This window comes from Balaenoptera physalus (assembly GCF_965194825.1).
Source record: "Balaenoptera physalus genome assembly, chromosome: 3".
Classification (NCBI taxonomy): Eukaryota; Metazoa; Chordata; class Mammalia; order Artiodactyla; family Balaenopteridae; genus Balaenoptera; species Balaenoptera physalus.
This window is the reverse complement of record NC_138890.1, coordinates 15238199-15289153: the sequence shown is the minus strand read 5'-3', so window position 1 is coordinate 15289153 and position 50955 is coordinate 15238199. Positions and strand designations below refer to the sequence as shown.

Genomic DNA, 50955 nt, shown 5'->3' with positions numbered 1-50955 from the left:
CAAACAGACAAACAACCCAATCAAAACATGGGCGGAAGATCTAAATAGACATTTCTCCAAAGAAGACATACAGATGGCTAAGAGGCACATGAAAAGCTGCTCAACATCACTAATTATTAGAGAAATGCAAATCAAAACTACAGTGAGGTATCACCTCACACTGATCAGAATGGTCATCATCAAAAAATCTACAAACAATAACTGCTGCAGAGGGTGTGGAGAAAAGGGAACCCTCATTCACTGTTGGTGGGAATGTAAATTGATACAACCACTATGGAGAACAGTATGGAGATCCCTTAAAAAACTAAAAATAGAACTACCATACAACCCAACAATCCCACTACTGGGCATATACCCTGAGAAAACCATAATTCAAAAAGAGTCATGTACCACAATGCTCACTGCAGCACTATTTACAATAGCCAGGACATGAAACAACCTAAGTGTCCATCGACAGATGAATGGATAAAGAAGATGTGGCACATAGATACAATGGAATATTACTCAGCCATAAAAAGAAATGAAATTGAGTTATTTGTAGTGAGGTGGATGGACCTAGAGACTGTCATACAGAGTGAAGTAAGTCAGAAAGAGAAAAACAAATAGTGTATGCTAACACATATATATGGAATCTTAAAAAAAAATGGTTCTGAAGAACCTAGTGGCAGGACAGGAATAAAGATACAGACGTAGAGAATGGACTTGAGGACACGGGGGGGGGGGGAAGGGTAAGCTGGGACAAAGTGAGAGAGTGGCATGGACATATTTACACTACCAAATGTAAAATAGATAGCTTAGTGGGAAGCAGCTGCATAGCACAGGGAGATCAACTTGGTGCTTTGTGACCACATAGATGGGTGGGATAGGGAGGGTAGGAGGGAGATGCAAGAGGGAGGGGATATGGAGATATATGTATATATATAGCTGATTCACTTTGTTATGCAGCAGGAACTAACACACCATTGTAAAGCAATTATACTCCAGTAAAGATGTTAAAAAATATCTACAAACAATAAATGCTGGAGAGGGTGTGAAGAAAGGGAACCCTCTTGCACTGTTGGTGGGAATGTAAATTGATACAGCCACTATGGAGAACAGTATGGAGGTCCCTTAAAAAACTGAAAATAGAACTACCATATGACCCAGCAATCCCACTATGGGGCATATTCCCAGAGAAAACCATAACTCAAAAAGACACATGCACCCCGATGTTCATTGCAGCACTATTTACAATAGCCAGCTCATGGAAACAACCTAAATGCCTGTCGACAGACAAATGGATAAAGAAGTTTTAGTACATATATACAATGGAATATTACTCAGCCATAAAAAGGAACAAAACTGGGTCATTTGTAGGGACGTGGATGGACCTAGAGACTGTCATACAGAGTGAAGTAAGTCAGAAAGAGAAAAATGAATATCGTATATTAATGCATACATGTGGAATCTAGAAAAATGGTACAGATGAACCAGTTTGCAAGGCAGAAATAGAGACACAGACATAGAGAACAACATATGGACAGCAAGGGGGGAAAGGGGGATGGGGGGTAGGATGAACTGGGAGATTGGGATTGACATATATACACTAACTAATATGTATAAAATAGGTAACTAATGAGAACCTGCTGTATAGCACAGGGAACTACACTTTGCTGTACAGTAGAAACTAATACAACATTGTAAAACAACTATACCCCAATAAAAACAAAGGGGGGGTGGTGTAGAGTGAAATTCTCTCCCAAGTATCGAATGTATCTTTCTGGGGATATTTTGTGCATTTAAAAACCAGTACATACATGAATTCCTTCCCCATGTTTACACAAAATTTAGAACACTATAAACACTGTTCTACACCTTGATTTTCTAATTTTTAGTTTTTTATTTTAAAATATATATAATGTATACAAGAGATTTATATATGTAGTGTTTCTTTGCTAACTTCCTGAGATGGAAATTAGACAGTTGGCTTTCTGCCTTTTTCATTTTTAAATATATCCATTTAAAGTTATGAATTTCCCACTAAGCATGGCTTTACCTATATTCCACAAGTTTGGACATGTCATATCTTTGTTATCTCTCTTTTCAAAATATTTTAAAATTTCCATTGTAATTTCTTATTTAACTCGTGGGTTACTTAGAAGCTTATCCCTTAATTTCCATATATACAAATATACTGTTGACCTGAAACAAACAGACTCCAGATATTTCTCCAGCAAAGATGGATTTATTCAGGATCAGCAGAAAATTGCAATTCAAGGTCTGCTACCACAAGGAGCCATATGCAAGTGCCCTAACAGCAAGGGAAGGAGAACCTTTTTTTGTTTTAACATCTTTATTGGAGTATAATTGCTTTACAATGTTGTGTTAATTTCTGCTGTATAACAAAGTGAATCAGCTATACGTATAAATATATTCCCATATCCCCTCCCTCTTGGCTCTCCCTCCCACCCTCCCTATCCCACCTCTCCAGGTCGTCACAAGTTGGGAGGGGTAGAGCAAACAGAATCCACAGCTTTTCATCTGCTGAGTCCTTGTCAGGAAAGAAGTTTTTCTTCTTCTTGTTGGGCTCTGCTATCATGGAAGTGCATGAGAGCTCCCCCTTCTTGTCTCACAGCTCTATTTAATTGAGTTTTCTGTTTACTAATTTTTCATAATACATATAAATGGATTTTCTAGTTTTGTTTATTTGTCAATTAATTTCTAGTGTAATACTAGAAGAATATTGAAATCTGTCTGATTTCAAGGCTCTGAAATATGTCAAGACTTGCTTTATGGAACAGCATGTGATCAATTTTGGCAACTGTTGGGTGTGCACTTGAAGAGAATGTGTATTTTGTGGTAGTTGGTTACAATTTTCTACTATGTCCACTAGGTCAAGTTGCTACTCTAGTTGTTCAAATCCTCCGTATCCTTACTGGTATTTTTGTTACTGTATTCTAAAGTTACTAAGACATGTGTGCAAAAATGTCACATTATGTTGTGAATTTGTCTATTTCCACATTTAGTTCTTTCAAGTTTCCCTTTATATAAGGCCACATTGTTAGATACATATAATTTTTTTAACTTTTAAAAATTTTTTATTTTTTTACAGTAGGTCCTTATTGTTTATTTTAAATATAGCAGTGTGTACATGTCAATCACAAACTCCCAATCTATCCCACCCCCCCCACCCTTCCGCCCATAACCATAAGTTCATTTTCTAAGTCTGTGAGTCTGTTTCTGTTTTGTAAATAAGTTCATTTGGATCATTTTTTTAGATTCCACATACAAGCAATATCATATGATATTTATTTTTCTCTGTCTGACTTACTTCACTTGATATGATAATCTCCAGGTCCATCCATGTTGCTGCAAATGGCAGTATTTCATTCTTCTTTTGGTTGAGTAGTATTCCATTGTATATATGTACCACATCTTCTTTATACACTCATCTGTTGATGGACATTTAGGTTGCTTCCATGTCTTGGTTATTGTAAACAGAGGTGCAATAAACATTAGGGTGCATGTATCATTTCGAACCATGTTTTTTTTCCAGATATATGTCCTGGAATGGGATTGCTGGATCATACCGTAGCTCTATTTTTAGATTTTTAAGGAACCACCATCCTGTTCTCCATAGTGACTGTACCAATTTACATTCCCACCAACAGTGAAGGAGGGTTCTCTTTTCTCTACAGCCTCTCCAGCATTTATCATTTGTAGATTTTCTGATGATGGCCATTCTGACTGTTGTGAAGTGATACCTCATTGTAGTTTTGATTTGCATTTCTCTAATAATTAGCAATGTTGAGCATCTTTTCTTGTGCCTCTTGGCCATCTGCATGTCTTCTTTGGAGAAATGTTGATTTAGGTCTTCTGCCCATTTTTTGATTGGGTTATTTGTTTTTTGGATATTGAGCTGCATGAGCAGTTTGTAAATTTTGGAGACTAATCTCTTGTCCATAGCATCATTTGCCAATATTTTCTCCCATTCTGTGGGCTGTTTTCTCATTTTGTTGTGGCTTCCTTTGCTTGCAAAAGCTTTTGAATTAAATTCTGTCCCATTTGTTTATTTTTGTTTTTATTTCCATTACTCTGGGAGACAGAACCAAAAAGATGTTGCTGTGATTTATGTCAAAGAGTGTTCTGCCTATGTTTTCTTCTGAGTTTTATAGTATCCAGTCTTACATTTAGGTCCTTAATCCGTTTTGAGTTTATTTTTACGTATGGTGTTAAAAAAAGCTCGTTTCATTTTCTTACATATACCTGTCCAGTTTTCCCTCACCATTTATTGAAGAGACTGTCTTTTCTCCATTGTGTAGTCTTGCCTCTCTTGTCATAGATTAATTGACCATAGGTGCGTGGGTTTATTTTTGGACTTTCTATCCTGTTCCATTGATCTATATTTCTGTTTTTCTGCCAGTACCATACTTTTTTGATGACTACAGCTTTGTAGTGTAGTCTGAAGTCAGGGAGTCTGATTCTTCCAGCTCCGTTTTTCTTTCTCAAGATTGTTTTGGCTATTCAGTGTCTTTTGTGTCTCCATACAAATTTCAAGATTTTTTGATCTGTGAAAAATGCCATTGGTAACTTGATAGGGATTGCATTGAATCTGTAGATTGCCTTGGGTAGTATAGTCATTTTAACAATATTGATTCTTCCAATCCAAGAACATGGTATATCTTTCCATCTGTGTCATCTTTGATTTCTTTCATCAGCATCATATAGTTTTCAGAGTACAGGTCTTTTGTTTCCTTAAGTACATTTATCCCCAGGTATTTTATTCTTTGATGCAATGGTAAATGGGATTGTTTCTTTCATTTCTCTTTCTGATCTTTTATTGTTAGTGTATGGAAGTGCAACAGATTTCTGTGTATTAATTTTGTTTCCTGCAACTTTACCAAATTTATTGATGAGCTCTAGTAGTTTTCTGGTAGCATCTTTAGGATTCTCTATGTATAGTATCATGTCATCTGCAAACAGTGACAGTTTTACTTCTTCTTTTCCTATTTCGATTCCTTTTATTTCTTTTTTTTCTCTAATTGGCTGGGCTAGGACTTCCAAAACTATGTTGAGTATAAGTGGTGAGAGTGGACATTCTTGTCTTATTCCTGATCTTAGAGGGAATGCTTTCAGCTTTTTACCATTGAGTATGAGGTTAGATGTAGGTTTGTCATATATGGCTTTATTATATTGAGGTAGGTTCCCTCTATGCCCACTTTCTGGAGAGTTTTATCATAAACAGGTTTTGAATTTTGTCAAAAGATTTTTCTGCATCTATTGAGATGATCATATGGTTTTTATTCTTCACTTTGTTGATGTGGTGTATCACACTGACTGATTTGCAGATATTGAAGAATCCTTGCATCCCAGGGATAAATCCCACTTGATCATGGTGTATGATCCTTTTAATGTATTATTGGATTCGGATGGCTAGTATTTTGTTGAGGCTTTCTGAAACTATGTTCACCAGTGACATTGGCCTATAATTTTCTTTTTTTGTGATATCTTTGTCTGGTTTTGATATCAGGGTGATGTGGCCTCATAAAATGAGTTTGGGAGTGTTCCCTCCTCTGCAATTTTTTGGAATAGTTTCAGAAGTATAGGTATTACCTTTTCTCTAAATGTTTGAGAGACTTTGCCTGTGAAGCCATCTGATCCTGGACTTTTGTTTTTTGGGAGATTTTAAATCACAGTTTCAATTTCAGTACTTATGATTGGTCTATTCATATTTTCTATTTCTTCCTGGTTCAGACTTGGGAGATTGTACCTTTCTAAGAATGTGTCCATTTCTTCCAGTTTGTCCATTTTATTGGCATATAGTTGCTTGGGGTACATATGAATTTTAAATTATTTTACCTTCCTGGTTGAATGACCCTTTTATGAAATATCCCACTATATCTCTAGTTTTGCTTTTTACTTTAATGTCTGTTTTGCCTGATATTAACATAGTTTCATCAACATTGTTTTACATTGTTGGCATAGCATGTATTTGTCCATTCTTTTGCTTTATACTGTTAATACCCTAAATTTTAAGAGAATATTTTGTGTACAGTTTATGCTTTTTAAAAAATTGAGCCTGACAATTTTCATCGTTTTTTGACATATTTAGTCCACTTACATTTAATATGATGTCTGTGATAGTTTTCTAGGGCTGCCATAACAGAGTACCACAGAGTGGGTGGCTTAAACAACAGAAATTTATTTTCTCACAGTTCTGAAGACTAGAAGTCCAAGATCAAAATGTCAGCAGGTTTGGTTTCTTCTGAGGCCTCTCTCCTTGGCTTGCAGATGGCTGCCTTCTCACTATGTTTTTTCCTCTGTGTGTTTTTGCCCCTTATGTCTCTTTTGTGTGTCTAAATTTCCTCTTTTTAATAAGGACACCACTCAGATTGGATTAGTACTTGCCCTAATAGCATCATTTTAACTTAATCACATTTATTAGGCTCTATCTCCAAATATAGTCACATTCTGAGGTACTTGGGGGTTAGAGCTTCAATGTATGAATATGGGGGGATACAATTCAGCCCCTAACAGTATCTGATATATTTCAGTTTAAACTCATAATCTTACTATTTGGTTTTTCACTTGTCCCACTTGTACTAATTTCTCCTTGCCTTATTATTATTGTTATTATTATTATTAAGTAGGTAATATTTTTCATTCTTTTCTTTTTCTCTAATAACTTGTTAGTTATCCTTATTTTTATTCTTCTTTTAGTCATTACCTAGAAATTACAGCTGCAATACTTGATTACTAGTGTCTAATCCAAATAAATAAGTATTTTTGCTACTTCCTGCTTAACATGAGGACCTCAGAACACTTTACCCATTATTTTTTGTAAAAGGCAACTCTTAGTCTTCTTACTGCACTTCTTAATGTAATCTGTCTTTTTTGATGGATGTTGTTAAACTTTTTCTTTTTGTTTTGATTATCCACAGTTTACACTATGAATTTCTTTTTATTCACCTTGCTTTTGACTAATAGAGCTTCTATGACTTGATGTTTTCCATAACTTTTGGAAATTTCTTTACCACTATTTTTTTCAAATATTGTTTCTGCCCTATTCTCTTTTTCCCCTCCGCGTTTGAGACTCCAATTACATTTAAGTTAGACCTCACTGAGTCCATATATTTCTCATGCTCTTTCCCATATTTTATGTTCTTTTTCTGTGTTTCAGCCTTGATTTTTCTATTGACCTACTGCTCTCCTCACTTGTGTCTAACCTGCTCCTAAATCCATTTATTAAGTTCTTAGTTTAGTTTTTTTTTTTAATTTATTTATTTTTATGGCTGTGTTGGGTCTTCGTTTCTGTGCAAGGGCTTTGTCTAGTTGTGGCAAGCGGGGGCCACTGTTCATCGCAGTGTGCGGGCCTCTCACTATTGCGGCCTCTCCTGTTGCGGAGCACAGGCTCCAGACACGCAGGCTCAGTAATTGTGGCTCACGGGCCTAGTTGCTCCACGGCATGTGGGATCTTCCCAGACCAGGGCTCGAATCTGTGTCCCCTGAATTGGCAGGCAGATTCTCAACCACTGCGCCACCAGGGAAGCCCCTTAGTTTAGTTTTTGATTTTTTTTCATTCTAGAGTTTTATTTGAATGTTTTCATAGATTACAGCTGTCTGGTGAAATTATCCATCTTCTTTTCTTTTCTTTAGACTATAATAATAATAGTTATTTTAAAGTCTCTAAAAGGTAATGTCAATATATAGATCTCCTTTGAGTTTGTTTCTTTTTCTTCTCTCTTGATTTTTGGTCATTTTATCCTTGCCCTGGAATACCTCGTATTTTTCTTGAATGGATAACATTGTGAATTACAAATTATAGAGATAGTCTGAAGCTCTGGATGATAATCTTTTCCTTCTGTCATGCAGCTAAATTTTCAGCAGATTTTAATCTAGCCTATGACTGATCTGTAGGAAGCTGGGTCAGTATTTATGAGAATTTGTCTATTTCTGATTAATTATTATTCCTAGGATATAGTCCTTCTGTGGTCTTAGCTGGAAACCTGGGATGTTTTTGAGGGCTGTGAACTCCAATTTTTGTCTCCCAGATCTATGAGATTACTGAAAGCTCTGCTCAGCTTTCCAGCCATTAGACCCTTTGCTGTTTAAATCAACAAATTCCTTGAAAGAAAAAGCACCACAGAACATCCAACTCATCTCAAAATTCTTCCCTTCTAGCTGGGACCTCAGCCTCTCAAGTCATGGTTGCTTTGCTATTGTTATGATGCCTTCAAAAAATTTTGCTTTCTTGTATTTTATCCAACTTCTATAATTGTTCTCATTGTGAAAGTTGCTCTAATACAAATTACTCCACTATAGCTAGAAATTTTTTCTTCTTTATTTAATTTCTATTTTTAATTGTGTGAAACATTTGCCAAAACCCAAACTATAAACAAAAGTACATTCAAAGATGCCTAGTTTCTATCTTTATCTTCTCCAAAATTTCTTCCTTCCTCCTACATGAAACATATTTTTATTAGTTTTTGGTTATCCATTCATTTTTGAATTTTGAAAATATAAACAAATGTATATATATATACATATATATATAATTATCCTCCTTTCTTACACAAGAGATAGCATACTGTGTACACTGTTTTGCACTCAATATTATATCCTGAAGATCAGCATAGCAGATAGAAATACTTTGTGTTGCTTTTTACAGTGTATAGTACTCCATTGTGTGGCTATATTATAACTTGATCAGACCACCTTTAGTGAGCTTTCAATTTTTGTTATTATGAAAAAAATTTGGACATGTATGAAGTTAGAGAGAATAGTTTAATAAATGTCCATGTACCTATCACCTAGCTTTGACAATTATCAACTAATGGCCAATATTGTTTCATCTGCTCTCCCACCCACTTCTCCCTGCCTCCCTCATCTGTGGATGATTTGGAAACAAAAATTCAGGAATCATATAACTTCGTTATATGTAAATACATTAGTGTGTTTCTCTAAAAGATAAGGAAATTAAAAATAATAATAGAATGAACATTTTAAAAGAATTTCTAACAGAGAAATATTGATATTGACATCTCATGGACATTTATGTCACAGTTACTGCTTTCTTCATAGTGTTTAAAGTTTGGGGGAGTAATTTGAATACCCTCAGACACTTGAAAAATTATTTTAGAAAATTACACTTACACATTAAAGTAAAACAGAATACTTCTATTTATTCACTGTAGTTTTCAAAATAAAAAAGAAGGTATCAGTTCAGACTTCCTAGTAATTTATTTGAGAAAAATGGGCATTTCAAAGACTATGTCTATAACCTTTAGAATCTTTAAAGATAAGGAATAATTGCTATTAATAGACTTTTCTCGCTTCCCTACTGTGGGTCTTCAAGCCTCAAGCTATCTTGATTTAGGATGGATCAAGGAGAAAAACACTGAATTTGGATATGAGATTCAAGTTTGATTTTTAATGGACTGGATTTAGAATACTTAAATGAGCTTTAGTCTAACCACCCAACTCTTGAATATGCATGAGATATCATGAGAAAATGGGGATGAAAGAATTGAGATGTCGTATTTAAAAGCAGTGGTTGTACAAAAATAAAGGCATTTCCTTGTTTGTACAAGATCAACTGGAGCCTGTTCAGTATAATGAATGGTAATATAGGAGATGTCACATGGCAATACAGTATATGTTTCCCAGAATGTAGACAGTAGGCTTGCAGTGATTCGTGGGAGGCTGAAATCATGGTGGATTGAGTTTTGGGGTAGTTTGAAAGGAGAAGATGTGCTCAAGCTCGATTTTGGAGAATTAGTAATGACCAAGGAAGACTAGAGGAAACAGACATAGTACAGTCATCCCCAGGTATACATGGGAGATTTACTCCAGGATGCCCCCTCCCCAGTGGATACCAAAACCTCTGCATGCTCAAGTCCTTTTTATAAATGGTTAAATTGCATATAACCTGTGCTCATCCTCCCATATACTGTAAATCATCATCATAATACTACTTAACCTAACACAATGTAGATGGTATATGAATAGTTTTGCCAGTGCATGGCAAATTCAAGTTTTGCTTGTTGGAACTTTCTGGAGTTTTTTTTTTCCTGAATACTTTCAATCTATGGTTGGTTGACTCTGCAGATTCAGAACCCAGAGATAGAGGGCTGACTGTAATCTCCAATGGGGAAAAATGGTTTGAGCAAAAGTGTGGACATTGAAAAACATCAGATGTATAAGGAGGATAAGAGGAAAAGGCTGAAAAGGGAGAAGAGTGGTAAATGCTCTAAGTCATGTCCTCAGCAGCCAATGTGCTGAAAACCAATTTGCCAGAACCCAATTCCATTCTCTGTTCTCTGGTCTTCCTGCCTCTCCCTCTAAGCATCCCCCTCAGTGTGTTCCTTGCCTCCAGCTGAAGGAGCTGGAAGCAAGAGCAGACAAAGGGGTACATAAAAAAAACCTATAACAAAGACACTGTTTTATGATGATCTCATCTTATCAATAACCAATGCTGTGGCTGGACCAGCCCTTGTGGTTCCTATTATGATTGCAACATACCCTTCAGCAATAGCCATCAGGAAACTTTGAAAAAATAGAGGTTGATTACATACACAACACACCTGGGACCACACAGCAAGGCAGCAAGTAGAGAAAGAGAAAGAAAGAGAGTGGGCCTGGGGTCCTGCTTTTACAGGGGTCAAGGGTGGGGGCCTAGGACTTTAGGGGATCACTCTTTATTAGTTAATTTAAACATAAGGCCGTGAATTTAAATCACAGGAAGAGAAAAAAAAAACAAGCAGCCCAAATGGCCAATTATTGAAATCAACCAGGATGTCTAAAACAAAGGAGCCTCAGTGGGGAGAGGCAGCTAGGCTCTGGCTCTTTGTCTGGCAACATGACTGGCAATGTGTTCATTCCACATAGTCTTCTTTGAAGTGGATGCCTTCAAAGAAGTGGCAATCAAAGCTTAAGTCAGGTACTTGCATTATAAAAAAAATCCAAAACACAAACAAACAAACAAACAAAAAAAGCCACTGTCAGAGCTTATACTACAGACACCTAAAAATACAAGGATTTAGAAGAAACAAGTTTGGTGACTTAGCCATTTGGCAGGTAAAATGCCACCATATTGGTCAGTGAGAAAATTAATTAATTCTATAGGACATAAAGCCAAAAAGAGAGAAACCATAAATTTTATCATTCAACATGAGACACTCTTGAGAGTGACAGGGAGTGGTATCCACGATTACGCTGGGACAACAGGCATAATAACAAGACCACAGGATTGTCCACAGCAAACTGTGAAGGGCGCTGAGCTTAGATAACCATCTAACAGGGTTTGGGAAGACACCCAGCTCCCATGCCACCATCTGACTCTCTCAAAGATGGGTGCTTTTCTTTCCCTCCCACTAGGAGGGACAGAATTGTGTTCAGTTCCCACCTTTGATTCAAGTGCAACATCTCACCCAGTGCTCTGCATACCATAGGCCTCCGGTAGATGCAGGCTAACTTCACAGGGCAGGAAAAGGACGGGTGTGGATGGCGTAGTGCAGGGAGAGCCAATTGGGGCAGTCACAGGTAAAGACCCCATGTGGGCCTGGGAGGTCACTGGGAAACCATTGAAATGTGTCTGTGGTGGGGGATAGAGCACCAAGAAACTTGCCCCCCATTCCTGTGCCCTGGCTGCCCTGTGCCCCTCCCATGACCAGGTTTCCCCACACTGTCCCACTGGCCCTTCTTCTGGTCCTGTCCCCAAGCTCCCTGTTTGGATTTCTTTAATTATAAACTTGGGAGCTTCTGCTCCAGGGCTGGAGTTTGTGGGCTCCCCTGGGACTTCACAGCTTTACCTTCCTCACTCAGGTTCAGTGTTAAGCACCTGCATGGGCAGCGGGAGACAGTTCTGCAACACAGGCTGGGAGGCAGCCCATGGAAGGGGGACGGGCATCAGGGGGTGGGCTCAGATACACGGATCCCGGCTCTGTCCCCATCTGCCCACCACCGTCTCCTTGACTAGGTTCACTTTCTCCACACCCCTTTTGCTGAGAGGAGGTTGTCTGTCTGAGGCCCATTGTCTGAGCTAGAGAGTCACAGGGAGGCTGAGGGTGACGTGCACACCCACAGCTGGACTGAGAGGTCGGTGGGAGCTGAGGAAGAGGGTCAGAGACGGGGGGCTCCTCCCTGACCCCGCTGATCCAGTAAGTGCAAACAAAGAAAGGAGGATGAAATGATTTTGAGGCTGGACTATCCTTCACAGGGTATTTGCTGAGTTTGTTTTCTTCCAGGGAACCCACCTTTAGGTGAGGGTCTTTACCTGTTACCCACCTCTCTCCTTTTTGCAGTTCCTATTACTGATTGCTGGTCATTTCGCATTTCTGTTTATCAGCATTTTCTCTTCCTGTTATTTTCTGCCTCTATTAGTTTTTATTTTCTTTTGGGGGGATGAGGGGGTGGGCATATATCTTCTACTGTTATGCCTCTTCTCACTCTTTCTTCCAGTCTTCTTCCTTTGATCTACTTCTCCCTTTTTCTTAACTTAGTGTCTCACTGAACTTTTTCTTTTCTCTTTCCCTCTGTCTGGATTGGGGGGGCCACAGTGATGGGTTGAAGAGTTTTCTAAAGCAGGAAGAAAAAGGATGAGTGGAGAGAGATGCAGGTAAAGAGGCAGGGAGGAGAGGGGATGTAGAGTCGCTTTTTCCCCAAAAGGTGACTTGTTTTATGGTGTCATTTCTAGGAAGAAAAATGAACTCGCTAACTAAACACCCAGAGAAAGGAATGACGTTACAGTGCAAGAAATGAGCATGTGAGATGCCAGAATAATTTCTTGAATTGTTTTGCATAATACAATTAATCATTCAACAAATATGTGCTGAGAACAAAATATATGCCAGGCACTGTCCTAAGAGCCTGAGATCCCACCACGTGCAAAAGTGACATCAGTGAATACAGGTTTTAGTTGAGAAATTAGGAGTATAACAAAATTCATGTGAATTAAATGTAGCATGCCCAAGGGTGTTTAGTGCAATGAGAAACATAAGGCAGGTTAGGAATGAGAAGGAAAAAAGGATTTCAATTCTAAATAGATGTGATGGAAGGCCTGGCTAACAAGGTGAGGAGCAGGTACGGGAACAAGGTGGAATATGCCTGGGGAGAGCCTTATATGAGGAGGTAACAGCAAGCCTTGCCTCCGCCTGCTCTGTTGGAGGAACGGAAGGGAGGCCAGTGAGACTTGAGTGGAGGAAATTCCCGGGAGAGCAGAACATACATCCTTTTGCCTATGGATGCTCCAGCAACATCTGTTGAAAAGGCTATCCTTTCTCTGAGAAATTGAATTGCTTTTGCCCCTTTGTCAGTGTAGTATACAGAAGTAGAAATATAATGTTGCACATGAAACATATAATGCTATAAACCAATGTTACCTCAAAGAAAAAATAAATAAAGGCAAGCAGCCAAAAGGATAGCAACAACAATGACAAAAAAATTAGTTGGGGAGAAAATATTTGCAAGCCACATATTTGACAAAGGACTTGTAGCTGGACTAAATAAAGAACTTATCAAAACTTAATATTTTAAAAAGTTGTCCACATTAACAGAATTAAGGGGAGAAATCACATGATCATCTCAATTGATGCAGAAACAGTATTTGACAAAATTTAGTACCCTTTCATGATAAAAGCATTCAACAGACTAGGAATAAAAGTAGACAGGTGAATGCTTAAACAAACTGTGGTACATTTATACCATGGAATATTACTCAGCAATTTAAAAAAAAGAAATAGTATTGATATAACTGGAATGGATCCCAAGGCAATTATGCAGAGTAAAAAAGCCAGTCTCTAGAGGCTACATATTGTCTTATTCCTTTTATGTAGCATTCTTGAAGCAACACAATTAGAGACAGAGAATAGATTAGTGGTTGTCAGGGGTTAGGGATGGGAGACAGGAGAAATTAGAGGGGTTGTATGTGGCTATAAAAGAGTAGCACAAGGGAGACTTGTGGTGATGGAACAGTTCTGTGTCTTGATTGTGACACTTACATGAAGCTACACATGTGATAAAATTGCTATATATCAGGTCCTGGGGCAGGAAGGGGCAGCAGTGCAGCTGTTACCTGTCACTGGGGGTCGACTGTGGCCCGGTGCCATCTCTTAGATCCTCCCCCGTCCCCTTAAAAAAAAATAAAAAAAAATAAATAAGAAGTAGTGAGTCAAACAAAGAATCATGCCCCTTGAGAACTAGGTAAATTTAAATCTTGGGTAGCCTAATAGACAATGTTCAATCATGACATTGAAAAAACATGCAGTTTTGGTGTGCTGTGTTTTCATTTTTATTCGTCTCTAAATGTTCTGCAGTTTCCCTTGTGATTTCTTCATTGATCCATTGGTTGTTTAAGATTGTATTGTTTAATTTCCACAAATTAGTGAATTAAAGTTTTACTTCTGCTATTAAAAAAAAATGAATAATGATGTACATATTAAATTAATGCAAATTATATAAGTTTAAATAGTGAGCTGATTCCAGTGTAAATAAAGAATGAGAAAATGAATGTGCTGGGAAAAGAAATATTGCTATATAGAGATATGGAGAAATCTGAATAAACTCTATGGGTTGTACCAACATCAATTTCCAGTTTTGTTACTGTACTATACTTATACAAGATGTCATCATTGGGGAGAGCAGGTGAAAGGTACATGAGACCTTCCTGTACATGTCTTTGCAACTTTATGTGAATCTATAATTATTTCAAAATATTTTCTTTCTTCCTTCCTTTCTTTCTCTCTTTCTTTGAGCCCAGATTCCAAATTAACATTCTAAGAAGTTAATGCTCTGATGTGCAGATAGTAAGAGCCCTGCTAATGTCAGGGGCTGTGGTTAGTTCGTGATTCCATGTGGTTTTACAGACACATTTTCTAATCCACACTGAGGACCTCACTGTGGAGCAGTGGAAGGGCCTGTTAATAAAATGACTGAGTGGAAGGTCGTGTTATTAAAACACGAAATACTCAGCTAAGGCCAATCTCTGCAGGCCCATGAGGCCTGAAAGACACACACATTGGTTGAAAAGCAGACAGCTATACAAAGTTATAAAAATCACACCACAATCTTTTCAGTAAGATTTAACATAAGCACCAGGAATAAAGGCACCGAATGCAGCAGTAATCCCAGTGTATTCTACTCTAGTATTGGTTACCCTCTTCTCTTCGAATCTCCCGTCCAAACTCAGAGCCCTAGGGACAGAAATCAGGCTACTTTTGTCTTCTAGAATTTGAGCCAACCATGCAAATGAGGTTTTGGAAAATTTAATAACATAAAAATCTAAGTTTAAAAAACGTGATTCAAGGCGTAGCTCCGATCTTGCTAAAAACGCCTTTTGGGAGGTTGAGCCGCTTGCACAATGTGGGGAATGAACGAGCCGTCCCAGCTCTATGAATAGAGCAATGACGTGCACATGGACCTGATGCCTGGCAAGAGTGACCTTCCACAGATGGAGGTAGGCAGCGGGAGCCGGAAGCCATCCCCGAACCTCCGCACCGGAGCCCTGCCACAGCTCGACCAGGACGGCCCAACGGCGGAAGAGGCGGCCCAGCCAACGGCGGAGCCACAGGGGGACGGAGGCCTTGCTAACCGGCCCAGCTCTGGGGAGTAGCCAGGCCAGATCGCCAGCCCTGGCTTCGAGAAGGTGGGGGAGGGGGGAGGGAGGTACGACGAGAAAGACTGGGAATTTGATGACTGAGAGGATGACTACGCCTATCCGGAAGAGGAGCAGCTGAGTGGTGCAGGCTACAGAGTTTCAGCAGCCCTTGAAGAAGCCAACGTGTTTCTGAGAACCTCCAGAGTAAGAGAAGCAGCTCTGGATGGCGGGTTTCAAATGCGTTATGAAAAGACCTCTTCTGATCAGTTGGCTTTTATGGAAAAGCTTTTTTCACTTATGGTTGTCAATCGTTTGACCGAAGAACTCGGCTGTGATTAGATTATTGATGTGATACAGAGTAGTTCAGTGATTTGGGAGAGACCCAGCGTTCCACTGTCTCTCGGGTTCATTCCAAATAGGTCCGTGCCAATGGAAAACTTGATCTTAAAAAAAAATTTTTTTCTAATTTAATTAATTAATTTATTTATTTTTGCAGAGTAGAATAGGGCAGGGACAGCACAGTTATGAAAAAGGAAGATAATTGGTAAAGAAAAAGGCTGTTAGTACTGTTGGAGCCTGTTTTCAAGAATGTCCTAAAACACCTATGGCTTTGACTTTGTTATCGATCCAGATTATTTTCCTTGCATTGGGGAAAATATCTTTCATATGTAAGGGATGGTTTTGCAAGAATAAGTCATGACCAAGACAAACTACCAGCACTAGAGCCCACTGTATTAGTTGCATGACAAAGAGTAACTAATTTGTCCAATGAAAGACACAAGATCTCTTTGAGTTATTTGGACTGAAAGCATTTTTATTATTTATTTATTTATTTATTTATTTATTTATTTATTTATCTGCCACACCGCGAGGCTTGCGGGATCTTAATTCGCCGACCAGGGATTGAACCCGCATCCTCAGCAGTCATATCGCCGAGTCCTAACCACTGGACTGTCAGGGAATTCCCTTGTCTGCAAGTATACGGAGAAAACTTTGAAGATTCCACTCTGTGATCTATCCAAGCTGTGGTTATCAAAGGCTAAATTTTTAGTGTAAGATAAATTGAGTATTCTTCAGTATCCCTAAAGGATAATCAAGCCCCCAAAGAAATATGTATTGTGTTTGCTATGTCTTAAAATGTGTTTCCAAGATCATCTGAAATTTTGCTTGTACTTGTATCTTAATCATTTAGATAGCTACTGTGATCTATAATTCAAGAAAATACCTTGTCTTGACTATTTTTATAAGTCAAACTTAAGACTTCCTTAATAAAGTTTCAAATTTGAGACATTAAAATGTATGTGAAAGTACAAGAAAACAAACTATTTCTAACATCCTTACACTCTAGAGAAAGTGTCTGTTTTACTTGCTCTCTGTTTTTCACTTAACTTTACAGGTAAAAGACTGTTTCAACTTCATAATGTAAGAACTGTTAAGTGAAAATTGTCAAGTAAAAGGAAAGCCCTACATCTAAAAGAGACTTTATGAACACTCATGTCCGTCAACCCTTAAAGGTTTTAAACTTGCCCAGAAATCCCCCTCAGTATCTGAAGTTTCCTCAGTCTCCTTCTCTAGTTAAGCTTGTTATTGGTTATGCACTGGCATTCGAGGTAATTTTTTTTTTTTTGAAGCACAATTCAAGTCTGTATCTGAAGCAAAATCACTCACTGATGCAGGTAAAAATCAACAGAAAACCAAACTGGAGATTAGTTCACCAAATAGTGATGGTTGTCTCTGAGTTTGGGGCTTGCAGATGAATTTTTTTCTTTATACTTTTCTTGGATTTGCTATTTTTTAAGAAGTGGGTTTTTATAATGCGGGGCGGGGGTAGGGGTTGTCCCCGTACAGTGTGCAGTCAAGCATGTTTTGTCAAGACCCTGTACCTCCATACCTCCAACTGGAACATTTGTTTCAAGGGTGGAAACATCATCAGGCAACAGGACTGCATGGATGGAGGCTTCTGAGACCGCCAAGGCGGTCACTAATGAACCACTTCTGAATGTGTCGGTGTTATTGCCAAAAAATGTTATGGGTTAAACAAAAAAGAATTGGGAGGAAGTAGTGCAGTGTTTCCCCTTCCTTTTTTTAATTCGTAAAAACAACACAAGCTCACGGGTAAAACAAAACAAGTGATAGTGTAGAAGGCTTCCCCTGCGTCCACGCCCACTCCCCCAAAGTGAACTGCCGGAGTGACTTCTTGAGTATCCTTCCCGAAAGCATTGTGTGCGTCTGTGCTTCGGTGGCTCTGGGCAATCTAATTCTGCTAGTTGGAGTGTGGTTCTGCTGACCTGTAGACCCACCCCAACAATTGGTTTCCCACAGGACCCTGCGGATGTTATCTAAATTGAAAAATAACACCCAAAAGGTGGCCAAAAGCAGGGTAGCGTGGCCGAGCGGTCTAAGGCGCTGGATTAAGGCTCCAGTCTCTTTGGGGGCGTGGGTTCGAATCCCACCGCTGCCAGCTTGTTTATCCCTTTTTTTTTCTCCCCTCCATTCATCACAAAAAGGATTATGCAATTTGGACGCTCAACCGCGGGCCCCGCCTTCACTCGGAGCATGGGACTGCGTTTACCAGCCTGCTGAGATATATCTCAGCTCAGGGCGCGCCGAAGTCCCAGACCGCAAGTTGAGTGGGTTAAGGTCTCTACGGGGGCCCGAGGATGAGTCGGGGAACCCAGCGCTGTAGATGCTGGTTCTCCCCTCCCTGGAAAACCGGAAGAGGTGATGATGGGATGTCCTGAACTGGAACCAAACTTACTCCAAAGTAATAAATTTCAAGAAGCAAAAGAAAGAGCCAGCACGTAGCTAATGTTGTTTCCGCCCGGTTTCGAACCGGGGACCTTTCGCGTGTTAGGCGAACGTGATAACCACTACACTACGGAAACAGGCCTGTTAAAGCTTTTTCATAATACTATTGAAAATCTCTGGTTAGGAAAACTTCTTGTGAGTACGGTGTATACACAGCTCTATGGTGGTGAAACAATGGTCCCACGATCCAGATCATTGGAAACGCCCACAGAAGGCTCTGCACCCAATCTCTCACCGGCAAGCTGCTCACCCACTCTTCTACCTATACTTCTTTCCCATCCCGGAACTCTTGGTGATGCCCACTGCCCGTCCAGGACGAAAACTGTCCACATAACAAGAAATTTTCAGAAGGTAAATGACGAAAGGAAAAAAAAAAAAAAAAAGGGGCTCGTCCGGGATTTGAACCCGGGACCTCTCGCACCCAAAGCGAGAATCATACCCCTAGACCAACGAGCCACCCGCTAGAACAGCTTTTGGTTCAGTCCTTGATATACTTCTACGTGGAGTCGTTTAATCGCTGAGAGACTGAACATTTTTTTCTGGTATAATGAAAGCGTTCTCTGGGTCTCCGAGTCTCTCACGCCCAACCTATCCCTGTTCGACCGTCTTCGCGTCAGCTGTTAACTCTCAGCAGTAGATAGTTCGCTCAGCATAAAAGCTCGGTATCCCTTGGCCCCTCTGAGATCTCCTGGAATCCAAATGAGCGCCTCATTGCTAAGGCTACTCGCGCAGCAGGCAGGGGCATCCTTCCACTTTGGGGACTCCTCCTCTCCCAGGCGAGCCCAAATAAGGCGCAAGTCTGGAGGCCCAAGGGCAGGGTACAGAAGCCGCGAGAGCTGGGGGGCTCCTGGAGAGAACCGGGAGCCGGGCTTGTAGGGGACGCGGGATGGACTAGGTCCCGAGCCGCGACAGACGAAATGAAACCTGGGTAGTTCCTTCCTATGAAGCGCCTGGTAAGGGCGGGAGGGGGGGTGGGGGGGGGCGGCTTTTCTTTATCGTTTTATGAAAATGTTAAAAACAACATATACTTATTTGCAAAATATTCAGAAAGTGTAGGGAAGTGAGAAATGAGAATCATAAATGAGATGGCCAGGAATCCCGCTCCCTCAAAGGGTGACCGACCACGGTAGTTGGTGCGCAGCCCCCCGAGGTTAGCATCGGTGCGCGCACGCACACACACACACACACGCGGCGCCCAGGCCGCGTGTCTTGGCTCCCCGCCCTAGCTGCGTTCTCCCGGGATCGCCCCAGAACAGTCACCCGCCCAGTGAACCAGAGGCCCGGGCTGTGCGGGCGCTTTCCTCCTCCAATTCCACTGGGTTATTTAGTAGTAAAAAGCAGTGATTCGGGATCCCTGCTTTCAAAGTTCACGAAAATCCACTCAGAGTGAACCCAAAAGTTTGTTTTTGTGCCACCAGCAGAGAAATTCCCTACACAGATGGCTGTTACAAAAGAGAGAGACGAATGGTGGTTAAGCTACTCCGAGGGGAAAAAAGTGCTATTTTTTCCATTGCCACTCGCCGAGATCTTGCTCAGCCCTCCGACCTGACCTCTCTACTCGCTGCCTCTCCTCCTCTCGGCCTCTTCCCGGGAGACCGCGAGACTAATGCACTCCACCCCCACCTGCTGTGGTCTTCCCCTCCTCCCGTGCGCACTCAGCGTTAGGTGGGCTCTCCTCTGCTTCCGGCGGCTGTACGTCCTCGCCTCCCAGTCACTACCGCCTCCGTGTTGTAAGCATTCGCTTCTCTTCTCTGTGGAATTATATAAAGAGAAGTGCAAACAAATGTCCACACTCGTGACACCTGGACCTAAAAAGTGTAACTTTGTCACATTCGCTTCCAGTCTTTTTTTAAAACAACTATTTAGTTTTCCTTTTAACAAACAAAAAACAGTAATACATGCTGACCTTCTGACTTATTTATTCTGTTAACGGAAGTCAAGTGTACAAAATGACCCTAAATCCTCAGTGAACATGGGAGCCCTGCCCAATGGGCAGAACCAGGCCCGCTGGAGGTCTCGGGCGCCCGCCCACCGTGGCCTTCGCGGGCATGACCCATCCGGGGGGCCTTGGCAGAAGCGAGACCTGACTAGGCCCCGCCGCGCCATCCGAGACCGCTGGAGCCCTCTCTCCAGCGGGTGAGGACCCTCAGAAAAGCCCTGAGCGAGTCGCCATCCCACGTGAGGTCTAGCTTGGATCAGCGTTCGATAACAGAACCCGGGCCTCCTTCTCACCAGAGGAGAGAAAACCGCTCGCGGGAACTTGGGTAGACGCCCAGGAGGGGTGAAGGAGGTGGGTGGGGTGCGTGGCAGAGGAGGGACCCACTTCCCTCCTTCACACAAGCCAGCTCCCATCCAAAGAGCCAGGCTTTCCATCAAGACGCGAAGGGACTCGCCCCACACGGGCACGCTGAGGCACTTGCGCGTCCCGGACTCCCGGGATTCTTCAACCCCTATGTGACTGCCCTACTGGAAGGCCACCTCATTAAAGAAGCCCCTGCGGGGACCAATGGCAAGCTACGCGGGGTCTTAAACATCGCTCCACTCTCGACTAAAATAGATTCCCAGGGGGCGGGGGCGGGAGGGCTTTCACAGGTGATCCCCCAAGCAACGCAGAAAGAATTAGAGACCAGGGCAAGCCCCTGGCCGAGTAGAGCGACAGGAGGGGAACGGAAAGACCCGCCGTGAACTCGCGGAGAGGGCGCACATAAGGAAGCGAGAGAGGGGTCGCGGGGGAGAAGGCGCGCGGGGCCAGCAGAACCTGTGATCTCAAAGCCAGGGACGCAGTGGGTCTGGATCTTCGCGAGAGTAGACGGGAGGGAGGGACCGAAGGGTGGCAAGCATCTAAGGGGCACTTGAGGGGCAAAAACACGTAATGGCGGAAATTCGTGTTGGGGTGTGCATTTTCAGCTCTTAGAAGAGAGGGATGGAAAAAAAAATCAAGGTAGGCCCCAGCGAGATTTGAACTCGCGACCCCTGGTTTACAAGACCAGTGCTCTAACCCCTGAGCTATGGAGCCCACTGCGAGTCGCTTTTCTGCGCACGAGTACTTGACACCGCTCTGGTCACCGCGCAGCCGCAGACACCAACATGCAGGAGTTAAGCGACGACAGGCGGGGCCCACGTCCGTCGGCCAGTGAGCGCCCCGTCCGGCTGCCGCCACCTCAGCTGCGGCGTCAGTGTCAGTGTGGCGGGCCGAGCTGCAAATCCTGGGAGAGGGCCCAGAGGAGAGAGGACGGCGTTGCGCCCGCTGGGGAGCGGAACCTGTGAGAGATCTGGTGAGGGCGGGGCGCGCTGCGGGAGGGGGCGGGGCCACCAGTGGGCTGAATACGAGGAGGGCCCGGGGTCTTCCGCCCGGCTTGGGGGTCTGGGGCGAAGAGTTGTTGAGGATAGAGGTCCTATGACAGTAGGGGTCCGAGGTCGGGGCTCTAAGAGGAGGGCTAGAGGAAGGGTGTCAGTATGCCTGTCCTGAGAGGAATCCAGGTCTGGGCTGGGTGGGTGATCAGGAGGGAAAGATTGGTAGAGAAAGGTGGGAAAATCAAAAGGTCGGTGTGTGAAGGACTGGAATGGGACAGGAGGTCCCTAGCCCCTACCGCAACTTAAGGCAAATTAGGAAAAGGAAATCCTTAGGGGCCCGTCTTGAATTTTGGGGGAGCTGATTCCATCGAGGCCCCCAAAAGGGCCCACGGGGCAAAGGGAAGAGATTGAGAGCCCAGGTGAGGGACAGGAGCCCTAGCCCGGAAATGGTCAGAAACTGCGGCTGTAGTTGGTGGAACTTGGTCTGATGGCCCAACCCGCCCTTTGGTCCCTGAAAGGCCAGATGACTTAGGTCACTGGGTGCCCTCTTGTCTGGATGCTGAGGAGTGGTGTGAGGGTCTGGTTTCAAGGATGTGGGTTTTCATGTCTCAGCAGCTCACAAGGATCTAGGACCAATGAATGGATGGAGTCAGAAGGAACCCAAGTTAGGCCAGTCATTACTCTCAGAGGCCCAGACATCGCAGAGATCTTATGATGGTCAAAGGATGGGAGAGGAAAATGCACACAACACAGGCATACTCTTACACCAGCCTTGTGACATCCTAAGTCACTGCACCACCCTGGTGACCAACAGAGAACATCTGTCGTACTGTCCACGTGTAATTGTTATGTAACTGTTGTTACATCTCTTCGAATATGTATATATCTACATAGTTATTCTGCAAACTCTGATAGACACACAATCACATTCACAAATACAAAAGCTGAAAATATAAACACAGCCACCCCTGCAGTGCCCAGACCTGAACCTACAGTCACCCTACCTTCTGTGACCTGTAATGTGCTGCAATACTTCAGCACAGTTGTTAGATGATATAAAGGGTAATTGTGCTACTCAATCCAAAAGCCATACAAGCCCGGATAACATTAAGGCTTGATGATAGCATTAGGCAATTTAATTAATAAGTGAATGTTAGGAATGGATTTTCCTTGTGGAAATCAGTGGTATTCAAATACATGGATTAGCTACAGTGTTCTAGAGCTACTCTCCATGTATGAACACAACATAGGGTTCACCCTCTGGGATGCTGCTGTAGGCTGGACTCTTCAATGGTCCTGTCCCCAGCCCATAGGACACTGGATTCTGACTGCCTAGTGCTGTATCTCTAGATTGCCTCTAGAAAAGTGTGATGCCTGCCCCGACAAGAACATCTCTCTTACCGTCCCTTGTATGCAAAGTGTGCTTGAAGTATCTCAGGGACAGAGCATGGAAACTCCAAGATGCTTGCAGATCAGACTGTTTGATGGTCACTGCCCCTGCATGCCAACACGTCTATCTAAACAATGTGTGCAGGACAGAATTAGGTCTGAGACTGGATTTCATCTAGCTGGGTAGCTAGGTCGTGGGGGAAGGAAACCTTTGGCTTTCACCTAAATATGGGGTGGCTAATATTTTACAACTACAAATCAAAAATAGGGTGTGACCATACTGACCTATGTCTGTTTGCACCTAAACCCTATATGCATGCCCATAAACGCCCTCTCCAAAATCCACATGGCCCTGCCCCCCGTTCCTGAGATCTGAGATGTAAACACACATGCAGATGTTCCTCACACAGATAAACACACATGCTCAGTCTGGCAGAAACCTTTGCTCATAATTGTGCTCTTGCATTCAGACTGGGGGCGTTAAGAATGAGCCAAGGCACCCTAGGAATGAGCTCACAGTCTGTATTTCCATCTCCCCATCCCCCTTTCCTGGAGCATACTAAGCAGGGAACAGCCCACCTCCACTCTCCCAGAAGCCCAGCCATGCAGAAGCTGGGGAACAATTAGCCAAGAGAATAACACCCTCCAGGGTACAGGCTGAGCAGGCCTTGGCACCAGGGTCTTCTGCTGTTGGCATACATTTGGGAAGCTCCAGGAAGTGTCTGTCAGGGGCATGCCTGTGCTCTGTGCATTTCCATGCTGGTGTTAGTTTCTTCAGTAAAATTATAAGTGCCGCCTTGAGTTTCAAAATTCCAGAATCTTTGGTCTCCTTACCCAAGGGAGACTGTACTTTGGCACTTGAAAAGGGTTTAGGCAAACTTGAGAACACGGAGCAGTCACTGTGGCCAAGGATGTATTGTACATACACTCTGTCATCAGGCTAAGCCACATGGGACGGCAGCAATGCCTATATGCTGTTACCCTGGGCTTTTCCCTCATGTACAGATCAAGGGTCTCCTACCACTTCCGGCCCAAACTCTCCACTGAGCTGGAAGTACAGTGATCCTCCCTGAGTATACAACTTCGTCAGGCCAGCTAGATTCAGGTCTCTGAAGGCAGAGCTGGCAGCTGACAGGAAGGCAAAGCAGAAGGGATCATGAACCTGATTGGCCTGGCAGGAACCTGCCCGCTTGCAACTGAGGATGGCACGGGACCAGAGCTTGGTTTTGTTCCACAGAACCAGAAGCCCTGCTGAGTTGGGGTAGTGATAGGAAGCACCTCTGGTGGAGCTGGGCTCCTGTCCTCATCCACCTCCACCTCCTCACAGCTCAGGCCAAATCCACACGCGGACAACAGGCAGGAGACATGCCAGGAGGGTCCAAAGCATCTCTTCCCCTGCTCAACTGACCTCAGAGTCCTTTTCCCCAACAGCCCATTCTCATGTCTTTGATGTTGTAGTCTGCGGAAGCCCCTCTAAGGCAGCCTGGGGCAAGAGTCTGGAGGGCATACCCAGAGTGACCAGGAGGCTCCATCCGAGGGCAACATGCCTTCCCGTGGGCAGCCAGGACTAGGAGGAGTTCCCCCGTGACTGACTGACCCCCTCAGGGAGGCCGGGCAATGCCCCTCAAGGCCAGATTCGCAAGTAGGTGCCAGTGGAGCAGACAGAGAAAAGGGGGAACACGCGCTCTTGGAAGTTGACACGGAAGGTGTAGATGTGGTGCATGTCCTCCGCAGCATAGAAGGACACGGCCCCCACCTCCAGGTCCAGCGCGACCCGCACGCGGGACAGGTGCCCACAGCTGAGGGGCGTCCTTTCAGGGCTGGTCACCGCCCAGTACTGCCCGCTGTTGAGCTGCAGCGCCCAGACGCCCTCCTCGGGGGTGAAGGGCGTGAGGCCCTTGCGGCGCACGCTCTCGCGTGCCACGCCGAAGGCCCAGCCGTCCTTGGAGCCCACTTCCACCTCCCAGTGGTGCCTCCCGGAGGAGAAACCGCAGGATGCCAGAACTCGCGTGTTGGTGTCGAAGCGGCGCGGGTGGCTGGGCAGGTCCTGGGCCCGCTGTCCAAGGCGCACGCTCTTAAGATCCAGAGAGAGGATGAGGCGGGGGTTGGCCGTGTCGGGGTCCAAGGTCAGCTCCACTGCGGGGTTTGGGGAGGGGGGAAGACAGGGAGGAGACGTCCCATGCAGCGTCCTTGCACGGCTCCCCTCCCCCCACTCCCACCGCCCCCTCATTAAGTAGGTGTTGAAATCACAGAAAGGCAATTTATGGACCTGATTTGGATCTCAATTCAAACAGATTGACAAATCCAATTTAAAAGACTCAGGGGCAGCCTTCTCCACTGGCGCAGTGGTTAAGACTCTGCCTGCCAATGCAGGCTCTACAGGTTCGAGCCCTGGTCCCGGAAGATCCCACATGCAGTGGAGCAAATAAGCCCCTGCGCCACAACGACTGAGCCTGCGCTCTAGAGCCCGCGAGCCACAACTACTGAAGCCCCCACAATGAGAAGCCCGTGCACCCCGTCGAAGGGTAGACCCCCCCCCGCCTCGCACAACTAGAGGAAAGCCCCTGTGCAGCAATGAAGACCCAACGCAGCCCAAAAGAGAAAAAAAAAGACAATTGGGGCTGTACAGCAGAGATTGGCAAAACATTGTAAATTAATGATACTTCAATTGAAAAAATAAAATTAAAAAAAAAGACAAGTGGGGGATTTTGGACACTAGGTACTGGAAAGAGTCATTAATTTTTTAGTTATGATGTTGGTTTTGTGTTTATGCTTTTTTAATGGTTTTGTGTTTATGTTTTTTTTAAAGTCTATCTCGTTAAAGACAACATACTGAGATATTTACGGAAATGAGAGTTATCTGTGGTTTGCTGCAAAATAATCCAGTAGGAAGACGTGGGTAGGGGTGTTTATGAAAAATACTAGCCACAAGTCAATAATTGATGAAGGTGTATGATGAGTACATAATACTCGTTATGCTCTTCTCTCTACTTTAGTGTATGTTTGAAATTTTCCATAATAAGAAGTTAAAATATGCACACTTGTTGTAAGTGCTACTATGTTCCAGGTCTGTTCTAGACCCTGAGAATCCCACGTGGAGTATCCCTGCCCTCCTGCAGCTTCCTTTCTATGGGGAGAAGGAGGAGAGACAATAAATGATAGAGGGATCAGGAGAGCAGGCTGTAATTTCAACTAGAGGGGCCAGGGAAGGCCTTACTGAAAAGGTGCATTTGAGCACAGACATCAAGGAGATGAGGAAGTCAGATATGCATGCAGCTGTCTGGGGGAAGGGTGTTCCAGGCCCTGGCATAGCCAGTGCAGTGCAAAGGCCCTGAAGTAGCTGTGTGCTTGGTGCCTTCCAGGAGCAGCAAGGACTGTGTGTGGCTGCACGGAGTGAACCAGGGGAAGAGTGTGCAGTGAGGCCAGATCCCGTAGGGCCTTGAAGACCACTGCAAGGACTCCAGCCCTTACTGAGTGAGAGGGGCAGGGCTGTCACAGGGTTCTGAGCAGAGGAGGACATAGTCTGACTCAGTTGGTATAGATTCTTCCCAACTAAGATCTGATTTAGCTCAGTCATCAGCATCAGGAATATGTGCCCTCCCCTCCCCACTTCCCTTCCCCTTGGGGTTAGATCCCACTCACCCCAGAGCCCTGCAGAAGTGATAACCACCTCCCTTCCTGTCCTCAGTCTCCTCCTGCTTCCCCTGACCCCTACACACAATCCCTGTCCCCAGGAGAGGTCTCCATCTCTCTGGGAGCAGGAACAGGGAAGAGAGGCTTGTCCAGGTGACCAACAAGCACTCCCTGATCTAAGTATCTCAAGATGCAGGGCACTCCTGCTCTGGAACAAATTATAGGCCTATGGGCCCCACTGTGGCCCGAAGGAATCAGAATTGTGAGGATGAGGAAGAAAGGGCAGTCGATGGCAAAGTTGCTGAGGTGGATGAGCGGAAGGAACCAACCATGCACAGAGCCCCGAGAGACAGTCACTGGATCTCTACATGGCCAAATGACGGGCACTCACTGTTAAAACAGCCATCATACCTTTTTCCTCTTTCTCCAGTTCTCCCCGAAGATCCTCTGAAGAGGAGAAACAAAGCAGGTTGTGTGTGAATGACATGGGAAATTTCTATTTGGCAACAATGGTGACACCACCTCTTGACATTTACAGCCCCACTGTAAATGTCAAATATCTGGGGGTTCACTCACTCCCCAGATACCCTAGAGTTAGTTGATGGGCAAGTGCTGGGCCAATCATGGGGGTGGGGAGGGGGCTGTATTCTAGCTCTACCTCTCCCACTTCCCCCTCTTTTGTCTGGAGCCATTCTGAGCTGAGCTCTCCCTCCTCATCCTTCTTTCTGCCCCCAGTGCCCCTCTACTCCATCTGTCCCCAGGGGAAGCTTCATGCCCTGGGGTAGGGGCGGGGGTTCTAAATAAATTAGCCACCACCGCCTCCCCGAACCAGTCTGGCCTTGACACACCCTAGTTCCTGTTTTATCATACAGCTTTTGGAAAGGCACATCTTCAGGACCCCAAACCACCAGAAACACACCACCACCACCAGGACTGCAGGGCCCAGCCCCACACACAAGCCCCTACCTCTGAACTTCTTGAGCAGCCCCTTTAAGACAAAGGTCTTGAGAGAAACATTCCAGACTTTATTCTTCATCTCAGAAGAGACTGTGGTTGGCTTGGGGGCAGGCACATTGCTGCACCTGCAGGACAAGGACCCTGAGGAAGGCCCACTAACACTGTCCCACTCCCACTGGGCTTGACAATTAGGATGGTGAGGTCCTCTGGGTGGGGAGAGATGAAAAGGAGAGCCTGACCCCGTGCCGAATACCCATGGCCAGGCAGCAGATGTTTGCCTCAGAAGGTACCCAGGTAAGGCAGTGGGGGGATCGGGAGGTGAGAAGTCAGGGGTGGGGAATGAAGAGAGGAAGCTAAGTGGAAAAGAAGAGCCAGCTTAGAGAGGCCCAAGGTATCGTTAGGTCCACTCACCTGCTTAGTGTGTTTTTGAATTCCTGGAAAGAACAATGAGAGAAAACCAAATCAGCATTCACCTTTGAGAAAATAAAACTGGCCCCTTGCCCTCCTTCCAGAGGAATAAGCAATAAGCAGGTGTATCACCCCCTACCTCCTGCATGGGCCCCAGGTGGCAACTGCTTCCCGATGCTCCCATTTATTACAGAATCATCACTGGAGCCAAGTGCTAGGACCCAGTGTTGCCTCTGCTTTCAACATCATCCAAGACAAGTGACAGCTCTTATGCAACAACCGGTCATCACTCAGATTAGTGCCTTTTAAATGACCTTTTTTTTTTTTGGCCTCATGGCTTTGTGGTATCTTAGTTACCTGACCATGGACTGAACCCAGGCCCCCGGCAGTGGAAGTACAGAGTCCAGGGAATTCCCTTAAATGACCATTCTTGATCCATTTGTGACTAGTGAAGTTTATTTAGTGGATTGTGACTATTTATTTTAGAAGGAAATAAGACAGAATAAAAAACATCAAAGTGCATCACATGTAATACAGGTAAGTGTCATTTTCTGAGACTTTTGTCACAATGTATATAATAGAATACATTGTAAGATATATTATTGTGGATCATGGTCAAGAAAGTTTTTATCACATCCCTTTAGACCTCTAACCCCAGGAAAATCAGCGCTCTTCTCTCTACTCCACTTTGGCTCCAGATGTGTGATTCTGCTAAACTCATAGGATCTGATTCTGTTCTCGCTGCCATTCTTGTTTCCTCATTTGAAAAGTGGGAGGGATAAATTCATGCCTCCTGCCTTAGGATAAATGACTCATACCAAGGCCAAGCCAGGCTCACCTGGAGAAAGTCAAGATCAGGCTTGCAAGTTGTCTCCTGGATCTGGCTGCTGAGCTTGGAGAGCTGGGCAATCTCACCCCCAAGCTGGGCCAGGTTCTCATTCTGTTTCTGTGTCACCTCCCGGGACAGCTCCTCCAGGCGGCCCAGGAGTCGGCCCTCCTGCTCCACCAGGAAGGCCCGCAGAGCCTGGAACTCCGCCCCAACCTTCTCTCGCTCGGCCGCCATCTGCTTCTGTCCCAGGAGAGGTGAAGTTGAAGAGGGCAAAGGGATGTGGGCATCTGAGACACAGCATTCGGATAGAAGCCTCTGAGCCATCCCACAGGGCAGGGGTCCATCCCCCTCACTGCTCAGGGGTCAGAGACACACGCACGCATGCCCACCGTGCACACGCTCTGGTTTAAATGTCCCAATTCCGAGCACGCAGCAGCCTCGACACGTGCTTTCCCTTTCCCTGTCACAGTGGCGCCCATGTGTCTCTTTAGACCTGGGCTCTCCCACCAACCTAGGGCAACTTCAAACCCACCCCAGAACCCCCCAGGGCTGCAGTTTCCTTATTTGAAAAGTGGGAGGGATAAAATAGTGCCTCCTGCAGTCACTGTTAAGGATTAAACTGAGGTCCCCAAACACATTTATTTTGTGTTAAAAACAAGACAACAGGCCCCAAATGGAGTCGCTTATGTTAAGCCCCACAACACCGAACCGAGACCTAATGACAGTTTCAGCTCTCCCACATATGTTACCTTAAACCAGCCTATAAGGAATGGCCTGATCAGTATTTGTTCAGTAATCTGCCTGATAAACCCCTGCCGTCCCCTACAGGGAAAGCAACTTTGCAATAGCCAGCCCACTTTTTTGTGTGTGTGACCAAATTTACGATCTTTATTCTGCTGAAATTAGAGCATCCAAACACATGATGGTTTCAAGTTATTGCAGAGTTGGAAAACATCTTTGATAGCACACAGTGAGATCTCAAACGTAATGCTGTATGTAACTCTTCTCACTTCGGTTTAGTTCAACGTTTTCAGCAATGATATAATATATGATTTATAAGGCAACTTTAAGGTGTGGCTTTGAAGCAAAACCTTTGTGGAGTGAGGGCTGCTGATGAAAACTCATTCTAAGACATAGGAACTTAAAGTAAATCAACGATGTCACTGGCTGTCAGACAAGCAGGCCAACAAAGTGCCCTAATTCACTGTTAGGCTGCAAGGGTGAGGGAAGTATCTACATGGAGAGATGATGGCAGGTCTCATATTTAAAGAAGCATATTCACAGCATTAAAAACATGTACTAATAGGATATCAAAACTGCAAGATTGGAAATAAATTTAAAATACTTCTACCTTCACAGCACTTCCTATGTTTAAATGCCCTCCCTAATCAGACACCCAAACTACTTTGGGATCATAAATCACGATGATGAATCAAACAGTCTATAAGTCCTTAGTAGTGCTGGCTTGGGCTCTGCAGGCAGAAAAGACAACTCTTATTCAGAAATGTGTCAGTTCCAGCCAAGATAAAATGCTGTCCCTTCCAGGGTGGAAGAGGTCCAGTGCAATCCACCTGCTACCAAGTAACTGGTTTCCTTCAAGGATGATGTTATATCAGGCCTCTGCAGTGGTTCTGTTGCTGCCAGGCTGAACATTGGGCAGCAGCAGTTGCTAGATCATTCTTGGTGAGTGGGAGCCCATGCTGTTGGGCCAATGAAAAGCCTTCTTAACCGTCAAAACAACTATTCTACTCATGAGCCTCTGTGGCCAACCCACTTTTTTGCCTAGTACAACTTCCTTGTTCCTGCTTCCTCTGCCTGTAAAGTCTCTTGCCTTGTACAGCTCTTCAGAACTTCCTTCTTTCCGCAAGATGGGATGTTGGCTGATTTATGAATCACTGAATAAAGTCAGTAAGATCTTTAAATTTTACTCATTTGAATTTTGTACTTTAACATTTGTCACCCCTCCAACTTTCACTCTTCACTCTACTTCATTTTAAAGAGCACCTTTTCTGTCTAGCAATTGCAAAGGCAACACATGTTCATCATACAAAACCTGGAAATGCAGAAAAGTAGAAAGAAGGAAGGGAAATCAATGCCAGTGATCAGAGGTAACGGCACACCCACAGCGACCTAAGTAAGAGTATGCTGTGTGCAAGCTTTCTATTCTATTCTTTGCATTACCACTATCCACGGGATTTTCACCCCTGTGTTTTCAGACACAGACTCTCGCTCCTGATCCTCTTGATTCTTTACATGAACACCTAGGAGGGACTCTGCATGATATAACCAGTGAGGCCTCTCGTGGCCAGTGAGAAGGATTCCATCCCTCCAGGACAAGCTCAAATGTCAAAGTTCCTCTTCCCTGAAAACTCTAGGGGAGGAGGAGGTGGCTGGAAGAGGAGACTATAAGTGGGTTCTGAAGTCAGGAGACCTGGGTTCAGTTCACTGCTCCCCAGTCTTCAGGATGTTGGGCGAGCAGCCAGCAGCAGCACAGGGAACTTTACGGGCGTTAACTCCCTCAATGCTGACAACCACCCAGTGACGCGGGTGCACTCTCATCCTGATTTAAAAATGAGAAGACCAACACAGAGAGGTGCGTTACCAGGAAGCAGGAAGTCAGGATTCTAATCCAGGGAGTCTGACCCCAGAGTCCAAGCTTCTTGCAATTATAGCATGTGGTCTCCCAAGGAAATAACACAAGTGGGACAATATTTACCAAAATACTCTAAATCGGGGTTTCCAACCTTGGCGCTATTGACATTTGGGGCAAGATAATTATTTGTGGTGGAGGGCTGTCCTATGCATTGCAGGATGTTTAAGCAGTTCCCTGGCCCCTACCGGTAGACACCAGTAGCACGCCTGCCCCAGTGTTGACAACCAAAAATATCTCCAGCCATTGCCAAATGTCCCCTGGGGCCCCAAATTGCCACCAGTTGAGAACCACTCCTCTAAATGGTAACAGCGTTTTCAAATAAAAATATTCATTCTCCTTGTTCTCATAGCAGCAACGGTTGTCTCATTAAGCAGGTATTTTGTAAGCATAAAGGATGTGTGGGCCAGAGCGGGGGTTGGCTGGGTGGGTGTAGGACAGAGTAGAAAGTGCTAAGCAATGTCATGGGGTGTGGGGTCAGAGACCATGAAGCTGCCCAAGTTGGAGAAGGCCCTCTGGGTCATGGATGTACAGCAATGGCCAAAGAGCCACATGCTTACTCTTTTTTCCAGCAGAGCAGGGTGGAGATCTGGAGGGGTGAGGGGTGAGCCCTTCCTTGTGGAGGGAAGTGAATGTTCAGAAGAGAATGCCTGAGATGCGCATGGGATGCAGGTGTACCAGATGCAGTTCAGGGTCAGGGAAGGACCCTGGGGCACCTGTACACAGGGTCCTCCCCTTCACCCCACACCTCCTTCCCTTAAGGGTGGGGGGCGGCCCTCAGGTTCCTCTCCCTCCATTTTCCAACTCCAGAACTTAAGAGCCCTGCCCTAACAGGCCCTAGTGGATCCTTTCATTCTCTTAACCCCTATTTTTTGAGCTAGGCACTGAATTTTTGAGATAGAAAATGACAGTGACCCACATTTGCCCACCTTAACCAAAATGAACCCCATTTCACTTTCCTGTTCCACTTCAAGGAAGACAAAATATCACCCCAAGCGCTGGGCAGGGGGGGTGCTAGCACAATCGGCTGCTGAAAACCCAAGTCCCGGAACCTCCCGCCCTCTGCTGGGTGGGGAGCAGCTCTGCCATCCCCCTCCCCCATCCCCCCAACCCCTCTCCCCTAGCCTCGATGTCAAAATCTAAAAAACTCTAAAAATGAAAAAAAGTTTTTTTCATAACTCCTTTGGTGGTAAAATATGCCACAGACTGACAGAAGACTCCCACTTAGTATGACTATTCATATGTTGCTCTATAGAAATATTAATGTGTTCAATTACAAGATGCTCCACAGACCCTAACTGGGGTGTTATGTAATATTAGGGGGACTATACATCCTGATTCACCTGGACAGTTCCACTTCAAGCCAGCTGTTCTAAAATAATTATTTCAGCCCTCCCTTTCACTCTCAAAAGCTCTGGTTATATAATAAATGACACGGTCACCCTATATCATATGCATCTCATTATATTTCTAAAATCCACCTCTGCTGTTCCACAGGCACACACTCCAAAGCCGCACACACCTAGCCAGAGTGGCGGGTGGCCCTCTGTTGTCACCCAGGGGAGCCAACCTGGGGGTTGCCATGCTCACCAGGAGGTCCTTGCTCTCCTTCTCTTCGGTGGAACGAAACTCCTCATAGTCCTCCAGATCCTTCTTCAAGACCTTCAGCCTGGACTCCAGGAGCTCCTGCGGAAGAGTGAGAAGGAGGACATTGTGGGGAGAGGATTCTGGCAACTCCCACGTGTGCCTTCCTGAAGCCACCCAGGAGAAAGGGAAGGCCCTGTTCATTGAGGAGGAGGAGGCAGGGTTGAAGCCACCTCTGGATGTAGGGATGGCTACAGCCTGCACAGGCGGCTCGTAAGGGTACAGGACAACTGCTGGGCGACTCCAAAGGCCTCAGGGTCTCCCGTCCTCAAGACCATCGGTGCACAATCCAGGCTGAAATCAAGCTCCCCAGCAGCCCAACCTGCCTAGTCCTCTCTTCTGCTCTCCTCACCACCATCAGAAAGCCCTCTGGGTGGGAGAGCCGGAGCAGGGTAAGAGCAAAGAAAGACTGGGTACTGTGCCACAGGCCTCCGCGCACACCCTAGCAAGTTGGCAGGAAAGGGAGGTGCCAGAATCCCAGATGGCTCTTGGCTCTCTACTCAGCCCTGGAGCCACCCACCCCCTTACCCCGACCTCTTGGGAAGGTCGTCCCACTCGGCCACAGGAGGTGAGAACATCGAACAGAGCTATGCCCAGGGAAAGGGCTGAGACTGGGGGTAGCGAATGTGTGGGTGTGACGGAGAAACCGCTCAAAGCCAGGTACCGACAGAAAGAAAATCTCCAAATCTGTGGGGCATCGTGCAGGCGGTCCAGTAGGGGCCCAAAGGGAAACGCGAGGGGGTTGGGAAGGTGGTATTGGTGGTGTCGGAGGTGACAGCGGGAGAGCTGCGCTCAGTCCCGAAGCCAATGCTGCGCAGCATGGGTTAAGGGAAGAGAAGCAGGGGCTCACCTGGGCCTTCCTGCCTGCGCGGGAACGCGGAACGGGGACTGGGGGTCCCGGGGACGCGCAGGGGTGGGGACGGCGCTCACCTTGGCCTCCTGCACCGCCTCGTCCAGGGGTAACACGGCGTGAGCGCGGTGCTCGCGGGCGCGGTCGCACACCACGCAAATGGCACGTCCATCGTCCTGGCAGTAGAGCTTGAGCGGTTCGCGGTGCTGGGCGCACCCGGCCGCCACCGCCTCCGGAGGCCCGCGTTCCCCCTGCGCGCCCGCTGGAAGGCTGAAGCGCCGCAGCAGCGTGGCCACCGCGGCCAGCTGCCGGTTGGGCCGCAGCTGGCCCGGGCGCGCGGGCTCGCGACACTGCGGGCAGGGCAGCGAGCAGGACAACTTGTGGGACGCGGCGGTGGCCCCGGGGCCCTGGCGCTCCCAGCAGCGCGCGATGCAGGCGCGGCAGAAGCTGTGGCCACACTCGACGGACACCGGCTCCCGGAAGAGCTCCAGGCAGATGGAGCAGGTCGCCTCGCCCTGCAGCTCTACCGCCAGCGCCAGCGCCTCGGCCCCGGCGCCCGGGCCAGTCCGCGGCCCCACCGCCGCCATGCGCACCCTCGGCTCACCCAAGCCGGGCAGCGCGGGAGAGGCTACCCTACCCTACGGTACGCCGCTCCCGGCGCAGCGGCCGGGGCGGGCCTCCGAGCGCCCACGGGAAGAAGAAGGGCGGGGCTGACGCCTGCTGGCAGAGACTTGAGCTGAGGGTGCGCCAGGATGGGAAACGTGAGGGGAGGGTGCGCTTTGATAGCTGACCGGGCAGCACGGGGCGAGGGGATCTCAGTGCAGGCCAGTGCTCCGCGCTCCCGTTCTGGGCCCCTCAATATCCCGCCTTGGCCCGCGGCCTCCTGGGTCCCGCGGCGCCCTCTCTCCGTCTCTCCCTTCTCTCAGCCCTGACGCGAGCCTGTCTGGGCCGCCCCAGCCTGACCCAGTCAGCCTTGGGAAACGGGCCGGGACAGGTGGAAGCACACGCCCATCTGGGCGCCACTCCCAGTTGCCGCCCGAGGCCGACCCAGCACAGCCCGAGGGCCTGGCGCCGGACCAGTGTCAGGTTCCCGGAGCTCAGGTTTGTCCGGCCCCGTGCTGAGCTAAATTTAGAGTCTGGAACCTGACTCTTGCCCCCGACCCCCAAGCGTGGCCTTGTATCCACTTTTGTAGCTACCTCTCCCACGATTGTGCCCCCCCGCCTCCCCGTTTATTCTTTATTTTTATTTTTTTAAAGCAAGATACAGTTACAGTCAATTCCCCCACTTTATTCGGTGTTATACCCCTCCAAAACCCAATCCTTTGTTTCTCTAGCTCGTTTCTACAGTCCTCATACCCCCCGCCCAGAACTGCCAGTGTTATTTGCTCACACCCTCTCTCACCTCACTCCCTCTGGAGGGCACTTGGGGCAGATTTTCTTCCCCAACCTCCTCAGAAACTGCTCTTGTCAAGGTCACCAGTGACCACAGCGATCCTAACCCAAAGGTGAAAGCAGGCCCCTTCTCAGGCCTTACCTCCCCTCTCCTCTGATGTTTCCTCCTTCCGGACACCCTTTCTCAGCGCCTTCCAGGATGCTGTACTCCCTGACTCTCCTCCCACCTCCATGGCCTCCTACCCACTTCTTGGCCACCGCGGTGGTTTCCTCCTCCTCTCCCAGCCCTTGCTCAACCCTTGGACTTCTGTCTGTACTCACTTCCTTGTGATCGCTTCCACTTTCTTGCTTAAAAGACCTTCTCCCTGCTCCACAGTACAAATCCCCAGCCCAACTCTTCCTAGGATGCCTGGCTCCCACATCCATCTCACTGGGCAGCATCTCCACATGCAGCATTCTAAGGGGGAGGCACACACTCACCGTTTCCACAATGCACTCTGCTCTGCCCCTCCACCTGCTCCTCCCACAGCCTTCCCCACCCCATCCCAGTTAACACCTCCACCCCTCCAGCTGCTCAGGCCCGAAGGGGTGAGTCCTCTGGGGCTCCCCCAGACAGGGGAAATGCGAAGGCCCCACTCACAGTCCTCAGCATCTCCTCACTCTCTCACCCCCTCCACCGCGTCATCTCCTATAATTTGATGATCACAACAGTTTTCTCCCCTTCTGTCCCACTCCTGCCCTATCTTCTCCACCCAGCTGTGAGAACAATCCTGTTAAAATGTTAAATCAGATAGGGGCTCTCCTTTGCTCAAATCCTCCTGTGGCTCCCATCTCTCTCAGGGTAAAAGTCTAAGGCTTCACAATCCTTTAAAGGCCCTACCCATTCTTCCTCTCCATCCCCTGCACACAACCTCTCCACCCTCATCTCCTATCACTCTCCCCTGCCACATGGACCTCCTTACTATTCCTGCAATAACATGTCAGAAAGATCCTACCTCAGGGCCTTTAAACTGGCTGTTACCTTTACTTGGACCTCTCTTTCCTCAGATACCTGCATGGCTCAGGTCCCATCTCCTTCAAGCCTTTTTTCAAAAGTCATCTTCTCAAAATCACACATTAACTACATTCTCTCCCTCAACGCTTGCTCTGTTTTCTCTCTAGCACTCTACCTCCTCTGGAATACGAGCTGATAGATGTAATGGACTATGTCAGTTTTGTTCACGGTTGAACCTCCAGTTTTCTAGAGCAGTTCTTGGTACATAGTAGAGCTCGGTAAACTTTTCTTGGATTGAACTGATTTAAATGTGGCTCAAAATTCAGATATACAGAGCAGTTAACAGTGAAAAATCTGCCCATCGCCTACGCCCCAGTCCCCTTACAATCCCAAGCAATCAACTTTGCAATTCTGAATTACTTTATACAAATATTACATATTTTGCTACACTCCCCCCTCTTTTTGTTTAACAAAAGTAACGTCCTGCACCCGTCTTAACTTTCCTTTTTTCGGCTCACAGTTCATTTTGGGCATCCTACCGGATGACTTTCCCTTCTTTTTCCCCCGCTGCCTCCAAGGGTTTATCCCGGTCCTGTGCTCCCCCCGGGCTCCGCTCGCGTAGAATCAGTAGAGGACCCTGGAACAGCTCCCGACGCTGGCCGCCGAGCTTTGCTGCATTTGGGTTGTCGCGACTGGCGATGCCACCCGTTCACCCTTGCCTTTCGCCAAAAAAGGACTAAGGGAACATGGAAAAGGCAAAGTGGAAGGGTGGGGATGTAGCTCAGTGGTAGAGCGCATGCTTTGCATGTATGAGGCCCCGGGTTCGATCCCCGGCATCTCCAGCGCAGGTGTGCGCGACTGTTTTGCTTCCTCTCCTTCCAAGTTTCGAAACGCAGGGTGTTTGCAGAACATTAGGAAAAACCCTAAAGAGTGGAGTGTGCGCAGGTTGGAGGAGTCGGCGGCCCTCACCCACTACAAGGCCAAGCCCGCGGCTCTGCCTTTAAACTTCGGACTGAAAAATCACAGGGTGAGCTCTTCGATGGCATCAGCGTGCGCAGTTTTTCCCTGTACTGAGCCGTACGTTTTCCAGGGATGGAAAAGGGCGAGGTCGCTGGCAGAAAAGGGCAAGCAGAAAACGGACGGAAGTAGGAGGGACGGTCAGTCAAGCACGATCGGTAGAGTCTGAGTTTCTTGGGCTGCTAAGAATCTTGTCTTTAGTGGCCAGATCTTGTCCCAACTAACTTCAAACGTGGAGCTAGATACAGCCCAAATCCTACCTTGAAGTAAGAATTATTAAAAAAAAAGCGGCACACAGGCCCGGCTAGCTCAGTCGGTAGAGCATGAGACTCTTAATCTCAGGGTCGTGGGTTCGAGCCCCACGTTGGGCGAAGTGTCTGTTTTGGTCACACGAAGCACTTCCTTGCCTGACCCGCTTTCGAAAGAAATAAAGAAATCCTGTGCGGGAAATTCCGTGTGTGTGATATTCACTAGGGCATTTTGTTGTCACTCTCCCGTTCATTGATAAATCTATCCTTTACCTACTATCAAAGTGGGTTTTAAAAACTTGTTTAAGACATACATAATAAAATTTACCACTTTCACCATTTAAAAAAATTGAAGTATAGTTGAAATACAATGTTGTGTTAGCTTCTGGTGTACAGCAAAGATAATATAGATAGATATAGATATAGATAGTTTTTCATATTCTTTTCCATTATGGTTTATTACAAGATATTGAATATAGTTCCCTGTGCTATACAGTAGGACCTTGTTATTCATTTTCACCATTATAAAGTTCACAGCTCTGTGGCTTTAAACACATTCACATTGTTGGGCAACCATCACCACCATCCATCTCCAGAACTTTTTCATATTCCCCAGCTGCAACTCTGTACCCAGTGAACATTAACTCCCTAACTATCTTTCTCCCAGCCCCTGGCAACCACCATTCTACTCTCTGTCTCTATGAATTTGACTACTCTAGGGACCTCATATAAGATGAATCATACAATATTTGTCCTTTTGTGATTGGCTTATTTCACTTAGCATAATGTCTTCAGGGTTCTTCCATGTTGTAGCATGTGTCCGAATTCCTTCCTTTTAAGGCTACATAATATTCCATTGTATGTATATACCACATTTTGTTTATCCATTTATCTCTCGATAGACACTTGGGTCCCTTCCATCTTTTGGCGATTGTGGATAATGCTGCTATGAACATGGGTGTACTACTAGTACACATGTTCGAGTTCCTGCTTTCACCTCTTTTGGGTATATATCTAGAAGTGGATTTGCTGATATATGGTATTTCTCTGTTTAATTTTTTGTGGAATTGCCATACCATTTTCCACAGAGGCTGCACCACAAAATGAGTTTTTAAAACATCTTTTGAGTAGGTAATAAACTGTACTGTTCAAAAATTGAACCATCTATAAAAATATTCAGTGAAAAGAATCTAACTTCCATCCTCCCTTCTTAGGTAACAAGTTTTGGATCTATGTACATATTCTTCCAGAGTTTTTTAATGCAAATATATTTTTGTTTTCCCCTATTTTACACAAAAATATAATTACAGCTCTGTTATATTTTGATGATCTTTCCATCTCAAGACGTAGAAATTTTCCTCAGTCTTTTTTTGCAGCTGCATAATATTCCACTGTAGATGAATCCTAGTTTAACAGATCACCTACTGATGGATATTCATAGTTTCCAATCTCTTGCTATTACAGTCAATGCTGCAGTTAATAAGCATGTAGTGTTGTCATTTTGTGCTTTTGAACTTATATCTGTAAGGCAAATTCCCAAGAAGTATGATTCCTGGGTCAAGGTATATATGAAGTTGTAATGTAAAATAGACAAATCACCAGGCTATGGGTCCTACAGGGTGATCTTACCTCCCACCAGTCATGAATGAGATTGACTGTTTCTTCACTGCCTTGGTGGCATCGGGATGCTTTAACAACAAACCTAACATGTGACTGTCCCTACCCCCTTAAAATTAACAGGGTCCCTCACTGTCTGTCCTATAGGATAATAACCATTGCAGGGCCAACGGGGAGAGGGACCTTCCTTTTGCCTCTCACAGGCACATACTTGGACAAAAGATTTTTGAAGATCACATTGTCACTCTAATTTATGGTTTCTAATCTAATTCTACAGGACAACATTATTTTTTTCTCTTTTCAGTCCTGTTTCTGTGGGAGGCCATCATGTTTTCTTCACTTGCAAAGCCATGACATCATTGGAAAGGCCTGCTCAGTTATTTTTTACTCGGCAAATTTTCTCCTTGGACAAGAAGACTCCAACCAGATATAAGACATTAAATTTGTATGTGATGTTATAAAGGCCTTGGTGTCATATGGGGGATATATAAATTATTAGATCATGCATGTAGTTTGTGAAGTGGTCTAAAACAATGATTATATATAAATTATGTGTAAATTATTAATCAACCACCCACACGAATATTCTTATTTAAAAACCTCATTTGAAACAGATGATTATTTCCAGGTTTAATATATTCATGGCTATATTCTAATTAGTCTAAAAATACTCCAGTATCATCTTTTTCTTTAACAGCCACTGGTTTCCCTTTACTAAACTTGAGAAAATCATTCTTCTATGGTCTGTGTAGCATCAGGAGAGAAGGTTCAATCATTATCAAATGCTCACCCGTTATTTCATTGCTGTTTATGTCATATCACATTGGTTTAAGGGTGCAAGTCCCCCCAGGAAAAAGGCAGGTCTCAGTCACATGCTGGTGTCATGGGGAATGTGAATTGTGGGTAAGGAGGAAGACAAAATGTCAACCAGAGCAAGCTAATTCTGGAGGACTGCCTGCAAAAGGAAGAGTGGCCAAAAAAGATGACCCAGAACGACCTGCTCCTCTAGTCTGTGTCAGGACCAACTGAACTAAAATCACTGGCTATTTTGGGCCCTCTCTGCTATCATTTGAGATGTTTAGTGTCTTAAGGGCAAGGCGGAGATTTTGAATAGGGAAAAGTATGTATTCTTTTCAATACATACCTCTTTTGTGATTAACATTCAATGTATTACAGTTGCAAATGTTAAAGTCTAGTTTTCCTCAAGGTTTTAAATTTAATTTACAAATATTGTTGTTCTTCTTATAAAGCTAAAAATTTTTGAAACAACTGGAACAATCCCTCTCACTGGTTCTTTCATGAATTAAGGTTACCAAAAGACATCTTCCTGAACATCTAAGCCACTGGTGATATTCTCTTAGACATTTTAAATGACAATTACAGAATTTATCTGAACCTTCAATTTGTGGTGAGGTGAGGGAGGCACTGGGGAGGCACTGATTAGGTCACAGCTGGAATCTAGAGCTGGTGTATATTGTTTATTTGAAATCTTCTGAATGAACCTATGTGTTAATTCATTTGTCCTTAAAAACTCCACATTGTGTTAAAAACTCTACTGTATTCTTCATTTGCCTGGGAGTCCTCAAAGACATAAGATCCCGTGTCCTCCACTAATTTTTCTATCCACCTGCAAACAAAACCAGCAAATGGTGCGGAGGCAGTCATCCGAATGCAGAGCCAAGGAGGTATAGGTGTGGCTCCTTAGCCTCCAAGCCCCTGGTCTTCCGTCCTTGAACCCACCAAGTTTACTCCTACTTCAGGGCCTTTGAACTCTCTGCTCCCTCTCCCGAAGGCCTCTTCCCCGAGATATTTGGAAGGCTGGCTCTTATCTTCCTGACTCAGCTCATTGTCACCTCTTCTGATGCATCTTTTCTGGCGTATCTCTCTAATACTGTGCTCTGCCTGACGCTCTATCAGATCACCCTCATTAATTTTCTCACAGTCCTTATCGCTCTCTGAGATTATTTTTCTATCTGTTTATTTGTTTGTTATTTTAATTGCCCATCAGAAGGTAAACATCAGGAGGGCAGGGACCTGGTCTGTCTTTTTCACTGCAATGTAAATGAATGAGTGAATGAAGTTTCCTTTTAATAGTGGCACACCACAGGTTGGTTGCAACGGTGCAAAGGAGTCAATGATGCCCAGCATCTAGAACAGTTTCTAGTCCACGGTAAGGACCCAATTCATGAGATTTGTAGCTATTAACATTATTTCCTAACCTTGAAGTTTTACACATAAAAGAACCAGAGGGAAAGGGAGATTATCAATAGAGTGACTACAGAAGGCTATTCCATGAGATCTATGAGGATTATGAAGAAAAGAGCCAGTGGGATGGGAAGTGGTAGATGTAGAGATAAAACAGAAATGGTGGAAGAGAGAAAAGTGTTGAAGCTGAGTGATGAGTACTTGGGGTTTCCTAATACCATTCTGTCTACTTTAAATTTTCTAATAAAAGTTTAAAAAATGAAAGCAAAAAGGAATACAATTACTTTTGAGTGAGAGATTTAGGTAAATAATTTTGTAGAGTAATGATGTTGAGGTTTATTTGAAAAAAAAAAAAAAGTAAAGATCTAGCAAAGCTACAATTAAATAGAGCTCTCAGTGTAAGCTTACATCCTTTAAAGGATTTCCCCAGGGTACCTCAGAAGTGGGGGAGCCAGGGACTTTTGGCCCCATGCACTGTCCTGACACCCAGATTTGGCTCTTTTCTTTTACTCTTCACTGAAAATCAATCAATCAATCAATCAATCAATCAATCAATCAATCAAGTTCCCTGAACATTCTCCTGCATCCAGGAAAAATTGTAGATAGGCCCGAAGTGTGAGTTTCTACCAGGAAACAAGGATGCTCTCAAATTGCCAGGGCAATGCTGAAAGGACCAAGGGGCCAATTTAAAGGGGCTTCCCCTGACAGGCAGCTACAATTTAAGCAACAAAAAGAGAATAATTTTAGCATTAATTGAAACAAGATGAATCTAGGAAAGCTGTCAAGTCCTATTGACAAGTTAGCATTAAATGTAACCCAAAAGAAATATGACTCACGTGAGACAGCTTTCTGTGGAGCTTATTGCTCAGTCCAGCTGGTTCTTTGGTGTTAATTGTGTTGCATTGAATTTGTTTACTGTCTCCCCAAGGAAGTCAGATGACAACTCTTATGTTAGCTGAGGCACAGACCAATATCCACCTGGAGAAGAGTGACAGGACTGAGTGACGGTCCTGGTCTCCCAGAGTCCTGGGTCGGCTTGGAGGGGGTGCAAGAGAACCTCTGGCAGTCCAGAGCCTCAGATGCAGGGACTGTACTGACTCATCTCAAATTAGTCTGAAAAACATGAGGAAAAAAAAAAGAAATTGGGTCAGCAGGGGAAGGCCTGGGAGAATTCTTCCAAGTGGGGTCCAAAATTCTTCACTCTTCTAGGGCTCTAAGTTGCATGACAGGGCCCTGTCATTCTTGGTTGGGTTTACATCTGTAAACCCAGGTAAGGCATACAAATAAGTATAAAAGAGCAATGATAAAGAGATGGGCCCGATATTGATTCTGTGTGTGTGTAAGTTATGTGAATGCAGGTGGCCTAACAAGTTTTGCCATCACTGGGCTATTTTTGGTTATGCTCTGTCTGCATTTAAGATGTGTGAAACTTTAGGGAATTCCCTGGAGGTCCAATGGTTAGGACTCGGCGCTTTCACTGCCAGGGCCAGGATTCGATCCCTAGTCTGGGAAATGAGATCCCGCAAGCTGCGAGGCGAAGCCAAAAAAGAAAAAAAAAAAAAAAAAAAAAAAAAAAAAGCGTGAAACTTGAAAGAGAATTTGATTTACCACTTTGATGTTTTCTCTACTCGACTTTCAAGTTTGACAGAAGTCCTGGGAAAGAAGTTGCTTCTCTCACGTGTAAGTTGGTGTACCGTCAGGTGTATGCAAGTGTGAACCCCATTTTCCAGGCTGCACTGCAAAAGTCCACACCGTGTGTTTCTCTAGTGACATCTCTCCGGCCGGGAACTCTGTTTGGGGGACTCCAAGCACCGCTGGTCTGCTTCTGTGAAGTCTTCGCTGCCTTTTTCCCTTGATCTCTGGAGCCCGTTTCTCAACACACCTGTCACTTGGCACAGGCCCGAAACAGATGCGCAGGAAGTGAGGATCGGTGAAGAAGGCGGCTGACCGAGACACCTCTGGAGAGACTGATGGTTCTTTTTACAACTGTTCTGCACTGCCTCTGAGGACAGGTTGATGAGGAGGCGCGGGATGGGAGTGAAACCAGACAGGGTAGAAAAACTCAGACTCGCTCACGGTGGTGTCCGTAAGGTGGAGGTTGTCGCGATAGCCAGCAGCGCCGAGCGGGAGCCAGGCACCAGCAGAGCACTGGCAGAACCAGGTGCTTTTCCGGCTGTGCTAACTTGAACTTCTCTCGGTGCCCTGTTTCTTCCCCTATTCTCCGTCCTTCAGCACCGTCTACTATTTCCTCTACCGCACATTTGCTCACCTTATGTGACGTGTCTGTGCCTCAGTGGCCTCACCTACAGTAGAGGGAGACACATACAACGGGACCAGACACAGTCAACATGCTGTGATAGATGGTGTGGTTATTACTACTATCTTTCCTGTGAACAATTCCCCGGCCTGACTTCCACTCTACGTTTCCAACGCACTCCTTCTTGCACTTTTTTAAATATTTCATTTGTCGTTGAGTGGCATTCCCGCCTTTTGCTGCCTCTAAATCTTCTAGGATTTTAAGTTCTGTGAAGTCTGGCTCTAATGACATAGACCACCTGCTTTTGCACTAAACACCTAGAGATCTGGAACATATTAGCTTGAAGGGAACTGGTAATAGACTGGAAAAGACAGGAGTATGGATAAAACTGTAAAAGTTATGCGTACTTTTATGCACATGCATTCCGGCAACAAATGACAGAAGTAGGCAAGTTAACTGGAAGAAACTGTTTTTAGCAAGGGAAAAAAAGTAAGATGGAACATCGCTGTTTCCGCCCGGTTTCGAACCGGGGACCTTTCGCGTGTTAGGCGAACGTGATAACCACTACACTACGGAAACACGCTGTAGCTTTTCTTTCCATACCTTTTATAGGACTTATGATCATGTCAATGTCCAGGACCCTCTCCACCGCCCCCCCCCCCCGCCCACCCGCTGGCTCAGAGCCCCCGGAACCATTCTGCCCCGGAATACCGGTCCCTTGGTGGGCTCGGGTAACAGTGTTTGTCAAACTGTGGAGCGCGATCCGTTAGTGGGTAGTGAAATCAATCAAGTGTAGCAATTAAAAAAAAAAGTGTGAATGAAAGCAGCGGCCCTCGTGGGAGGGAAGGTAACATGTGGCTTGAGGCTGGATAACCCTCTGCATTATCTCTCTGTCTTCTAGGGAGACAGCTGCCGGGTTTAAATTTTCAGATAATTTGTGCTCTATTGACAGTTAGATCTAAAGGGTTCAAATACATTCAAAATATATGAGATTTGAATATATTTTCGTCAAAATGTAAATTAGATACGAACAAGCAACAATGAAATTAATTTCACATATGCTTTCAAAATAATTATATATTTCTTAGAAATTATACAAAATTATTAAGAATAAAGGGGAGATTGAAATTAGTGAATATCAAATTTTAAGTCGATGTTATTTAAATAAAGCTGAAAAAAATTTATTAAATTTTGAAAACGTAGTGAAATCTTTTAAGTATTTTATAAAAATAAAGCTCATTCAATGTCCAGAATTGGGATGAGGTTTAACATACGCTATATGTAGATCTACATGTATGCAAATTTAAGAGTAGTATCGATGGTATAATATTGAAAGATGTTTTTCTGTTGCCGATGCTTGTTCCCAAAGACCTAGGTAACCAGGAATTGGAACAGAGGCTGAGTCCTACTGAGTAGGGATCCTTAAAGTGTCTGTGACACGGAAGGCCCTCTCCCCCAGAGCACAGGGCAGGAGGCCCTCTTGTCCAAGTCTAGTTCAAGGTTACCAATGGGCCTGCAAGTGGCCCAATCCATGGACGCTTTACCATTTTCCCTTCCTAGACTATAATTTGACTCTATCCACTTGTCGTCCCTTTTTGCACATCTCGACTCCTTTGGCTTCAATAGAAGCTTCGCTGCTGGCTTTCCTCCTATTTCGACTCCTTCTTGTACCTGAGGCCATCTCCCTGAGGGTCAGATCCCAGCTCACAGCTTGACCCACACTCTATCCCTGCAACTGAGACTCCAGCTAAGACTGCTCTCCCCTGTCTTGCACATGTCCCTTTAGACGTCTCCCAACTTGCTCAAGACTGAACTCATTACTCCTCTCTCCTCTCTCCCCCACCACTTCCAATCTTCAGTATCCGATCTCGGTTGTTAAACCATCTAAAGCAGAAATCCAGGAGACCCCTCTCCTGCCCTGAGTACAAACCATACATCCAGCTCCTTCACCGCTTCTCCGGTTGGCTGCTGCTGCCTTGTCCCTGGCGCCAGCCGCCTCCTGTCTGGACCGTGACTGTGTCCTTCCAGCCCCTCTCCCTGACGCGGTCTCAGTCCCCTCACACCTCCTGCTCATCATTCCTGAAAGAATCCAAGACGTAAATCGGTGCGAGTCCTTCTGCCTCTGCAGCTTTTACTGCCGCTCGAGAAAAAGACCAAAGATCCTACCATGCGTTTGCCTAACGTCTGAACCTATGAACGCCAAGAGCAACGTGGGTCACTTACTATCACAGGGATTCTAAACCAGACCTGGCCCGAGGGGCGGCGGTGGAAGGGGTGGAGAGGAGAGAACAGCAGGAATTGTAGCAAAAATCTCGGGCGGGCGTGCCCTGGGCTTGTTGGGAGACAGGGAAGAGAAGCTTGTCCACTTAGGCTTTCTCTCTCTCTCTCTTTTTTTTTTAAACATCTTTATGGGAGTATAATTGCTTTACAATGGTGTGTTAGTTTCTGCTTTATAACAAAGTGAATCAGCTATACATATACATATATCCCCATATCTCCTTCCTCTTGCATCTCCCTCCCAACCTCCCTAACCCACCCCTGTAGATGGACACAAAGCACCGAGCTGATCTCCCTGTGCTATGCGGCTGCTTCCTACTAGCTATTTTACATTTGGTAGTGTATATATGTCCATGCCACTCTCTCACTTTGTTCCAGCTTACCCTTCCTCCTCCCCGTGTCCTCATGTCCATTCTCTACGTCTGCATCTTTATTCCTGTCGCGCACTTCGGCTTTCTCTTAATGAAAAAGCCAAAATCTTTTAGGAATGTTTTCCAGTCCCACTAAGGGTGGTAAAAAATAACCCTGAAACCACTTTGCAAACGAATCCACAAGCATTTGTGCAAGACGAAATGCCAAAGTTCGAACTCTTCTAACACCGTCTTGTTTAGACCCAAACATTCCAAGAAAAGACCATAATAACATTAACTCCCCAGGGACGCGTGAGGTAGGCCTGTACTAGCAACTCTGCCTATTTTACCAACTCTGCCCAATTCCTGTCCACACTGCTCTCAGAGGGTGTCATGCTAAATCCTCCCTAACGCTCCCTTTTGATACACTTCTGAGACTGAAGGTAGTACTATCCTTCGCTTAGCAAGTTTAATAAACCAGCTTTATATAATCGACAGACTTCTCTCGTGGTCTGGTATGTATGTGGGGAGACTTCTACAGACGGAAAATAGAAAATGGGCTGAATCTGCAGGACTAAGGAACAATAAATGGAAAAGAATGAATTCAAGTGAAGTTAAGGCAGAATTTCGTGACAAGACCGGTAAACTGAAGATGTTCATGTTAGGGTGTTCCAAGAAAGGACATTTTAACGTTCCTTTGTGTGTGTGGGGAATGTGGAGGCTGGGATGTGTGGGGCAACATTTCACAAAAGATCGACTCAATATTGAGCATAAAGAGAGTATACTGAACATGAGGGTCTCGGACATCGAAACAGGGCGGCGGCGGTGAGAGCGCAGAATACTAACCTCTAAATCACCTGGTAAGGTGGTCGCTAATCAGGGGGCCCTGGGGTCCTACCGCAGCTTCCAGGGGCCACTCAGTGCCCTCCCTCCCAGGTCAGCTTGCCCGGCACACGCGGGCGGGTCGTCTCGTAAACAGAGGGCGCCTAATACATGTTGAGCACTGATAGGCGGATTTCAGTAAGCGTAATGTGGTCTGAGGAACAGGCCCCTAGGAATTTGTCCGCTGGCAGTCACCCTTCACTCTCCCTTTTAGGGAAGCGATAGGCCTTAGAGCTGGGTGCACTCCATCTCGAGTGCGGGTCTTGGTCTGGAGAATACCTTGCTGCCCTTGCATCAAAAGCTCTTTTATTATCCTAATTTCCAAAACGACCTAGCGCCCAACGTGGGGCTCGAACCCACGACCCTGAGATTAAGAGTCTCATGCTCTACCGACTGAGCTAGCCGGGCGACTCTTGAAGGTACGTTTTCTGTCCCAAGGGACCAAGATCCACAAGCAAGGATGCAGACACACTGCTAAGCAACCGCAGAAGTATTATGGAGCGCCAACTGTGCGCCTGGCTCTGCCCTAATGACTAGGGCCGAGGGGTCCGAAGTCTACGCCCCCTCGACACGGAAGAGGTGGCCGTGCAGGCTTCCGGGGGGAAGAGCAAAGAGATTAGCTGAGGTAACGAGACCCGAATTTACGTTGGAGCACTTATGGAGAATATAGACCGCTACGGTACCGCCTCACGGCCAGTCTCCGAGAAACAGAAATAGAGATAAACACACACACTTGTCCTTCATGTGACAGCCTTCATTCTCCGGGATGCGGGAGAGACGGTGACTAGGACCAAAAGTTGTTTCCGCCCGGTTTCGAACCGGGGACCTTTCGCGTGTGAGGCGAACGTGATAACCACTACACTACGGAAACACCCACAGCGAAAGGGTGACTGATTACACCCTGAAATCTACACGTGGCCGGAACTGGCGGGGTTGAGAAACGCCACAAATCCAGAGGAACAAGGGGCTCCCATCAGGGGCCGGCTGAACCGTGTTCAGGTCTTGTGGTCCCATTTCTCTGCCACAGTAGCGCTCGCAGCTCCCGGCACGGCCTAGTACAGTTCACACACGAGGATTCGTGGTTTTGGCAAGTTCGGACCACCACTTTAGAAAGCACGTCCATTTGGAGCTTCCCCAAGAGGCGGGAAGGGCCTCGAGATCAGGGTCAATTCTGCGTGCCCAGCCCTGGCATCGCGCAGCGTCCGACACTCGCTGGGGATTCTGTACACGGATATAGGTCCTGTAACTTTCCCCGCAGTTTTTTTTTTTTTTAATTTTTAATTAAGCGAGATATATATATTTTTTAAAGCATCAAGTATTATTTCTATTGCACAAATAATCTATTTGGCAGAGTTGCTCTGAGTACCACAGCAGTATCTTTACTGATACCGTTCTACATGCCCCCTAGGATTCTCTCAAGTAAAATCAATTCCGAAAACCCAGTCTGAGTCCCTGCTCTTAGACTGCGACTCCACGAAGACAGACCTCGAGGTATTCTGGGCGTGGAGCACGCGTGGTGCACAGCTCAGAAAGTGTTAAATGAATCGACAGCACTTGGGGGGAAAAAAAACACTTTTTTTTTTCTTTAAGGCAATACATTGACATGGTTCAAAATTCAAAAGACACACAACGACACGTACGGAAAAGTGTCCTTCCTATCCTGGATCCTCAGACTTCCCAGAGAAACTAGTATTCTTCCAGAGATAGACGACGACGATGATAATAATGGGTAGCTAAACCTTGTATCTCACTTACCATGTGCTAAGCAACATTCTAATAGCTTTGCATTACATTAATTTCACTAAACCCTCTGAGGTAGGAACAACTGCCCTTACTTTATGAGTAAACACAAGACTATAAAGCTATTACATACATTTAACATCCTATTCCCCCCCATTTTTTACAGATATACTCTACACACTATTCAGCACCTTGCTTTTTTCACTTCAGAATACTGTACATTTTGAAGAGGATTCCCTTTTTATATCTAAAGCGTTCCACTGTGTGAATGTGCATGTCATGATTTGCAACCGTTCCTTTACTGATGGCAATTAGGAAAGTTCATCTAAACGATGCGATAGTGACCGACGGCAGTTTCTAAAATGGGTGTGGAAATGCCAACTACAGAGGGGAGGAGGAGGGGGAGGGTCTCCGGTCCCACCTCCACCGCACTTCTACAGGCCCCGCCCCCTAGTCTCGGAGGGACGCTCAGAGCCCTCAAACAACAAAGTCCTTCGCCTAGAAGGGCCGGAAGTACTTCAGGGCGCTCACCAACCGCCGCCCCTCCGCTTCCGGAATCGGCGGTGCGGAGTCCCTGCTGCAGTTCTCCGTGTCCGGTCGGTAGGATGGCGCCGGGCCGATACGGTCATAGCACCGAGAGCAGACGGGCGCCAAGCCCTTCCACCGTCCCCCGAAGTTTATCCCCAGTGGCGGGCGATGGGGGAGGCCGGGCTTTCTGTTTCGTCTGCGTTCCCTGCTCCCTCGCATCACAGAGGCTTGCGCCTCCGTCTTTCTAGGTCTCCCGCCCTGTTCCCGAGTGCCTGTTAGAGCGTCTTCTCACCGTTTCCTGTCACCAGGGGCCCAGGGCGGGTAAGGGTCGGGAGAGGGGTAGAAAGGGACGTAGCGTGAGCGCGGATGGAACTCGCGAGCTTGGGTGGCTCGCAGCACCGGAAGTGTTGGGGGGACGGAAATGAGGGGGCGGAGCCAGGAAGTGAGGAGGGGCGGGGGTTTATGAGGAGGCCAAGGTAGCTTTGGGGTAGATTTGCACTCAGGGCCACCTGAGGGACTTGGCGGTAGCGCTCAGCTGTGTCCCCTCCCCTCTCAGGGACACGGTTGTCGTCTGGGAGTAGGGAACTCTGTGCGGAGGGGTGGGTTGTCGGGAGGACATTTCTCTCGCTGCGCTTGAGGCAAGGTGTGGAGAGGCAGGGCTGGGGGTGGGGCTGGGTCGTCAGGGCGTCTGAGAGTGAAGACCCCCCCCGCCCCCCACCCCCACCCCCAACGCCCGTCTACACTGGCTGACTGGACACTAAGATGGCTGCCGTTGCCATGGCACCCAACCCTGTGCAGACCCTTCAGGAGGAGGCAGTGTGCGCCATCTGCCTCGATTACTTCACGGACCCTGTGTCCATCGGCTGCGGGCACAACTTCTGCCGAGTGTGTGTAACCCAGCTGTGGGGAGGGGAGGATGAAGAGGACAGGGATGAGTTAGACCGGGAGGAAGAGGAGGAGGACGGAGAGGAGGAGGAAGTGGACGCTGTGGGGGCCAGTGGGGGGTGGGACACCCCAATGCGGGATGAAGACTATGAGGGCGACATGGAGGAGGAAGTTGAGGAGGAAGAGGAGGGTGTGTTCTGGACCAGTGGCATGGGTGGGTCCAACTGGGAAAACATGGACTACGTGTGGGAGGAGGAGGACGAGGAGGAAGACCTGGACTACTACTTGGGGAACGTGGAGGGGGACCTGAGGGGGGAGGATGAGGAGGATGATGAGGAAGTGCTGGAGGAGGACGAGGAAGAGGAGCTAGATCCCGTCACCCCACTGCCCCCGCCTCCAGCCCCTCGGAGGTGCTTCACCTGCCCCCAGTGCCGCAAGAGCTTTCCCAGGCGGAGCTTCCGCCCCAACCTGCAGCTGGCCAACATGGTCCAGGTGATTCGGCAGATGCACCCAACCCCTGGTCGAGGGGG

General features: G+C 46.0%; 3 protein-coding genes, 2 long non-coding RNA genes and 1 pseudogene across 15 annotated transcripts in view; 4 read left to right on the top strand and 2 right to left on the bottom strand.

Moving 5' to 3' along the window:
- Positions 1-13371: 13371 nt before the first annotated feature.
- LOC309658784 (EP300-interacting inhibitor of differentiation 1 pseudogene) lies at positions 13372-19316 on the top strand (annotated as a pseudogene). Its single transcript has one exon. The product of its transcript is annotated as an EP300-interacting inhibitor of differentiation 1 pseudogene (transcript).
- Positions 19317-19430: 114 nt separating this feature from the next.
- LOC309658810 lies at positions 19431-25760 on the top strand. The gene is made up of 2 exons (XR_014262409.1): positions 19431-21654; positions 25436-25760. It is a non-coding gene; the product is annotated as an uncharacterized lncRNA (long non-coding RNA).
- Positions 23571-34953, bottom strand: TRIM7 (tripartite motif containing 7). 4 transcript variants are annotated; one of them, XM_082457733.1, is made up of 7 exons: positions 34114-34953; positions 33130-33225; positions 28899-29129; positions 28064-28086; positions 27662-27777; positions 27107-27142; positions 23571-25198 (listed from the first exon to the last, which is right to left on the bottom strand). In XM_082457733.1, exons 1-7 carry the CDS (start codon positions 34618-34620, stop codon positions 24687-24689), a joined length of 1521 nt encoding a protein of 506 aa, XP_082313859.1. In that variant the 5' UTR covers positions 34621-34953; the 3' UTR covers positions 23571-24686. The 4 variants fall into 4 exon arrangements, 3 of the variants coding, with proteins under 3 accessions (XP_082313859.1, XP_082313860.1, XP_082313861.1); XM_082457734.1 differs by lacking the exon at positions 27662-27777 and having other exon boundaries at positions 24999-25198; XR_014262385.1 differs by lacking the exons at positions 23571-25198; positions 27107-27142; positions 27662-27777 and having other exon boundaries at positions 28058-28086; positions 28899-29176.
- LOC309658785 (uncharacterized protein) lies at positions 33358-39867 on the top strand. 4 transcript variants are annotated; one of them, XM_082457799.1, is made up of 5 exons: positions 33358-33843; positions 34960-35134; positions 37303-37446; positions 38587-38690; positions 39606-39867. In XM_082457799.1, the coding sequence occupies exons 1-4, from the start codon at positions 33665-33667 to the stop codon at positions 38623-38625; spliced, it is 537 nt and encodes a 178-aa protein (XP_082313925.1). In that variant the 5' UTR covers positions 33358-33664; the 3' UTR covers positions 38626-38690; positions 39606-39867. The 4 variants fall into 4 exon arrangements, 1 of the variants encoding a protein (XP_082313925.1); XR_014262391.1 differs by lacking the exon at positions 38587-38690 and having other exon boundaries at positions 37316-37446; XR_014262392.1 differs by lacking the exons at positions 34960-35134; positions 38587-38690 and having other exon boundaries at positions 33360-33843; positions 37316-37446.
- A 581-nt stretch (positions 39868-40448) lies between these two features.
- On the bottom strand, positions 40449-48097 carry LOC309658814. The gene is made up of 2 exons (XR_014262413.1): positions 43115-48097; positions 40449-42619 (listed from the first exon to the last, which is right to left on the bottom strand). It is a non-coding gene; the product is annotated as an uncharacterized lncRNA (long non-coding RNA).
- A 1890-nt stretch (positions 48098-49987) lies between these two features.
- Positions 49988-50955, top strand: part of TRIM41 (tripartite motif containing 41) — a 9804-nt gene continuing 8836 nt past the window's right edge. For 2 of the 4 annotated variants that reach the window (XM_082457689.1, XM_082457690.1), the window contains exon 1: positions 49993-50955. This exon is cut by the window's right edge and continues 157 nt beyond it. In XM_082457689.1, coding sequence (XP_082313815.1) covers positions 50303-50955 — 653 coding nt within the window. In that variant the 5' untranslated portion in view covers positions 49993-50302. The other 2 variants (XM_082457688.1, XM_082457691.1) reach the window with 2 other exon arrangements.

What these genes read in the sequence shown, in the direction of transcription:
- LOC309658785 (XM_082457799.1), top strand. Translation starts at nt 33,665, where the DNA reads ATGGCTCTTGGCTCTCTACTCAGCCCTGGAGCCACCCACCCCCTTACC. An exon ending in GAGAAACCGCTCAAAGCCAG is followed by an intron (nt 33,844 to 34,959) that starts GTACCGACAGAA and finishes CCCTTCTCTCAG; the next exon opens with CCCTGACGCGAGCCTGTCTG. An exon ending in GTCAGGTTCCCGGAGCTCAG is followed by an intron (nt 35,135 to 37,302) that starts GTTTGTCCGGCC and finishes TCTCCTTCCAAG; the next exon opens with TTTCGAAACGCAGGGTGTTT.
- TRIM7 (XM_082457733.1), bottom strand. Translation starts at nt 34,620, where the DNA reads ATGGCGGCGGTGGGGCCGCGGACTGGCCCGGGCGCCGGGGCCGAGGCG. An exon ending in AGGAGAGCAAGGACCTCCTG is followed by an intron (nt 29,130 to 33,129) that starts GTGAGCATGGCA and finishes CTCCTGGGACAG; the next exon opens with AAGCAGATGGCGGCCGAGCG. An exon ending in GCTGCTCAAGAAGTTCAGAG is followed by an intron (nt 27,143 to 27,661) that starts GTAGGGGCTTGT and finishes TCTCCTCTTCAG; the next exon opens with AGGATCTTCGGGGAGAACTG.